The sequence below is a fragment of the Manis javanica genome, chromosome 17 (genome assembly GCF_040802235.1).
Source record: "Manis javanica isolate MJ-LG chromosome 17, MJ_LKY, whole genome shotgun sequence".
Taxonomy (NCBI): domain Eukaryota; kingdom Metazoa; phylum Chordata; class Mammalia; order Pholidota; family Manidae; genus Manis; species Manis javanica.
The window spans coordinates 3533826-3598781 of NC_133172.1; the positions used below are offsets into that span (position 1 = coordinate 3533826).

The 64956-nt window shown below is 48.7% G+C and overlaps 1 protein-coding gene across 3 annotated transcripts; it reads left to right on the plus strand.

The window, feature by feature from the left end:
* The first annotated feature begins 1497 nt into the window (after nt 1–1497).
* NLRP12 (NLR family pyrin domain containing 12) lies at nt 1498–23346 on the plus strand. Of its 3 annotated transcripts, XM_037025745.2 has the most exons (11): nt 1500–3160; nt 4188–4268; nt 6508–6604; nt 6896–8209; nt 11279–11449; nt 13171–13341; nt 14977–15147; nt 17466–17636; nt 19815–19985; nt 21696–21866; nt 22477–23346. In XM_037025745.2, the coding sequence occupies exons 1-11, from the start codon at nt 2872–2874 to the stop codon at nt 22562–22564; spliced, it is 2895 nt and encodes a 964-aa protein (XP_036881640.2). In that variant the 5' UTR covers nt 1500–2871; the 3' UTR covers nt 22565–23346. The 3 variants fall into 3 exon arrangements, with proteins under 3 accessions (XP_036881641.2, XP_036881640.2, XP_036881638.2); XM_037025743.2 differs by having other exon boundaries at nt 1502–3160; nt 6508–8209; nt 22477–23345; XM_037025746.2 differs by lacking the exons at nt 17466–17636; nt 19815–19985; nt 21696–21866; nt 22477–23346 and adding an exon at nt 17104–17255 and having other exon boundaries at nt 1498–3160; nt 6508–8209.
* The last annotated feature ends 41610 nt before the right edge of the window (nt 23347–64956 follow it).

A 64956-nucleotide genomic window follows, 5' to 3' on the forward strand; every position in this document is an offset into this window, starting at 1 on the left:
ATCCATGGCATCTAACAGTCTCAGAGCCACAGCTTTGGGAAATCCAAAGTTGACCCATACTTCTTTTTCCATTTACATAAATGCCTTGTATTTACTTCCTCATATTTGCTCAATGCTAAGACCGGAAACATTTTTACAGAGGTTTAATCTTTGCAGAAGTCTGGCTCCTTGCACATGTGGGCCTGGACCAGCCGCATGGGCACCAACTGGGAGCTTGTTGGAAATGCACCATCTCAGACCCACTAAATCAGAATCTCCACGTGAGTAAGATCTCCAGGTGATTTGTAGGCACATTACAGCTTGAGAAACACCAGGGATGTGATTTTGAGATGGTACCTGGAAATAGTCAGTAACCCCAATTCCATTCCTTAAACAACCTCTAGAACTGTATTCTTTGCTCTAAACGCAACTGTACCCTGAGCCCAGGAAACATTACTGGCCCTGACAAATCCCTCCCCTTTCCCGCTAGTGTATCTGTCCTCCCTCTGCTTCTAGAAGCAACAGCAGTTGAAAATGGAGATTTCTGGGGGCCGTGGAAGAGAGCAGAAGTACGGCGCGTCACAGTTAAGGGTCACGGCCAAATACCTCACCTCTGAGATTCCCATTTTACCAAGTTATGTAAGGACTTGCCCCGTGTCCCAGTTTCATTCCTTCCCCAGCCTTTTGAGATTCACAGGGAAGGGAAGCTGACCTCTCCAGGTCACTGTGCTAGTAAGGTGGCCAGGAGCATGCAGAGCCTGGAGCGTGTCCCCGCGCACCGCAGTCCCACAGAGACAGCAGGAACTCAGTCATCTCCCCAAATGCCTTCTCCATGCTGCTGCCTGGCCCACATCCCCTGACTCCCTGCTACCTGTGGGAGCCACTCGTGTTATGAATTCTGGTCGAATAACACGCTCACCATTCCCTTTGTCTCCTGCTTCATGCCGACCATTTTATCCCCCTAACCCCCTCAAGACCCATAATAATAACTTTAAACATCCTTCCCGACCTTCCATGAGATGTCCTCCCACATTTCATGGTTGGCATTTCATGGTTGGCATATGAGAGATCCCATCCGAGGGAAGGCGTCCTCACCCTCATCTCAGAGTCCCTTCACCACCCTCCCTGTCCCCATTACCAGTTTCTCTCTGTATTTCTCTTCTCACTCAAAATGATCTAGCCAGCACCACTCCACACTAGACAGAAGCCTTAAGGTCTCATTTTCCATCCCAAGTGGTTTAACAAAACATACATTGCTTTTCCTCCGATACTCTGCTGTCCCTTAGGTAATTTCTGGTTAAATAAAATGTTCTCTCTCTTGGGTCCCATAAAAAGTTGCATGTGTGTGTGTGATTCATTCATTCTATAGCTCATCAAATAAAACAGGGTTCTGACTATATTTCAGGTGCCTTCCAGCTGCTGGGAAGAAAATGGTGATCAAAGCTGTTACGGACTGAGCTGACCCCCCTTCCGAGGGGAACCAGTATCTTAGCTCCTAACACTGTACATTGGTTTTACCTGTTTTTGACAGTCATAGAAATGTAACTACACAGAATGTACTTTTTTATACCTGGCTTCTCTTGCTTAACATTATGATCATGAGAGATTTGTTGGTATTATTTCTTGTAGTTGAGGGCTTTTTCTCCTTATCGTTTAAGGCACTGGAATTGGGATTGCTAATTCCAGCCCAAGGCATCCTAAGTGGAGCAATGCCACTTGGATGGCTTCCCAGAGCTCCTTGAACCGTGTGCGAGTCAGTGCTGGCTGAGGCATGCTGCAGTGACACACGGCCCCTATGCCTCAGTGACTTACAGCCGCAGTGTTCACACACAGGTTCACTGTAGGCCAGCTGGCGGTGGCTTCGCCTGTGAATTCCTGGTCTCAGGGCTGCTGTAACAACTCGCTACCACACACATTGATTATCTTACAGTTTGGAGGTCAGAGTCCAAGACGGGGCTAAAGTCAAGGCGTCAGCAGGCTGTTCCTTTTGGAGACTCCAGGCAAGATTCCATTTCCTCGCCTTTTCCAGATTCTGGAAGTTTCCTGCATTCCTTGGACGGTGGCTCCCACCAGCAATCACATCACTCCGACCCCGGCCTCCCTCGTCATCCTGTCACCTCTGACTCTGACCCCAGCCTCCCTCTTACAAGACCCTTGTTGTGACACTGAACCCACCTAGATAATCTAAAATAAGCTCCTCATCTCAAGAGCCTTACATTTAATCAAATCTATAAAGTCTCTTGCTGTGTAAGGTCACATATCACAGATTCTGAGGACCATGGGCATCTTTGGGGGACCCTCACTCTGCCTACCTCAGCGTTGTCGTCTGAGGTGTGACAGTGGCTGTCTTGGTTGCTGAGAGAAAAGAAAAAAGCAGACCCATGGGAGGTTCTTATTGCTTCTCCTGGAAGAGACATTTGCTCACAGTTGCCCACAGTCCATCAGCCACGGCAGGTTACCTGTCCAGGTCCGACACCCGTGGAGGGCACCTCTGGTCCTCCTAGGGGGAGGGGCCGCATCTATCCTGATAATAGTCCAGGGGACCGCGGCGCTGCTCCGCAAGATAAAGAGGCGCAGGGACAAGGAGTGGGGGTGACGGTTTGCTCCAGGGAGTCGGGAGGAAGGAGCAGAAGTAAAAGTCTTTCTCGCGAGCCCAGGGACGCCTGCAATTTCCTAACCTCTCCTGACTTCCCCTTCCGCAAACTCAACGGCCATTGGTGAGTAGGGCCGGCGGGAACCACGGGGCAAGGAAATGCTATTTCAACAGAAGGACTTTCCCCTCTCATTTCTACAGCCTCTGCCTGCTGGCAAGGTCAGATAGATGGTGGGCGCGTGGGGAGTGTCCGTGCTGTGCACACACCTCCCGGCCTGCAGCTCCCCTACGGCGCCCCCATGCCCCGAACCCCGGTCAGGGATGGCCTCTGTCGCCTCTCCTCCTACTTGGAAGAACTGGAGGCTGCGGAGCTGAAGAAGTTCAAGTTATACCTGAGGGCCGCCCCTGAACTGGGAGAGCGCAAGGTTCCCTGGGGGCGGATGGAGTCCGCGGGTCCCCTGGAGATGGCCCAGCTGCTCGGGGCCCACTGCGGGGCAGGGGACGCCTGGCTGCTGGCTCTGAGCATCTTTGAGCGGATCCACAGGAGGGACCTGTGGGAGAGAGGACAGAGAGAGGACCTGGAGAGGGGTAAGGGGCCGCGCGAGGCCAGAATCCTGTTGCCGGGCTCACAGGCCTGGGTTCCGACTCCTCCCCTTGGCCTTTGCTCAGACTGCGGCCGGCACCCCCCCTCCCTCTCTCTGCTTTGATACTCACTCTAAATGCTTATTTATCTATTAGTTCCTCTCTGAGTTAATTCACTCCTTTCCTTGATCCTGTCCCACCCTCACACACAACCCCTCCCCAGCTGGCTTCAAAACCCCACTTCTGTGCTTCCCCACAACTCAGATTTCTTTTATTATATCTTCTGTCCTATTAAATAACCACAATGATACTAACACCTATTGATTCCCTCTTCTGTGGTAGAAATACGGTGTCCCTTGTGCATAATAATACATCTACAGTGTGGCTTAGGTGTTGTGTGAGAGATGCTAATACTATTTTATGCCTACTTTATAGATGCAAAAACAGGCTCATAAAAAAAAAATTTGCCCCCAGACAAGAGTTCATAAAAGAAAATATGCGGCGCATGCAACACAGTGCCCAGCAGAGAGTATGTGCTCTGCAAAGAGCAGCTACTGTTGGAAGTGGCAGAGAGGGTGTTTGGGCTCTGGTTCCTGGTACAATCCATCCCCCGTCCCCCCTAAGGGGACACAAGCCCCTCAAGAGCGGGGCACTCCTGGCTCTTCCACGTGACTTTCCATGGTTCCAGGGTGTGGCTGCGGCCAGGAGCAGAGGAAATGCTGGCAAATGTTTGTCGAATGAACAGGCAAGTTCTGCCAGTACCTGGCAAAACCCAGTCTTCTCTTCTGGCGGTGAAGGACGCGTGGATGGTGCACCAGTCCGCGTTGGACGCCTCCACGAAGTCCAAGTCTCCACTGACTCTGACAAAAACAAAGCAGCGGGTGTCCCCAACAGGAGCGGGTGGGACTAGTGAGCATCCTCAGGGTGGGCGGGCAGGGCGCCACCGTGTGCACAGCGGGGCGCAGTCAGCAGCTCACGTTACGGAGGACCAGCCAGACGTGTGCTGGCTCATCTCCCAGAGTTTCCCTTGCAGATTCTCCGCCTGGTGGCCCGGCCTCCCTGGGGAGCCTGTCAGCCTGCTCGCTGGAAGCCTTTTCCGGGACTCCGAGGAAAGGTGAGCCCCGTATCCACGAGAATGCACTGCGCTACACGTATCAGACCATAGCTTGGAGACAGCAAGGAGATCAAGCCAAAAACACATGCACCTAATGCTTGCCCGTCACAGGAAGTCTCGGGGTGGTGGCTGCAGATCCATGTGATGGATTAAAGCCCCAGCTTCTCCCGAGGTTCTGTGTGTCCTGAGACTTGTCACCTCGTGGTTGCCATATGGTGGCCAAACTATCTTGTACAAATGAATTCCAAGCAGGGGGGACAAAAGGGGAGACAATGGTTTTCTTTCTCAAGAGACTGTCCTTTTATATAGCAGTACATCCCTTACAATAAGCTTCCCTCCCCACCAGTCCCCAAGGGGTCCCACCTGTGTACCACGCTGGGCAGGACAGGGGATCTACCCATTCCCAGACCAGCCGCTGGTAAAGGGGAATGAGATGGCTCACGACTGGTTTAGCAAAACCATAATTCATCCTCTGGGGCTTGTGAAGAGCCACGATCGATCGCTGGAATCAAGGGATTCCACAGGGATGGGCCGCTGGCTGGAGGGCAACGCCATCAGCCCTAAGGCAAATGACCCCAGGTGCCTTTCAAGGGCATTTAAACTGGACATGGTACATGTTCATTATATGGGGACTCTTCATTTTCATTCTCATCATTATTTTCAACTTTTCTATTCACCTCATATTCCCCATATCTCAAAATAAGAACCCTTTCTCTACAGGAAAAGACTGTAAGACCCTTAAATCCAAACATTGCAGTCACAGTTATCTTTGTTCAATTAAAAAATGTTTCCCTATGTGCAACAGTATCACTTCTGCCAAAAGAAAAGTATAATCAGCGTTCTTCATGAAGCTAGGTGTTTCAGGATTTCTTCTTGATGCACATTAAGGAAACTAACACGATAACTTCATTGATTAGTAGATGAGTGGATGAACCAAATATAGCATACATATATACCATGGAATATTAGTCAGCCTTGAAAAGGAATAATATTCTGATACTTGTTACAACAGGGATGAACTTTGAAAACATTATGCTCCATGAAAATGGGCCAGACACAAAAGGACCACTATTGTGTAATTCCACTTACATGAGGCCCTGAAATAAGCAGATTTACAGAGATGGCAAGTGGCATGGCAGCTGCCCGGGGCTGGGGGAGACCGTCAGGGAGCTAAAGTTTGTTTCTAGGTGCAGTTGCTGCTGCAGATAAGGTTCTGGAGACAGGTGCTGGGGATGGTTGCACAACTCGGTGAGGACACTTAATGTCTCTGGATTGTACACTTAAAAAATGGCTAAAATGGTAAATTTTATGCTATGTGCATTTTACCACAATTAAAAAGAAGAGTACGTGCATTTGTTTTTAGAGGGTCCTGGGGTTCAGTTCAGATCTCTTTTTTACTTTCCTTTGGGCAGATATTCTGGGATCCATTTTTGTCCCCCTCAGGGCTTCTCCACCTCCACACTGTGGATCCTTCGGGCTACATCAGTCCTCGGCCTGGGGGCTGACCTACACATGGGTGCGGTGACCTCTGTCCTGATTTCCATCTGCTAGATGGCAGTAGTGCCCGCCCACCCATCCCGCCCCACGTTGTGACAACTAGAACTGTCTCCAGACCTTGCCACGCATCCCCCAGCGTGGACACAGTCACCCCGGAGAGGGCCACTCATCTAGACTATGCCGACACATCTATCTCCACCAGGCAGCCTTTCCTAACCAGACTTTAAGCAAAGGATTTATAGAATGCAATGTATCTCCAGTGCAGATACCCACCTACTGTTTTTCAAAGGGAGCGCAGAAAGCTGGACATCACTGCCCCCTCAAACTTCACTGACTCACATCCATGTAGCGGGCTCAAGGTTTCACATTTCCAAGTAGCCTTGGGGGCCCCCACAGGATCTGAGCGTCCCTTCACCAGGGCAGCCGGAGGTCGCGGGGGCTGAGGTCGGCCCATCCCCGAGGAGCCACCACGGGGATGCAGGTGCCACTGGCGCGTGGACCCCCGTGTCAGTGGCAAGCGTGGAACACGGTATACTGCAGGAACAGTTCCCGCGTTCACACGCCTGCTCCCCGTGGGAAGGCGAGACCTTTGTAGGGAAGTACCAGGGTTCTCAGGCTCCCCCTAGAAAACGGTTCCAAGGACATTGCAGAGGGGTAGGCCCTAGACCGTGCTTTGCTTTAACTGGTGAATTCCTGAGAGGTTGCTGACGAGTCTTCACGGTCCCTCATTCCTCTCCATCAGATCCCCAGGAAACCTACAGGGACCACGTGCGCAGGAAATTCCGGCTGATGGAAGACCGCAACGCGCGCCTGGGAGAATGCGTCAACCTCAGCCACAGGTACACCCGGCTCCTCCTGGTGAAGGAACACTCCAACCCCGCGTGGACCCAGCAGAAGCTCCTGGGCACGGGCCGGGGACACGCGAGAGCCGGGGGACACCAGGCCAGCCTCATCCAGATGGAGACGCTCTTTGAGCCGGACGAGGAGCGCCCCGAGCCGCCCCGCACCGTGGTCCTGCAGGGGGCGGCCGGGATGGGCAAATCCATGCTGGCCCACAAGGTGATGCTGGACTGGGCCGACGGGAAGCTCTTCCAGGACAGGTTTGATTATCTCTTCTACATCAACTGCAGGGAGATGAACCCCGGCGCGGCCGAGTGCAGCGCCCGAGACCTCCTCTCCGGCTGCTGGCCCGAGCGCGGCGCGCCGCTCCAAGAGCTTGTGCGCGTGCCCGAGCGCCTCCTGCTCATCATCGACGGCTTCGATGAGCTCCAACCCTCCTCCCACGACCCGCGGGGCCCCTGGTGCCTGTGCTGGGAGGAGAAGCGGCCCGCGGAGCTTCTCCTTCGCAGCCTGATTGGGAAGAAGCTGCTGCCCGAGCTGTCCCTGCTCGTCACCACCAGGCCCACGGCCCTGGAGAGGCTGCACCGCCTGCTGGAGCATCCCCGGCACGTGGAGATTCTGGGCTTCTCCGAGGCGGAGAGGAAGGAGTACTTCTACCGGTACTTCCACGACGCCGAGCAGGCCGGCCAGGCCTTCAGCTTCGTGAGGGACAATGAGCCCCTGTTCACGCTGTGCTTCGTCCCCATGGTGTGCTGGGTGGTCTGCACCTGTCTCAAGCAGCAGCAGGAGGGCGGGTGGCTTCTCCGGCAGACGTCCAGGACCACCACCGCGGTGTACATGCTCTACCTCCGGAGTCTGATGCAGCCCAGGCCGGGGTCCCCGGCCCCCCAGCCCCTGCCCCACCAGAGAGGGCTGTGCTCGTTGGCGGCCGATGGGCTCTGGAATCAGAAAATCCTGTTTGACGAGCAGGACCTCCGGAAGCACGGCCTGGACGCCGCGGACGTGTCCTCCTTCCTCATTATGAACATCTTCCAGAAGGACATCAACTGCGAGAAGTTCTACAGCTTCATCCACCTGAGTTTCCAGGAATTCTTTGCGGCCATGCACTACGCCCTGGACGGTGGCGAGGGTGCGTCCAGCCCCGATGGCCATGTGGGGCGGCTGCTGGCCGAGTACGGCTTTTCAGAAAGGAGCTTCTTGGCCCTCACCGTCCGGTTCCTGTTCGGACTCCTGAATGAGGAGACGAGCGGCCACCTGGAGGACACTCTCCGCTGGCGGGTCTCGCCTGGCATCAAGGCGGAGCTCTTGGCGTGGATCCAACGCAAGGCCCAGAGCGAGGGCTCGACGCTGCACCAGGGCTCCCTGGAGCTCTTCGGCTGCCTGTACGAACTCCAGGAGCAGGACTTCATCCAGCGGGCCCTGGGCCACTTCCAAGTGGTCGTGGTGAGCGGCATCAGCACCAAGATGGAGCACGTGATCTCCTCGTTCTGTGTGCAGAGCTGCGGGGGCGCCCTGGTGGTGCACCTGCGCGGCGCCGCCTACGGCAAGGACGGCGAGGACGGGGCGAGATGGGCCCCGGGGCCCCGGATGCCACCCGCGCCTTCGTAAGTCCTCCCCGGGGCTCGCTGTTCCGAGTTTGCGCTCTTGATCAAGTTCACGTTCTCAGCTGGGGTTGGTTTTGCCCCCAGCGCAGGAGACACTTTGTCTTTAGCTGGAGAAACATTGGGTGTCACCACTAGGGGAGGCAGGAGGGAGGCTACGGGTGTCTTGGGGGTAGAGGCCAAGGAAGCTTGAAAACATCCTTCAGCGGCTAGCACAGCCCCCCCACCCCCTGCAACAGAGAACGACCTGGCCCCCATCCTTCCCAGTGGCCGGGTTGGGGTCCTGCTCCTAAACAATACTCATTAGGACTATATTGGGGCCCATGTCAAGGAGAATGCAATGGATCAACAAATGTTACCAAAGGTCCTTTTCTACCTCCAGGGGAGGGGCTTTATGGCAGTCCCATTTCCCAAAGTTTCCACTGTGCGTCAGAGAAGGGGAGCCCTGGGAAGGCTTCTTTCTGCGTCTCATATGCCTTCAGCTCCGAATAAGCCTGCTGAAGTGGCCTGTTTTGGGGATACACATTCTGGCCCCCTTGAGTAGTTTCTTTGGGAGATGGCCCCCCAAGGTGGAGGAGGCCAGGCAAGCGGGCAGCCAACGAAGGGTGCATCAGGAGGCTGGCCACTAAGGGGCAGCCGGAGGCCCGCAGGTACCCACTGCTGACCATCAGGGCCTCCCATCAGCTCCGGAAACGTCTGCTGCTAACTTCAGGCATGAGGTGGGGCCAGGCCTGTGAACACTTAAGAAGGAGAGGCCTTCCAGGAAGAGGGACAGGAAGTGCAAAGCCCCTGGGGACACAGAGGAGGGACTGGTGTGCCCAGAGCCCCCTCAGGTGGCGGCTAATAGCCCGGGGGTTGGAATTAGACACATGTAGGTTCGCATCCCAGCTCTGCCACCCACTGGCTGCGTGACTGTGGGCAAGTCATTTCTCCCAGTTAAGCCTTGGCTTTTCTGTGTGGAAAGTGGGAATTTGAACTCCTGCCTTGTAGGGTTGCCAGCAAAGGTTAGCACTGGGTGGTGTACAGGGTCAGAAGTCAGCGAATGTTAGATGCCACCACTGCCGTCACTGCCATGACATGCCAGTGTAGACACTCCAAGTACAGTGGTTTTGTTAAGCCCTCCAGAACATACAGTTCTATTGCAGTTAAGGCCTCTAGGGTCTTAGAGTCACATACATCCTACAGATCTAGATATAAAATTAAAATATAGATATAAAAATTGCATATAGTAGTATGTATAATTTTATATAATTTTAATTGTACTCATATTTCATTATTAGTGATTTTTCATTGTATGTTTAATTATGTATATTATAAACCTTAGTTAGAAAACAGACCATAACATAGGAGTAAATTAGGAGATTTTATTGGCCACGTACTATACTCCATGCTATGTGAGTCCGGCCAGTTCTTGATCCCAGCCTGATTCAGACAAAAGATTTTAGAAATTCCAAAATTAAAATATCTCCTAAAATCCCCCTGTGTCAAATCCTCTCCCCGTTCCACATCCACCCAGGAAATGCTCTGTTGTTTGCCGTTTGACTGGGGAGATCAGACCTTGTTGTCATGAGCTCTGTGGGTCGGGACTGTGCATGCTGGCGCTCCACGTCGAACCTCACAACTTGGAATTTCAGATTGTTTATTCAAACAGAGAAAGAAAGCAGGCACCCTGCACCTCTCCCACTCCCTCACCGCTCCTCATGAGTGGGAAAAACTCACTTCTCCTGTGTCTCCTTCACTCTCCCACTACACCATGCTTACGACCCTCTGTGTGGTGGGTTTCCCATGCCAAGCAAATCTCTGACCCCAGGTGGGGTCCTATGACTTAACTCAGTGCTGACCTCTACCTGGAGATAGCGTCAGACCCCACGAGGGAAGGGCCCAGTCCCCGGACACGGACCCCCACTTTAGATGCCAATTGCAAGGAGTGGGTCCCCAGCCTACCCAGCACGTCTGTGTGACCTGGCCACAGATTGAAGGGTCCCTCCCCTTCATGGCCTCCTGCCCCTTGGATAGGATTATTTGCTAGAACAGCTCACAGAACCCAGGGAAACACCCAACTTACATTTACCAGTTTATATAAAAGGATATGATGAAGGTACAGAGGGGCATGCGAGGGACGCGGGGGGAGGGCGAGGCATGTGGGAGGCGGCCGGAGCCTCCCTGCCCTGCGGCACCCCCGCTGTTCCCCACCCCGCAGCACCAGGGGCCCCAGTTCTCAACATTCCATAAAACGTGCTTCATCTGCCTCCGTCTCCCCTTGCTTTTCTTTCTTTCTTCTTCCCCCTCGAATAGCTTCAAGTGAATAGGAGATGTCAGGTCATTTCATCTGTGAATAGTTCAACATTCGTCTCCAACGATAAGGATTCTGTTGTTTAATTTGACCATCGTGGCCTTATCATACCTAACAAAACTGATGAGCAGTTCCTTCCTGTCTAATACCCACTCCATATTCAATACGCCCAGTTACCTGCACTTGTATCTTGTTCAAATCAGCACCCAAACATGGTTCACACTGCATTTTCTTGATATATCGTTAATTTCTTTTTTTTTTTTACAATAGTTCCATTCTCTCTCTCTCTCTCTCTCTCTCTCTCTGTCTCTTTTATGCCAATGATTGTTGGAGGAACTGGGCATCCGTCCTGTAGTATAGAGATTGGCAAACTTTTTTCTGTAAATATTTCCAGCTCCCTGGGCCAGACAGATGCTCTGTGTTGCAACTACTCTGCCGATGAAGCGGAAAGCAACACAGAAAACACAGAAGCGCATGGGCGTGGTTGTGTTCCGATGAGACCACTCACAGAAGCAGGCTGTAGCCCAGACTTGGCTCATGGGCTGGAGCTTGCCAGCCCTTGCTTCGAAGATCCACACGCCGGCTTAGGCTAACTGCTCACCCCTATTTCCTATCAACTGGAGACCGTCCCCTTGGGCAGGTAACACAGGGTCGTTCAGAAGATAAAATAAAGATGACAAAATACTTCATAAATTGTGAAGTGACATGCAAGCCCCAAGCATGACCATTTGCCAAGCGGCTGGTAAAACTAGACTTTGTCCTGTCTTTCCTTCCTCTAGCCCCGAGAAGAACCTTCTGCCAGATGCCTACGGTGAACAGCTCAGTGCGGCTTTGAGCACCAACCCGAATCTGACCGAGCTGGTTTTGTGCCACATCGCCCTGGGAAGCCGGGGGGTGAAGCTGCTCTGTCAGGGGCTCAGACACCCCAGCTGCAAACTTCAGAATCTGAGGTGAGTTGAGGTCCGTGAGCCTCTGCCAGCCCCTTCCGCTGTTGCGTTGGGTAGCCCAGGCTGTCACAGCAAAGCCCACAGACTGGGCGACTCAGACAGCAGAAACATGCTTCGTCGCAGCTCTGGAGGTGCAAGTCCAAGATCAAGGTGTCCGCAGAGGTGGTCCCCCGAGGCCCCTCTCCTTGGCTTCTAGATGGCCGTCTCCTCCCTGTGTCCCCGCGTGGCGTCCCTCTGTGCGTGTCTCTGTCTAAATCTCTTGTTAGAAGGACCCCAGTCCTATCGTACTAGGTTCTGATGCAATGACCTATTTTAACTTAATCACCCCTTTAAAAGTCACATCTCCAAATAGAGTCACACGGAGGTACAGGGAGGGTTAGAATTATAACATGCGAATTTTGGAGGGGACACAACTTGGCCCATAACAGATGGGGATCAGTAGAAGTTCAGGCACCATTATCTCCCACTTTTCTTATTTTTATCTCTTCCTTTCCAAGCTTCCTATCTCCAATCAGACAAGGTAAAGAAATAAAAGGCATCCAAATTGGTAAGGAAGATGTTAAACTGTCACTATTTGTGATGACATGATATCATAGCTATGCTATTTAAAATAGTATGGTACTGGAATAAAAGCAGACTGTCCAGCGGAACAGAATCAAGAGCCCAGAAATAAACCCACAAGCACACAGCCGGCTGGTTCTGATAAGCATGCCAAGAGTGCACGTGGAGGCGTCCGGAAGAGGCGAATCCCAGACAGAAAGCAGAGTGGTGGCTGCCAGGGGCTGGGGGCGGGCAGTGGGGGCTGTTACTCAATAGGTGATGAGCTTCTGTTTGGAATGATGAAAAAATTCTGGAGATGGGTGGTGGTGATGGCTGCACAGTGATGTGAATGTACTTGATACCACTGAAGTGTGCTATTAAAAATGGTTAAGGTGGTACATTTTATGTCTATTTTACTGCAGTTTAAATAAAAAATTAGTCTATCATCTATCAACTATCATCTATATATGTATGCATGTATGTATGTATGTATCTATCTATTTATCTATCTATCTAGAGAGAGAGAGCATGTTGTTATCAGTCATGGCAGTATCAAGCTAGCTTGGAGGATTTAGAATGGCACCTGAGTATCTGAATCCTAATCCAGAACACAACCCTGCCCCCTTACAGCGTCATGAGAGCAGGACATAGGCCCTATCCCACTGATAACATCACCACCATTCCCATCACCACCACCACCCCACCACCACTGCTCAGATGTGGTGTCTTTTCCTTGCAGTGATGGAGAAAAGTGGAGAACAGGGGACAGGAGGGGTCTGGAATCCCTGTCTTAAAGGAAGCTTCTGCGAAAGCAGTTCCCTGATGGCAAAGCACAAAACATTTCATATTATTCTTGTTGTTTGAATTTGTTTTTTGAGATATAATTCACATACCAGGAAACCCGGTGATATTTTTTAAGTATGTTCACAGGATGGTGCAAACATCACCACTACCTAATACCAGAGGGTTTTCATCACACCAGAAAGACACGGTACACCTGTTACACTCACTTTTCTGATCCAGCTCTTCCCAGCCCCTGGCAACCACCCTCCTTTCTTCTATTTTAGAAAAAGGGAAAAATAGGTATAGACCCGCAGAAGGAGGGAGGGAAGGGGGGGGAAGAGAATCCACAAAGCGACCGCAGAGGAAATGAGCTGGCTCTTCTCTCCTTCCACCCTCCCCAGGCTGAAGAGGTGCCAGGTGTCCAGCTCTGCCTGCCAGGACCTCGCGGAAGCTCTGATAGCCAATAAGAACTTCATGAGGATGGACCTCAGCAGCAATAGCCTGGGGCTGCCAGGCATGAAGCTGCTTTGTGAGGGCCTCCGGCACCCCAGATGCAGGCTGCAGATGATTCAGTGAGTCTCCATCCCCACAACGAGTTCTCACTTCACGTGATCTCCCTCTTTGCGGGGCAGGCTTCACGTCTCCAGGGTTTGGAACTAACCTCCCCAAATGCCGCTGATCCCCAGATCCCTACCTTAAGTTAGGGTTGCCCTTAGACCATGTCCTTAGACCCCTGCCCTGGACTCTTCGCACTTGAGGGAAGCTCTTCCTGGCCTCCTCTGACCCCACCCATCTGCACGTGGTGAGGAGTCCTTGGGGCAACGTGCCCGCCCAGAACCCACGCCTGCATCTTGAGTAGGCAACTCCCCGGGCGAAGGCCTGTGAGCTGTGCAGTTCCCTTGCCCTGCAGGGCCGCCGTGCTACAACACCACCCCATGTCCCACCCTGTGCCCCACCCAGTGTCTCCTCCACTCCTCGCACAGAGCACTGCACTCACTCCAAGGCTGCTGGTCCCCAGATGTGTGGGGGTCTTGCCCACACCAGGCGTCCACAATGTACCTCCATTCTGACACCACCTACTTACTGTCCCATCCCACAGGGTAAGGCCTCCATCAGGTTAACAGACTGCCTCCAACCCGGCACTGGGCGCAAGTCCAGACTGTCACCTGTCCTTCTGGCCTATTGGTCACAGATGAGAGGGTCCCAGGACACTGCCTGGGGTTTGATTCGCTCACTAGAGTGGCTCACAGAGCTCAGGGAAACACGAGTGCCAGTTTCTGAAAGGAAATGATAAAGGATACAGGGGAACGGCCAGATGAAGAGGCACGTAGGAGGGGTCTGGGATGGTGGTGTGGACGGGTTCACCCCCTAGAAGCTCTCTGAACCCTCCGGAGGATGAGGGGCAGGGCTGTAATCATGGCTTGGTCTTCGGGGGGCCCAGCGCCCACCCAGGAGCCCACCCAGACTCACCTCATTCGAACAAGAGATGCCCCTGGTGTGTTCTTAGCGGTCAGGAAATTACAAGTGCTCTGTGCCAGGAACTGGGGGCAGAGACCAAGAGGTACATACTGGTCTCTTACTCCACATCTCGTCCTTTGTCCAAGCGAACTGCTTAGCCTTCGAGAACCCGCTCAGAGCCTCCCCCACAGCCTTACCCAACTGTACACTGTTCGCCAAAGCTTTGAAGGTGGCCCCTCCGCCTTGATGGCTTTCATACGCAGTGGCCCGCGCTAAGCGCTCACGTGTCAGACCGGGTTCTACAACCTCTCCCGGAAGTAAATTATGTAATCCTCACAACAGCCCTATGAGGTAGGCTCTACTCTTACCCTGATTTTAAAGGTGAGAAGCCTGAGTCCCATCAGCACACAAAACATAAATCCGGGACCTGATAAAAACTTGCTGGAGGTCCCAGCTCGGCAGGTGGTGGAGATGGACGCAAACACAGGTCGTTGAGCTCTAGGGACCCTGCTCTGAGCAACTGGGTGAACTGCCTCCGTGGCACGGCATCCATCGGATTGTCACAGCCGCTCACCCGTTTGTCTTAGGGGACAGGGCGCTCCTTGCTGGAGATGGCGAAGGCTGGTTTGTCTCCGTAGCTTTATTGACCCATGCAGGGTTCGTGTTGGGTGATTACCCAGCCAGGGGACAAGCCATCAGGATGCAGAAAAGCACCATGGCGCCCCGGGCACCGTCTCTTTCCTCCCGAGGTTGAGAAAGTGCCAGCTGGGGGCTGAGGCTTGCCAGGAGATGGCCTCCGTGCTCGCGGCCAGCCGACACCTGGTGGAGCTGGACCTGACGGGAAACGCGCTGCAGGGTTTGGGTCTGCGCTTCTTATGTCAAGGCCTGAGGCACCCCAGCTGCCCGCTGAGGATTTTGTGGTGAGTTCCTCCCAGGGCCGACTTAAAGGGCAAATGTGCCTATGCCAAATGGGGGCATAAAAATGCATCCACATTTGCGCGCCTGAGCTCCTACGTACGACACTATCACAAAAGCCAAAAGGGGAAACGACCCAACTGTCCATCAGAGAGTGAACAGATCAACCGAATGTGGCACATACATACAATGGAATATTATCCTGCCTGAAGGCAGGAGTGACATTCAGATGCACGCCGTCACGTGGGTGAGCCTGCGAGACGTGCTAAGTGAAAGGTCCATCCTAAAGGGACGCAGAGGGCATGATTCCACGCAAGTGAGGTCCCTAGATGGTCAAATCCATCCCATCGAGACAGAAAGTAGAACAGCGTTACCCAGGGCCGGGGCAGGAGGAAATGGGTAGTTGCTTAACCGGGTGCAAAGTTTGTTTGGGAAGACGATGAAAATTTCTGGAAATGGATTGTGGTGACGGTTGCACAATATGAATGTGCTTAATGTCACTCAACTGTACACTTAAAAATGGTTAAAACGGTAAATTTTATGTTATGTGTATTTTACCACAATAAACACATAAACGTACAGATGATAGTAACATCAGTGACAAGAACCACAGAGCCCCTCAAAGAGAGGCGCCCACAGAGACATCTCCGGCCACCAGACACAGACACCAACTCAGTGTGTTTACAGATAAAGGTGAGTTTGTTGGTTTCTGTGACCAAAAAAGTCCTCCAAACAGAGCTGAACCCAGAGGCTCGTGTAATGGAATCAGGGCTCCACCCCCGCCTTCCCTGTGCGCGGACAGGGGGACCCTCCGCCGGCTGGCGGCAGGCGTCCTCTCTGAGCGGTGAGTTCGGGCTGACAGCGTCTTTCTGCTCTATGCTCATGTGCATGCGATGCTTCTAAGTGCACAGATTTGAGACCTAACTCAAAACTGGCTGAAATGGTGGGTTTTAGAGGCTCTTATAACTAGAAAAAAGAGAGAAGATACTTTGCCCTCTTGTCTTCAAAGTCTGTTCTCAGATCCCTTCCGCTTGTGGAGAGAGAGGCAGGGCTGGCTTCCCGGAGGCCTCTTTCTCCCTAGAGGACAAAGAAGGTCCTCGGAGTGGACATCACGTCCTCAGAAGCCTTCACAAAACTGTTCTTGCACCTCGTTGACCAGAACTGGGTCATGCGTCCATTTATGAACCCGAGAAGATAGGTTTATGGTCATACCCATCAGTTTCCCACTTGAGTCGAGGTGAACTCTCTGAACTCATCACCACTGAATTTGGGGGACAAGCTAAGGAGTCACACGTGGTGACCACAGAAATGTTGTTCTGTAGTTTCCTGATTTTAACCATAAATGCATTACATAACAATTTTTAAAAATTGTGATAAAATACACATAGCATAACATTTGCCATCTTGATGGTTGGAAAGTGTGCAGCTCGTTGGTATCGAGAACACTCCCGTTGTGGGGCCACCGTCCCCACCGCGCATCTCCAGAAAGGTTTTCTTCTTACAAAACGGAAACTCTATACACGTTAAACACTCACAGCCCTGCCCTCCCCCTGCCTCTGACCACTACCTTCTGTCTCTACGACTATGACTGCTCTAGGGAGGCATGTAAGGAGAACTAACAAGTATTCATCGTTTTGTGGCTGGCATATCTCATGTAGTATGATGTTTCCGAAGTTCAACCATGCTATGTAGCATGTATTAGAAAATCCGTCCTTTTTAAGGCTTTATAACATTGCACTACATTACATTTGTCTATATTACATTTTATGTATCCCCCCATGATCCAGTGATGGACCCCTGAGTTGCTTCTAGGTATTTGAATTATTTTGAATTATTTTGAAGAAAGCTATGAATATGGGTGTACAAATAGCCATGAGCCCCTCCTTGCAATTTTTTGGGATATATGAACAGAAGTGGAATTGATGAATCCTATCATTATTTTTCTATTTTTTTTTTTGCAGAACTGCCATAATGTTTTCTCTGGGGGCTGCAGCACTTTGCATTCCCAGGGCATAAAGTTTCTGATTTCTCCATTTCTTCACCAATGCTTGTTATTTTCTGGGGTCTTCAAATTCTTAAAAAAAAAAAAATTATTAAAAGCTTTTTTTCCACACATCATTAGTGATGGTGAGCATCTTTTCATATGCTTATTGACCATTTGTAAGTCTTTCTTTGGAGAAAGATCTCTTCAGGTCTCTGCCCATTTTCTTAAACAAGTTGTGTGCTTGAAAATGCATGACTTTGGAGTCTGGGGGTAGGGAGGAGAAAACCAGCCTTGCGTGGAAAACGCTCTGTAATGTGTATTGAACTGGATTTCCTGTAGGTTGAAGATCTGCCAGCTCACTGTGGCTGCCTGTGAAGACCTGGCCGGCACCCTCAGTGTGAACCAGAGCCTGGTGGAGCTGGACCTCAGCCTGAATGACCTGGGGGACCCAGGGGTGCTGCAGCTGTGTGAGGGCCTCAGGCACCCTCAGTGCAAACTCCAGACCCTCCGGTGGGTCCTGTTTGCTCACCATTGGAGGAGCCCAAAGCCAGGGTCCTTGTCCTCCTGCCAGGGTCCCTGAAGCCACACTCCCTCCCCTCTTCTCCTGACCTCTAGCTACACCCACCTCCTTTCAAAGATCTTCCTTCCACAGTTCCTTTGCACCAGCAACTCTTTCTCCTTGGAATGCCCTTCTGCTCTGCTGTCCCTTCTTTTACTCTGATGACATCTATTTGATTCACCAGGACTCAAAACAAATGCTTCTTTCCCCAGGGACGTCTTCCCTAACCTGCTAGATAAGATCTGGGTAACTAGATTTATTTCATGTATTTATTTTATGGAAGTGCAGCTGACTTACACTGCTATATTAGCTTCAGGCGTACAGCGCAGTGATCCAACATTTATATACATCACAAAGTGCTCCCCACCATCTGTCCCTTACAGAATTATTACCCTATTACTGATTATTCCCTAGCTGCACCTTATATCCGTGTGACACATCTCTATTCCAAAAAGGCAGCAATTTACACTTCCACCAGCAACTCAGGAACGCTCCTACTCCCCCTGGATCTCTACGATTGTTCAACTTTCTCGTTTTAAAACTCTGATGAGTGTAAAGTGACCCGAAGAGGTAGTTTGTCTTGATCGGTGTCACTGAGCATCCCTCCGTGGGCGTATTATCCTTCCTTTCCGGCTCGCCCCATCCTGGGAGCTGCCTGTCCACGTCACTGGTTTCTTCAGTACATGTTCTGTATCTGCCTTGTTGGTTTGCAGCTGCTCCCTAAATGTTTTAGATATGAACCCCTTCCTGACAGCGGACTGTGGAAATGTCTCCTCAGCAGGTCATAAGTCTGTTGAATTGCCCATGGATTCTTTCTTCAAACAGAAACCTTTATGTTTTGAGGTCAAATCCATACCTAGTTCCATGATTTATATTTTTGTGACATGTCAAAGAAGCCCCTTGCCGATGCAGGGTCACAGATGGCTCGATTGCTTCTTCGTGTGTGTACGCGCAGCGAGGTGGGGTCCAGGGTGTCCTCCGGTGCATGCAGCACCGTTCAAGGAAGAGCCCGTCCTTCCCTCGCCGGTCTGTGACGGCAGCTCTGCTGCACCCGGTTTTCCCAGGTCATGTCTGTCTCCCTCCGTTCCGTCTGTCTGTGTTCCTATTCCCGTTTTCCACTGTTGTCATTGCTACAGTTTGTAATATGTTAGGACTCTTGTGCTTGTATGTGCCAGTTTTCACAGCTATTCGCAGACATTTATTTTTCCATCACATGGTAGAATGCGTTGGGCCAGTCACCCCGAGGGGCTCTGGCTGGCCCGGGCGGGCCCCTTCCCCTCTCCAGCGGCAGCGTCCGAACCATGCCTACGATAGACTTTCCCTCCCTAGGCTGCTACCAGGAGCAGATGAAGTGCTGCTTATAAATCACGTGTTTACAGGTTTGTATGTTCAATTCTTGCGGAAGCCCTTCCAGCACCTTGGAAGGAGGCCTTACCTGGAACTACGGTCTGTATTGACCTGGACCCCGTTTGCTGGGGCTGCCTGACAATGTTCCCCAGTCGGAGGGCTTAAGTAATAGCTTAAAGTTTCTTAAGGTTTAAACGCTGGAGATACCGGCGTCCGCACGCTCGGTGTCTTGTGAGGCCTCTCTCCTCGCACACAGGTGGCTGCCCCGTGGCCGCGTCCCCACGAGCTCTCCTCTGGGCCCACGTGTCTGGCACCTCTCTGCGTCCAAATCGACCCGTAAGGCCATCGGACCAACTGAACTTGGGCCTTGATCGTCTCTTTTAAGGCCCCATCTAAAAATACAGCCCCGCTCTGAAGCTCTGGGGCTGGGGCTTCCACATACGAACTTGAGGGGCACCCAGTTCAGCCCTTACCGGGGTGGTGGCCCAGCTGAGTTCAGATGAGGTCGTGCTGGCGAAGGGTGGGCCCCCACTAAGGTGTCCTGATAGAAGGGAAAACTGGGTGCAGGCGATGCCTCCACAAGCTGAGGAACAGCAGGTTGCCTGCAGACCTCCGGGCACCAGGGGGTGGGGGGACCCGGCCCGGATTCCCAGGGCCTCGGAGGGGTCCGCGCCTGCCGACACCTCCTCCGCGGGCTCCCAGCACCCTGCCCCCGGGGGCGGCCATTGCTGTCGGTCCCGTTGCAGCAGAATGACCGACTGCTCCGGGCGCGTGTCTTCCAGGCTGGGCATCTGCCGGCTCGGCCCCGCGGCCTGCGAGGGTCTCTCCGCCGTGCTCCGGGCCAACCCCCACCTCCGCGAGCTGGATCTGAGCTTCAACGACCTGGGCGACGGGGGCATGCGGCTGCTGGGTGAGGGGCTGCGACACCCCGCCTGCAGACTGCAGAAGCTGTGGTGAGCGGCGGGGGGCTGGGGCTGGCGGGCCACGCAGCGTTTGCTTGGCCTTGTTGTTCTGCCGAAAGTTTACCCCTCCGTCACTTCGGAGGGTACCAGGGGCCTACAGGTGGCAAGAAGGCTGGCCAAACAGTTCCCAGGTCGGCTCATAACGCTGTGGAATGCAAATACCAGAATGCTTCACTTTTCCTGCAGTCGTTGCCTCTAAACATTTTCTGTGAGGCTCCCCTTTTCCGGTGACATTTACTTGGGCAGATTCATGGCTTTTCAGTAACCTTTATATAATCAGAATTCAATCTGGTCCAGTGCAAATTCAAGGCAAATGTGAATCATCACCTCCTCCCAATGCCAGCCCGGCTCCCAGCCCGAAAGGCTTCACATGGGCTGAGGCGAATCCGTTTGTTGTCTTCCGTCTCTGCATCTCTCACTGATCTGGGGCACTGGGCAGCGGGGAACTGAGATGGGGGTTGGGGCAGCGTCTCTCAGGGTGCTGCTAGGGTCCGTGTGGGATGGGACACCCGCATCCAGCAGGCATCCAAATGCCACCTCTCTGGGGGTTCTCACGGGGACCCCACGGCCTGGTGTCCTGATCTGGAATAATTCACCTGGGCCAGCCTCTCTGTGCATCCCATTCCCAGCTTGCACCATCTCTGTATCCTGACCCTTCCATACCTGCAATGTGGCTGGTTTCATGTCACCACGCTGGGTTTTTTTCTCTTCCTCTGCAAGTCCTGAACTGCTATCTCATACCTCGTTTTGGAAGCTGGCTCCCAGTCTCAGCCAAACTAAGATTAAAATATTTCCATTTAACATCCTAGCTATGATAGTACTAATTTCAAAAGGTTGCTGTGAGGAATAAATGAGAAAGTAAACGTAAAGCCCTTAGCAAGGTGCTCAGCACACAGTTGGCTCTCAATAAATGCCATCTATTCTTATTTTTATTGCAGCAGGAGAGAATATAGGAAAGAAACACAGTTGGAAACAGAATAGAAATTAGAGAGAATCAGATGGCAGATGGCATACTGCTGGGGCAAGTGGCAGCCCAATTTGTACTGGCTTCTAATAGGTATATTTATGGACATGTGTAACTGAAAATGTGCAACTGGCTTGTGTGACTGTGTCCTTGATGGATGGCTTCAGGCATGGCTTGATCTAGGCGTTTGGATTCTTGATCTCCATTATCTTCTTGACTTACTTGGCTCCACTATCAGATGAGGTTAACCTTGACCCTGCTTGGTGGCCGGAAGTCTACAGCTCTGTAGATGACTTCTTCCCATGTCCAAGTTCTGAAAGAAAAAAACTGCAGGAAAGGTGTGGTTCTGATTCACTGGCTTGGGGTGGATCCCATATCCACTTATAAATGTTCACTGCAGCTGGGGACACACAGCCCAGGCCCTGTATCCACCTCTAGAGCTTAAGGACAACATGAACCCAGATGATATGAGATGGGGGTTTCAGTGAGAAACTGGGGTAAAGTTTCCAGAAGGGGAAGTAGATTCTTGGCTGCAAAACTAAGGGGGTATCCATTACAGATGCAGCTGGGAACTAAGGAGCAGCACCCTTACATGCCTCTCCTGAAGGCTTCCTGTCACCACGTTGGCCTTCACCTCATAAACTGGTCCCCTAAAGTCATTACCCTGCAGTCCTTTTTAGATGAGACTTCCCAGGAGGAGCTCTCCTGTCACTCCAACCACCCCTTCTCTTCAACAGGCTGGATAGCTGTGGTCTCACAGCCAGAGCTTGTGAGGATCTGTCTCCCACGCTGGGGGCCAAGCAGACCCTGACAGAGCTTTACCTGACCAACAACGCCCTGGGGAACACGGGTGTGAGGCTGCTGTGCAAGGGCTTGAGTCAACCCAGCTGCAAACTCCGAGTCCTCTGGTGAGAGAGGGTTCCTGGGTCTGGAGGAGGGGCGCATGGGGCTTGGGCTTGGGGACAAAGTCAGCAACTGAGACCCAGTTTGAATGGAGAGATAATCTTTAACATTTGGAAATACTTCATCCATCCCCTCCTGTATGCAGTTCATGTGGAACTCAGAAGGGACCTTAGTCCTGGGAAATAGCTCCACCTTGTACTAGCTGTGTGACCCTGGAAGATTCACTGAGCATTTCCTAATCTGTCAGACGAGGCCATTACTGTAGTGAGCATCTGGAATGACTCTGCCTGGTCACAATTCCAGTTCCATCGCTGAACAGTTTTGCGATGTGTTTTTGCGAACTATGCAGCCTCTTAGTGCCTCAGTATCCCCATCTATAAAGCGAGGGAAATGGTTGCTTCTTCATAAAGTTACAGTTTAAAAGAGTTAACACAGGTTAGGGATTTAAACCGGAGTCTGGCTTAGAGTAAGCCTATTTCCCAGTAAGATTGGGTTTCACATGAAATTCTAGTTAATGGAATTATTTTCACAGGGCAAGATGCCTAATAGATTCTGTCTATCAATCAAATGCCCCAACAGGGGACAGGAATAATATCTCCCACTCTGTGTCCTAAGGTTATTTGGAATGGACCTGAATAAAATGACCCACAGAAGACTGGCAGCACTTCGCCTAACAAAGCCTTACTTGGACATTGGCTGCTGAATGGTTCTGTCTGCTGATGCTTCCCTCGAAGCCAGGCTGGAGGATCCTCCCAGGACCCCCTAATCAGCATGATGATCGAGCTCTCTATTTCCTCAGGAGACAAACTCATATGCAGAATAAATCCTTTCCGCAAGGGGTCTATGTCATCAACATGTAATGGCACCGGGACTTCAGTTTTGGTAAAGCGGCTGCCATGCAGAGAACCCAGCTGGTCAGCGGGCGATGCTAGAGCAGAGGCTCTCTGCCGAGGCTGGCTGGGCCCCTTGCCCCCTGGGGGCAGAGCTACTGGCATCTAGTGGGTAGAGGCTGAGGTGCACAAGAGAGCCCCCTACCACACAATGCTTCTCTGAAACGTCACGTGCACTGAAGGTGAGAAACCCTGTTCTCAAAAGATGAACGGTCTGGGAAGCTGCTCTGTCTTAGCATGTTAAGCCAACAGCCCTACCACAGTCTTTCAGCGCTGTCTTCATGGGACGGTGGTCGGATTCCTGCCGTGGACAGCCAGCTGGGGCCTGGCCAATAACCCACACCAGGCTTTGGGTGAAAACACAAATGAAACCAGGTTTTCACTAATGGTGATCCCTTAAACTAGGAAACTTCGAAGCCAGTTATATGGGGGGAGGCTTCTAAAGCCATGAGCATGCCCTGCTGAAGCCCTAACTGATGTCTGGAGACTAGAATTTACTAAAAAGCAGAAAATTTGTAGGGAGTGACCTTGTAATGCTTCAAAGGATGGAAGAGAACTCAGATTCTAAAGACACCCCCTGGGACATCAGTGTTTCATTAATAAACACATGGGTCCCTGCAGCCCTTTAGCTTAACGGGTCTCGTCTCCCCCCACAGCCCTTTCTGAACCAGCCCCTTGAGCAAGAACACCCTGGTCCGTTTTGTAACCCAACACTAGACTGGCTCAAAAGGAGGGCCAGTAAAGCCTTTGGGCACACATTGGGCGTCTGAATGATTGTCTCAAGGTGGAAACTGTATAACGAGGATGGCACTTCCAGATCTGGAGCTCATCTGTGGCCCGGAAACCCCAGCAGCTAGTGATCTGGGTGGGAGGCTGGTGGCCACAGCCTGCAGGCTAGTGTCCCCACCCACTTAAATTATTAGGATGGGACAACAAGTCAACACCAGTCAGATCTCCTACACACTGGAGGGCAGGGACAAAAAATCACCTGAAAACACAAAGTAACGTGCCCGCTTATACAGCCGGATTTTCCACACATCCCCCTACCCCCACCGGTCATTCACTATGTATGGCCTTGTTTCCAGCTCAGCCTCAAGGCCTATTTTCTCACCTGCCGGGCTTTGCCGATTTCCTGTCGTTTCAAATGCAAACACTGCTCTTGCCCTCTGAATATTCATTGATAAAATGCAAAGAGGGTTTTACACAGGCCAGAAGGCTCCTTGGCTTCCTGAAGGGAGCGTAAACTGCTCCACATTAAACACTGGGTTGGCTTAGAAAACCGGCGTTAGCGGAGGCCTTATCTAAGCCCCTGACATCTAACAGCCCCTGAATGAAGCCAGGCTTTCCCACTTAAGGGTCAGCAGCAGAAATAAGGGCTGCGTCTAGGACCCCTGCATGACATGCCCCCCAACCATTCCTGAGACCCCACACGTAAGGCAATCACATCACATGGTATAAAGGTCATTTTATTGTCCTCACTTCAAATATCTTAAATGTCCAAAACTAGTGTCGGAAGCAAAAAAACATTTAAATTTTTACAGATTTACACAATTAAGGGGATCTGAAATGTGGCTGATTCCATACATTTATACACAGTGACAAGTATGAACTGGGGGGATAGTAACACATGAAACGAGTTGCAGGAAGAGGAAAAACCGGTTGTGGTTGACAGTCCTTGACTTCAGCTTAAGGATTTTTTCATATGCAAAAACTTGGTGCAAAACCTGTTCGGTGCAAACTAGCAGCACCTGAGATGCAGGAACCGGCTCGTGCGAAGTGAGCAAGTGAGCGTGGGGGCTGGTGGGTCTGAAGAACGGAGATGACACTGGACTTGCAGCCCAGGGACCGGACAGGATCTGTAGATTAGAGTAGCAGGGTGGAAACTGGACATAAAATGGTTAGTACGCTTCCTAACACGCTGGCGGGAGAGGACGCTCTCCTCAAACAGGGACACACAAAATGGGAGCACTTTCCAATCAACAGAAACGGCAAATGCCCCCATTTTGAGCGTCACAGTCTGAGCTTGAACTTGGGAGGTCACTGAACAGTCTTGACCGTAGGGATACAGGATTTATTCACAATCCTCTAGATTTTAACCCCATTAAATGACACGGGCTTACTGCTCTCGGCCTACACCTTGAAATACGAAGGTTAAGGTAATCAGCTGTGCCATTGTGACCAGGTGTGGGGTCAAAGCCAGCGTTTACCTTTCGGATTCCCAAGACTCCCCCGATCAGCCAACCGCAGCGTCTACTGGTGGGTATCCCCAATCTGTCTTTAAATGCATGGGTCACCACCCACACCCTGAGAGTTTTCCCCACAACCCCAAGTACTGCAGTCAGCACCTCCCAAAGGTGATTTGACCCCCTACACCACCGGTTTCCCCTGTGGATACCAGGAGCCCCCATGAGTGCCCTCATACAGCTGGAAACAGGCCTTGGGTTCCCTCGCCAATGCCCACCGGTGACACTCAAATATTACAGCACTTTCCCCCTCAAAGCCTGGAGAGTGCTCCCACATTTGAGTGGCACAGGCTGGGCGAACAGTTCCACGCAAGCCCTGGCCCGTCCCACTCCTGCACCCAGCGGAAGCGACTTTCTCAACCGGTAACACTCAAAAAATGGTGGCACTTCCCTGTGTAGGACAGAAAGTGCCCCCACAGTTTGAGTGGCACAGGTTGAGCGGTCCCACCACCCCATCACCAACTCAAGGACTTACCGAAGGAGGAAATCTTGCAGAACTACAGCGTTAATCCTGAGTCCTACAATCTGCATGTTTAGACAACACAACATCTCATCACAGAAATCAAGCTCACCGTTGCCTCCAGTTAGGTCATTTGGACGTTTGTTAGTGGGAACTCAGCACATGCAGACATGACCCCGTGCCAAGACTTAAAAGTTTGGTTTGGTGACACGGGGCTCAACATACGTGCCTATTTTTGGCCTGTTGTCTTCAGTTTCTAATGCGCGGATCTACCCACTTTCTTACAAGACAGCTTGAACACCCCACACCACAGAACACACGTCAGACTTAATGATCTGGCTCAGTATTACTCATGGATGTAGGAAGACCAAGGCTCCCCATCTGAAAGACAAGACGGATCAAGCAAGCCACCCACGAACCTTCTGGACCCAGAGCAGCAGAGAGCACATGGCGCAGGGCTTACAGGAAGATGGGAGTCTAGGGCAGAATGGGGAGGTGACAGAATACGGCATGCCAGCCCAACGTGAGAAGGAAATCTCCAGAAGATTAACGGAACAGAGAAGAAAGGGGGTACCCATGCTTACCGCAGGTGAAGGGGGCCACGTCCTTCGCCTCCTGGCGTTAAGGCGGCGCACCTCTGGATTTTATAGAAGCTGAAGGCCCCTCACCCCGGACGTGCAGGCGGGCCACTCCCCTCCGTCCCCGGCCCGCACCCGCCCTGCCCCCTTGATCCGAGGTTGTCTGGGTCAGACACGCCCACTGATTTTTAAAAATTGTTTACTCTTTCATTGCTTATATCACCACAACTAATTAATTGTAAACAACTGCGAATAATGCAGAGAAGCACCCAGAGGAAGTAATTCCATCTCCTGGGGACGGCCAGGAATCCACTCAACCGATAGGTAAATAGAGTGTCTATCCTATTTATTGAGCCAATAAGACATACCTGCACTTGGCTGGTTTCTGTGATGAGATGGGTGAACAAGACCATGGATTTAGTCTAGAACACCGGTTTTCAATTGAGGTTGGTCGTTTACCTCCCAGGAGATACATGCAAGTCCTGAAGGCATTTTTGGTTTGTCACTACTGGGTGGGGCGGGGTGGGGGTGGGGAAGCATTTAGTGGACTGGGCGCAAACTTCCCGCAGGATGTGGACAGCACCGAAGAGGGGGATCTGACCCAGGATTATAGGGTTATATAGAGAATCTGATAGGATGAGAAGCAGAAAGCAAAAACACACCCCTGAACAACAAGGCTGTCCTTGGCATGGCTGTTTATGTTAAATCATCTTTATCGGTACATACCATATAAATATTTATGAAATTCCAGTCTATTCAAATGTATCTAAAATATGGTTTAGCAACCACACATCTTAGATGACAGTTTCTCAAAGTATTTTCAATATCCTTTCAAAAGCTCACATAGCAGGAGGTCCGAGGCCCTATTGTGACTCCCTATTGACGAATTTCAGAGTGCCTGAAGCTCGTGGGACTTGCTAAGGATGATGGGATGGATTTCAGAAAATACATAAATAAAATAACAGGAACATCAGTGAAATGTATTTTAATGTTGGAACGTGTCGACTGAAACCAACATGGCCGTGGTGGTTAAGAAAAAGTTTACAAGATTCAATTTTCTTCCACAAACGGCAACCCAGAGTGAGTTTTAACCCTTAACTGATTAACCCCACAGGGGGTCAGAGCGAGCCGCCCCAAGATATGCCATCCTGGCAGGCAGACCACCTCCAGCTGAAAACCATCGAAGCCCAAACGACTCCGGGAGATTCTGGGACCTCCCGCCACACCCCCTACTGTCAGACGATTTCCATTTTCATAAACCTTGGGTAGCTGGGTAAATAGTGCTGCCCTTGGAAACTTCTTGAGAGCAATTCTCCTAAGAGAGTATCAGGTGGTTGCTGAGATTTCTTGTCGATTGCCATTGGGTCATTTAAACACCACTCAACTTGACATTGCTCCTGCCGGGCTGTGCTCAGTGGCCTCCCCAACCACGAGCGGCTGGAGTTTATCAGGAACTAAGATGGGCCTCCCGTCTGGAAGGCTGTCCTGCCCACACAGCCTCCATCTTAAGAGACATGCTTTCAACATTCATCCGCCCAAACTGTGCCCCCAGGTTTCACTGGCCCTCGCTTTGAGCCAGTCCTGGGTTGGGGTTGCAACAGGTCAGTGTTTTCTGGTTTCAGTCTTGGCACGTCGGTCCCTGTCAAGGCTGCATGCGGCCTGCCACCTGCCCGGCCAGCCAGAAACAAATCTAACCTGCCCACCCCTCCCTCTCCCACCGCACCTGGACCTCAGGTATTTCCCAAAACTCAGCAAGCACCTTCCCCACAGCGTCTTGTCAGCAATTCCCCTGGCCGGGGGCAGTTTTCTCTTCCTGCCCTCGACCCCACGCACCACCTTTATCGCTGACACCCTTTGCTCCCCTACGAAACATCATCTTTCAAGGGGGCTCCTCAGAACCTCCAGATTAAACCCAGACAGCACTAGGTCTGTGTCCCTTTTTGACTGCATGCTTCATCCTCACCTGTGTCCCCCACCCCCCGAAACCAGCCCTGGGCCTGGCATGGGATAAAGATGCAAGAGGCATTTTTTTCTTTCAGGGTGAAAAACCTTATTAATGCAACTGAATGTAAAGGACATTACATGAAGACTGTGTTCAAACATGATTTTGAGTAAATTTAAAAGACCCAGGTTGATATTTTTGTAATGATTCCTAACAGCTGCGGTGGAATGGTGAGGGGTGTTTCCAGATTCTGAGGCAGCAATCGTACGATTGGTCTAGTCTTTACTATTTTGGTAATTTTACGTGTCTATTTGAAATCTCAAGTTCCTATCTGCATTACTCATTAACTACTTTTTTAATCATTGCTTTTTCCAGCTTTATGGTGCTATAATTGATTCGCTATTAACATTAAGTCTCCAGTTATTATCTTTACTCTTTAAAGAGCTTTCTTTTTTTTTTAAATGTATTTGTGGGAAGGAACCAGAAATCCCAGACTTAAGAAAAGACATTTCATAGCCCTAGGGCACTGGGGGGTGGCGGGAATAGATAGATAGGCTGCCTCCTTGGAAGTCCTTCCAGCACAATGGAGAGGCCTCATTTGCACATCCCTGGCCCCCTCCCCACCCAGTCCTTGGCTTTGGCTGGCTGGTTTCCATACCAGTAAGAATAATTCCTTTTGTAAAGGTCCCAAGTTTTAAAAATCCTTTCATGGATGGTATTCATTCCTGTAATTCCATCTTTCTGTCCCATCAGTGATTATTTACAGCCTGGGGGAGAGTGGGTGATAATCCTATTTCTGCCAGTAAGAGAATCAGTGCCATTTTATCTCAGTTTACTGCTTTGGGGTGAGGCTTAGAAGGAGGCAGGCGGTTCCTTCAAGACCAGAGGAAATGCTTTTCTCAAGGGCCCCTGGGTGTCCCTGGGGGCTGCTCTATCTACCCATGTGCCAGGCACCTCCAGGACTTAATACTATCCTTTAATGTATACTGAGCACTCGGGATGCCCTGTGCCCAGTCCTAACTGCTCAGCCTTAGGTGCCCCTCCCGGAACCCCCTTCCAACCAGCTTTTCTAAAACAGCATCATCTCACTGGTTTATTTCTTCATCGTCCATGTCCACAGCTAGAATGCAAGCTTGGTGAGGAAAGGTGATTATTTTTGCTCAGGGCTGGACCTCCAGTGCCTAGCAGGTGCTCAGAAACAGCCACTGAATAAAAGAATCTGTCACTGAAAAAACTGACGGAGTTTGGGAGGCCTTCCAAGCCAAGGGCGTCTGCTCGAACGTGCCTCCTTCGCTGCGCTCATTTTGTGTCTGAAACGCAGAAGCAAATCTTCTCCTGCCATCACCTACCGGAGAACCTCTGGGGGACATTTCAGGTGCTGATAAAACGGCCCTGCACTCGGTCTGCTGGGCCCACAGTGACACAGCCCCAGGTTGGGGTATTTTCTGACATCTTTGTGAGGTTTGTCCTCACAAAGGCCTTGAGATCTTGTATTTCCTTCAGGGTCTAGTACATCGTGTGGATGAGAAATCCAACAGAAAGTGTGAGATTCTGTCCCCTTCCCTCCCAGGTGTGTTGAAAGGCTGAAGAAGATCGGCTCGGCGTCTATAACGTGGAGTCTACAGGGTCCGAGCCTCCCTACCCACCAGCAGACAGTCACCCAAGCCGAACAGGCGAACAGAAGAGACAACTCAGGGTGCTGGTGAACTTTCCAGGCCAGTGAGGTCGTCACCGCTCGGGTCACTTGGTGGGAAATCGGGGTTCTGGTGCCACAATGCGGGAGTCGGTGGTGGTCACACTGATCAAAGGCTTGCCTCCGGGATGGGGTGAACGGGGTGAATAGGACAAGGCCCTTCGGTCATGGGCCAGCACAGGGCCTGCATGGACTGGCTTCCCAAAGCCACTCGAGGTCCCTGGTCCTCCGTGAGGTCCGCCTGGTGGCACACCACAGTCTCCAGGCTGACTGGGCTCCAGCCTCACCCCGCAGCGACCGGGTGCCCTGTCCTGCAGACAGGATCCGGTATCAGACTTTGTGGACTGCAGGCCCTGGGATGCCCCCCACCCCAACTCCTCATGCCCTGCTGACGCTCACCTTCACCTCACCCGCTGTCGTCTGTATTTGCCAATATTGGACTCTAGGAGTCCTGAAAACAGGGATGGGCAAGCACCCTCCCCTTCTGCATCGCAGCCAAGGGCCCAGTGCAAACTAGCCCCTTTCCCACGGGCCCAGGTGGCCCCCACCTTTACCTGTGGTAAGGACAAACCCTGGGGCCTCTGCCCTCCCGTTCTCGGTCTCCTAAATGCTCAGGGGGGATTAGAACCCTGGCACTGGAGGGAAGGAAGGTTCCTTTCAGCTGGCTGGCCCTCCCCGGTCACAGACACAGCCCTAACTGCTGGCCACCCGGCTCCTCCACCCCGTTCCTCAATATTCCCAGGCAAAGCCGCTCTGCCCAGGTTTTCCAATCTTTGTTCGGGTCTGGGGTGCTGTCCTAGGGTCTGGGGCTCTCTCCCTGTTGCAAAAGTATGACAAAAACCCATTTCCTTCCTCCTTTGTGGACGGCCTCCACCGCCAACCATGAGGAAATGCGGTCAGAACAAAGGTTGTGCTGTTTGTTCTGGGTCCGCAGCACCTAGAAAACAGTTGCTCTGGATATTCATGAATTTGGGGACCACCTGCCCGATGGAATAGAGGGTCGGTTGTTTCTAAGAATGGGGACTTGGGTGGGTCTTGAATCCTCTGCAGGTAGGCCTGCTGGCTTGCTAACTCTAGGAATCTTGGAGAAATTTGAAACAGTTCTGCACTGAGTACATTACAAATGGGACAACAGAAAGTGGGGAAATTAACTCGATGTTGAGCGCCCATAGTTCCAGTTTCTTTGGGACAGTCGCAGCCTAAACCTGTGAGCCCGGCACACTTGTGAACAGCCCCCCTTTTACATTCAGAACCATCCTGCTTAGGAAAATAAATTACACGGCTGCCCGAGGGAAGAGCATTTCTCCTTCTGTGTCTCCGGGAAAAACTTCAGAGCTGTGGCTGCCATGGCTGCACAATGGAAACGGGAGCGTGGGATGCCATGTGCATGGCTTAAGATGTTCTCATATCCCCGTTAATAAAAGTAACACTTTAATAATGTTTTATTAAGCTCATTCTACCCAAACAATCCTTTTGATTGTCCATCAACTATACTTCAATTAAAAACAAACCCAAAATATAACTTCAACAGGTAATAAAATACAAAAATTCATCAATGAGATGTTATAGGTTCTTTTTTTTTTTGTACTAAGCATTTGAAATCAGTTTGGACCAGCTGTATTTTAAACAATCAATAACCACATGTGGCTGGGGGGGGGGGTGCAGCCCTATATCCCCCAAAACAATTTTAGGTTGATTTTAACATTTTTCAATACATCAGAAGAGTAGCCTATGGCAATTAGTGGCCCTTTAAATTGAACCATTACCTCTTCTAGATGCATAGAATCTATAAACCACATCAATTCAACTCTTCCATCATCTATTTAAAAAAATGCAGACACACAGCCTGCTCTAAACAGTAAAAAACTACACATTATTCCATTTTTCACTTTCAAATAATAGTTCCATTCTACTTCCTAGTCCAGATAATTTTATCCTAACATAATACATCTTATACTTGGGAGTCTTTTACAAACCATATCTTCAGCAAAAGTGTTTATCCACTGCAGTTGATTTAACTATTTCTAATTTTTCTGTGACCCTTGTTGTCAGTGAGAAACCAGAAACTTCTGGATTGAATTCTCACTAAAATTTTTGTTCAGAGTTGATCAAACAAACGACATGAATTCCGTCTTAAGAGTAGAATTTCATTTCAAAGGGATACAATGATGAGATGAACAGGGTTTATTTCCCAAGTAGATTATGTATCTTCTCGCACGCCGGAGGGGGGCGGGGGCCATCTCAATTTGATTTTGATTTTCCCTTTCAGTGATGTAAGTTCTCAAAAAATTTGTTCACATAAATAGATGAGAACAGAAGAGTTTTGGCACAGCAAAATGTTCTGCAATGTTTTGAAATCCTTTTGAATTATGTAACCGAACAGAAAATTTTTTAAGTCCAAAAAAAACATAATCTCAACTCAAGCTGTCGACTTGCGTTCCAATCCCTTCAAAATTATGTACCAAAAATGACACAATGACATATCCTCGAAAATTGTTTCTTTTTATGAGATGACAAATCTATGAGCTCCTCTGATTTTTCTAGAAGGGAAGAACAGGAAAAGGCTGAATTCATCAAAGAATAGTCACCACAGATCATTTGCTTTCTCAGGTGATTCCCTGGGACCTTGCTACCTGTGTCTGCTGAACACCTGAAGCGGGACTGGTTGGAATTTAAATGTGCGTCAAAGGTCGCGTTCACACAGGACCACAAACACTTGGTGGAATCCAACGGCGTGTGCAATCTCATTAATCATTTTGCAATATTGATCCCATGTAGAAATAATCATAGTGTGGAGATACTGGGTTATATAAAGTTTATGAGTAAAATAAATGTACCTCTTTTTATCTTGCTTTAATGTAGCTCACATTAAAGGAAGCATAACCTTTCATATCTGACTGACATTGCATTTCTCCTGGACAGCACGGGGCGGTGTCTTGTGCCCTTGCAAAGCTCCCACAGACCCAGTAGCCCCACGGCAGGCCTGTATTTTCCAGTTTCAGCGTGTGGGCTGCAAGCTCTGTGTGACGCGGGAGGCTTCATTAAGAATGAAGACCTCCCCCCAAAATGGCAAAACCTACTTGCTTTTATGGAAGGCCCAGAAGAGGGGATCCTGACAGAGCGGCCACACTATGCGGGAAGCCCCGGAAAGACAGGAACTGTCTTAACAAGGTCTGTGTGCAGGCAGTTCTCCCTGGCTCTGCTCCCCATCCTGCAGGACGGGGATGGGGCCCCCACCAGTTTCATCTGAGAATTTCAACTCCCGCTTTTAAGAAAAAGGAAGCAGGTCAGAGTGTTTTCCTCAAATTTGCTGTTTCCTGTGGGTTTCCCCTCAGGAGTCCATATGTCAGACGGCAGTTTGGGGTGGCCTCCTCCCGACTCCTGTGGGGTCCAGGCAACCTCAGCCGGGAGGTAACAACAAGTGGGGATTTGTGGCCAACGAGCAGAGGGTCAGTGGATGGACAGTTGCTAGGAGGAGACGCCTGGGGGGTGGATTCCTACTAACTGCCTCCCGGGGTTCCTGGGGATGGCAGGCCACGGACTTGGCTGTCCGACTGGAGCAGGAGGACCTTGGCCACGGGCTGGCGTGCAGGATCCTTGGCCGGGACGGAGCCGGGCAGCTCAGAGGCCAGGGACGGGGGAGGCGTAAGGTCAAGCTCAGGGGAGTCTGGCCCAAGTGTGATCAGGGACAGACACACACTTTTGCTCAAAATATATTATCTCAGAGGATGCTACTCTAACAGACACAAACCCCTGGAAATCACAAGAGGGGAAAAGACCTGAGAACTTGGCTTGGGAGAAAACGGGTGAAAATATCTCCGATGCGTGCTGAGCCCCATCCATGACTGGCCATTTCCTTGGCTACAAAGGACCAGGTAATGGGGGCTGGGGTGGGGGACTGGGTGGGGGGCAGGGGGCGGAAAAGGGAAGTAGGGCTTTGAGGCAAGAATTCTCCCTCTGCAGGACTCAGGAAAGACATTCAGACCCTCACTCCAAACAGCGAATGAAACTCCACGAGGTGCTTAGGGGACACTTTAAATATCACACAGCACACAAGGGCAGCCATACAACTGTGAATAGGGCAAATTTAATTTTCTGCTCTGGAAGCCTGGGGGTAGGGAGGGGGTGGGGGGCGGGGCCTACTCTCGTTCATTGGATTCCTAAGAATTTACCAAAATACGTTTTTTTAAAAAATAAAGTTTTAATTGCAGAACAAGTTTACATTTACAGGAAAATGATTAAGATAACAGAGTTCCCATACACCCTGCACCTGGTTTCCCCTGTCATTAATATCTGGCATTAATATGGTACATTTGTTACAATTAATGAATTAATATACTAATATCACTATTAACTACAGTCCAGTTTATTCAGATTCCCTTAGGATTTTGTTTGTTTGTTTTGCTTTTAAACTAATGTCCCTTTTCTGCTCCCCGGTCCCATCCAGGAGACCACCTCCCAGACCACATCTGGCAGTCTGTGTCCTTAGTGTCTCCTGTGTGACAGTTTCTCAGACTTTCCTTGTTTTTGAGGACCTTGATGCATCGTGTTGTACTCATCTGGGTTTTGTAGAATTTCATCACATTGCAAGCGTCCGTATTGGCCAAGACTGTCCCCTTTGACCCAGCTTTCACACGGGTCCTCTCAGCCAGGTCCTGACCTTGCCCCCGAGGTCCATCCACTGACCCGCCGCCCCCTCATTCTGCCCGTTGGCTACACTTCCCGGCGGCTTCATGTCTTTGGGGTTGAGCTCAGTATCTCCTATTGCAATGGTCATGACCCTGTAGGGGTTCAGAGTATGTCACCCTAAAAATGTCACCTTCCAAAAAAATGGGTATTTATTTTGAAACTAAAAGTAAATGGGAGACAGCCTAGGCTAGGGCTCTCGGACCCTCCTCTGTGCCCTTGAAAGGAGATGAACCTGCTGGGTGAGAGCTGCCCCGGCCCTGAGCCGGGAGGGCCCGGGGGCAGGAGCTCGGGACCGAGAGAAGGTTCCTGAGCAAAGCTCGCCGCGGCCCCCACCCCCGCGCCCTTCGTCTTGCTGGTTCGTCACAAGAGTATTTTTCTAACCCACAGGAGTTCCTTTTTCTAAAAGGCACGAAGGCTTCCTGCTCTGGTCACTTGTTTGAATCTTATGTGGGGTCCCCGTGGGTACATATGTAATTAAACTGGTTTTTCCTGTTAATCTGTCTTTTTATCACAGTGTGTGGGGGTGGGGGGCCTCAGCCAAGGACGCACAAGGGCGGAGGGAGTTTATTTTCCTCCCCCGCACCTCTGGCCATTTGTCTTGAATAAAACCTTCCTTCCCATTTTTGCCAAGTGCCCTGTGGATAATTTTTTACTTTAACACGTGTTGTAAAGTGTTAATTTTTGCCCAACAGGCGCTCAAAGGCACACGCTCTACACCAGGATTCCACACAGACAGGAATGGATGGGCTACTTGTTAAACAGACCAGACGCTGCATGCCTTCGGTGCATCAAGCACTCCCGCGCTCAGTACCGAGGGCCAGCACCTGAGGTCAGTACCGAAGGCCAGCACCTGCTCAGTACTGAGGGCCAGCATCTCAGTACCGAGGGCCAGCACCTGCGCTCAGTACCAAGGGCCAGTATCTCAGTACCGAGGGCCAGCATCTCAGTACTGAGGGCCAGCACCTGCGCTCAGTACCGAGGGCCAGCACCTGTGGTCAGTACCCAGGGCCAGCATCTGTGCTCAGTACCGAGGGCCAGCACCCGTGGTCAGTACCAAGGGCCAGTATCTCAGTACCAAGGGCCAGCATCTTAGTACTGAGGGCCAGCACCGGTGGTCAGTACCGAGGGCCAGCACCTGCGCTCAGTACCCAGGGCCAGCATCTCAGTACCGAGGGCCAGCATCTGTGCTCAGTACCGAGGGCCAGCACCTGAGGTCAGTACCGAGGGCCAGCACCTGCTCAGTACCGAGGGCCAGCACCTGAAGTCAGTACCGAGGGCCAGCATCTCAGTACCGAGGGCCAGCACCTGTGGTCAGTACCCAGGGCCAGCATCTCAGTACTGAGGGCCAGCATCTGTGCTCAGTACCAAGGGCCAGCACCTGAGGTCAGTACAGAGGGCCAGCACCTGCGCTCTGTATCAAGGGCCAGCACCTGCGGTCGGTACCGAGGGCCAGCGCCTGCGCTCAGTACCGAGGGCCAGCACCTGCGCTCAGTACTGAGAACCAGCATCTCAGTACCGAGGGCCAGCATCTCAGTGACTGGGGCCTGGGGTGGGTCCCTGGACTCTTCATCTTTACCAGCAACACTGTGCCGTCCCATCGGGCTACAAGCCAAGTGCGGCTCTTTCATTAAAATGAAGTGAGCAATTCAGCATCGTGGTCTAGGGAAGCCAGGCAACACACAGGACACCCAGTGAGGGCTGAAGATCAGACGAACAACACGTTTGTTTTTGTTTTTCTGGGGTGGGGGTGGGTAATTTTTCAGTATAAGCACATCCCAAAGAGTGTGAGCATATCTGAACTGCTCGTTTCTCTGGGTATTCGGGGTTTGCCACGTCCTAAAGTGGGTGGACCCTCCCTCGGCTGCAGCAGCCCTATTTCAGGGGCTCCATAGCCACAAGTGGCTCGTGGCTACCATCCTGCAGGGCACGGGTGCATCCCCACAGCGATTTTTCCTGGGCAGGGAGGATCTGTAAAATGGCTTTGATGGCAAGAGTCAGGTGTGAGCGATAGAAAGAGACTTTGCAGAGGAAATGGAAACAGAAGCAAGGGAGAGGGCTGGGAGCGATCTGGAAAACGTGACTCCATCGCAAGGCGGGAATCACACTGTTTGCAGCTTCTGGGAAAGAGATTTCAGGTGTTGAGAAGAAGAGCTTCTGATGAGCTTAATGCAGAAAGGTTTCAGTGACCCAGGTCCCTCCTTAGGGAACCCTAAGGCGGCTTGGGTGGGGTGTGATCCCATATTCTCTTATCTGCTGAGGATTTACTAGGTGGGGCTGGCTCACGTGTCTGGAGGCCTTCTTACTGGAAAGTCCTAAAGATTCCTTCAAGGAATTTAGTTGTCCAACAGGCATTAGTTGAAATAGACTATAAGAGCTACGGAGGATGGTGAGAGGCGAGTCGGCGCAGGAGCAGCTGCTGCAGGGCAGGGCCACCCCAGACGTGCCTTGTGACATGCAGATTATTTTGAGTTGAAAACCATTAAGGCCCAAAAGATCAGGAGGATACTTTGACTCCCACCTCCTGCCCCCCAAAAAAAACTGCATAAAAAATTTAGATGAGGAACTGCTCCCAGAGGGGAGGTGTCACCACACATAGCTGTATTGTAATGTAAACTAGGGGTGGCAGACGGGGAGGGATGTGGCGAAATCTGTTAAAATTTCTCCTGTGTGGCCCATCAAGTAGTTAATCAAACCTTCACTTTTTTCATCCTTCTGTGAATTGCTCCCCTTTTCCTTCGAAATCTCAGACCCCAGCCCCCTTCTGTGTTCAGGATGGCATCTATGCCTCGTTCTCCCTGTCTCTGGAATGTATGTCTTTGGCTTCCATCTACGGACATAATTAAACTTTGGGTTTTTTTCCTCCTGTTAATCTGTGTCCTGACATTTTGATTCTTAGAGCAGCTAGAGGAACCTGGAGAGGTCCAGGAAATGTCCTGCCCACCACCGTCCTGGATTCGGGAATTCAGGCAAGGCATTCCAGAGAAGGGGTCAGGACGAAAACCTTCTGCTCTTCCAGCCTGGGTGCAGTGACCGGGGGCCTGCAAATTAACTGACAAAGACAGATTAACAGGAGAAAAGAGGCTTATTTACACTTTCATGAGGGATCCTCCCTCCCCCAGGAACGGGAGCCCCAGGAAAGGTTTATAGGTATCAACCTAACAAAAGGAGGGGCCTTAGGCTTCAGTGGGAGAGCAGGGAAGGCTCTGGGGGCTTTTTGATGCTAAGGGAAAAGGCAGGTCTGCCTGGCAGCTGTCCCGGCGGGAAAGCCCCTCAGAGGGGGGTCCAGGACGACTGTTGGTTTTTTTTTTGGAAGCAAAGGGGGTCAGGTCACCTAAGATTTCTTTCTGTACCTTTTGTAGCTTAAATGCTTTCCCTTTGGGATGAAGATAAAATAACCTCTTCCCAAACCTGGGTCTTCACCTCAAAGAGTGGCCAAATGGCCAGCTTGGGGGAAGAGACCTTGTAGACAGGTGCCGCCGCGTTAGCCGGGTAAAGGGTTTGCCCTGAAAGGCGCCTGCATTTTCTTTGCGTGGAGACTCCTAACAGGCCGGGGCTGGAGCCACGGGGCCCATGGAGAGGGCTGACACTTCCTGAATACCCGGGCAGCTGCTCTCAAGTAGAAATCCGTCTGAATCCACCAGGCCTCTTCCCAGGGCCCTGCGTCTTGTTCAATACTTGATGAGTCAGGAATAGTCCGAAGCTGGACGTTTGTCGTGAGCAACGGGAGGGTCAGTAACGCATGTCAGGCTGCCGCTGTCCCCATCTCACAGACGGGCGCACTGGGTTCCCAGCAGCGTGCGCGACTCCTGTGAGTCACTGGGCCGGGGAACATATTTTGTGTGAACGTGGAGCAGAAGAGGGGCCAATGAGACCAGAAATAAATTACAGGGAAGAGGTGTAAACCCCCAGGGGGGCACATGTCTGCAGTTACCCAGGAGTTCCTCTGGGAGTGAAGACTTTGATTTAGTGAGATTTGCCACAGTAATTTCACTGCTCGGGCGGCCCTGGGCTCCGCCTGGTTTCCCCATAGACTGGGGGCGTCTCCAGGGCAAGACAGGAGTCCAACACAGCCCTGGTGCCCGCGAGTTTGGGTGTTGGCCTGTGGCCATGGTTCAAGGCATGCTGCATGGACGGGTGGACGGACAGATGGATGGATGGAGGGATGGATGGACGGGGGTCAGGGATCCCTGATACTGCAGGTCTGAGGGCCCAGCAGGGAGAACACCTCAGTTCCTTAGGGCGTCATTTCTGGAGCCCCAGACAGTTTGTTAACAGAAGCCAGGCTTTACACAACTGCAGTCTGAGCGTGACTCAGTTCCTCCTCTTAGCCCCACCCGATGGAGGCGTCCCTGGTTCTAGCCGAGGGCAGCCTTGTGTCTCGGTGGGGTCAGATAAGTCCCCGGAAGCTCCTTTCCCATCAAGGGCAGAGCGGAAGACCCGGAGCGCTCACCTGGGAATTCGTCGGCGGGAGGCTGGCAGGGGGACCTGCTGGAGCGGTCTTAGGAGGCTCAGAAATAATAGCAGTGTTTATTGTTCTAAATAACAACAAAGCCATGGTGATGATAGTACTATTTACTACTAGAAAATTGCCAATATTTACAAGTAATAATAATGTCAAAACTTATTTAAGCTCTGACAATAATATTGATAATAGTCATTCTCATAGGTACCAAAAGTAAAGTTGATAATAAAGGTAATGCTTATTACTATAATAATGTGGTGACACTTACATATTATCTCCCAATGAATGAGAATTTAATCCCAGATGAGATGCCAGTCACACTGCACAGATGAATCCCCCCTGTGTGTGTGCACAGCCTCCTGGGGTGCATCCCTTCAGCAGGGGTGCTAAAGATACCAGTTTCCTGGTGTTACTGTGAAGGCAAATGAGTGATATCAGATAAATGTCAGTCTTTCAGATCCACGTCCTGTGAGTAGAAATGATCAACTGAACCCCATAATGGATGGTCAACTATCTTTAGAAATCTGTGTTCCCAAATGGGCAAAGGGTACGTCCATAGAAATAAACTCACTGTGTTGGAAACTGGTGGAGAACAGAATTTTCACACTCCAAGATGTAGTGCAGAATGGCCAGGCCCTACTGGTGGCCAACTGGCATCTGAAATGATGACGGCTTTTGCCCTTCGACCGTTTCTTACTGTCCTACAGACATCACTGCGCATGTACAGGGTTAAGTGGGTACATTTATTAACTTGCTGTCTTGTGTGGGGTAGCAAAACATTGGCAATAATCCATCAGTAAGGGACTAGATAAATCATTCCAGTCCATGCCAGCCCATTGCTGTGTACAATGGTGCAAAAATGTGAGGAAGTCCCTTTGACCTAGAAAGACCTCCAGGTTACACTGCTGAATGCAGAAGACAGAAAAAGGTGTAGCAGCGTGCAGACAGGAGTGGGAGAAAGTCCTGTTAAAATCCAAGATACTAAGTGGACTAGCGGGGCCTAGGGGGGCCTGCATGTGTCTGGTGGGGCCTGCATGTGCCTGGCGATGAGGGTAACCAAGGTGGGGGTGAGAGCTGGCAATTGTCGTCTTTTAAAATGATCATAAAAACTTGGAACCAGGTGAACTTAACCCAATATATCCTCTTCTTAAACCATAGAATATAAGAAAACATATTAGGGAAATGCTGGTGCCTACATGCTCTCTTGGAAAGTCACAGCGCTGTGAGGAAGAAAGGTAAAAAAAAATCAAGCTGAGTGACTTTCTTTTTCAAATTGTTTTGAGGAACACTGGATTTTGTCTTCTGTGCAGGCCATTCCACATCCTCCAGACATCAGTCCGGGGAGAGGAGTTTCAGGGAAAGCCGTTAGCACAGGGCATCTGGTTCCTGGGGGACCAGGTCATGTTTGAAGATCATGGACATTAATGGCCTAACAAAATGCTAATATTTATGCAGCACCGAACAGTGTTCGATGGGCCCCATTTTAAAGAGCAGACCATGAAGCATGGAGACAGAGATTAAAAGGTGGCCGGTGGCTGGCCAACTGTTGGCGGCAGGACTTGAACCCACGACCCTGACGGTAGGCGCGGTCTTCCTACCCCGGTCGCAGCTCTGGCCTGCCGGGTTTGGGCCGGGAGAGAAAGGGTTCGCGGGGCCGGCGTGTCGGCCACGCTGGAGATGGCCTCGCTCGGCGCGCCCCCTAGTGGCCGGGGTGGGAAAACGCACCTCCAGTGCATGCACGTGACCGCGTGCGTGTGAGGTCAGTTTGGATGTAGGTCAAATTTGGTTAACGAGCTGCACCCATGGTAGCTTCTGTAAACGCTCCCACTGCCAGAGGACCACCTCTGTCCCTACCATCCCGAGACCGCACGCACAGCCCTCGTGAATCCACTCTGCGCACACATCCCTACACCCCACTGCTTCCCCTTCGGCGGCTCTGATTGTCTCACCTGGAGGCCCCATCAGCATCCTAGTGCTCGCCCTACATCCGCTCTGGCCTCTCTGGGATGTGTCTTGGAGCTGGACCAGCATGTTCTTTTCAAAATGCAAATGATTATCCTGGCATAAAACCAGCTAGGAACACCTTAATGGCCCTGGGACTCGGAACACCAAATCCTTGCCAGCGCTCACAGGAACCTAAATCATCTTGTCCCTATTAGTGGCTTCACGGAACTGGTCTGTCTCCTCATTGGATTTCAGCCACGCAGGCTGGCCTTGATTTCTTTCCCGACTGAGGGCTGTCAGGATACGATTTTCTCTGCTTGGGATGCTTTTCGCTAGCTCATCACCAGGCCAACCTCCGTGCACCCTTGTAAACTTAAATGCAATTTCTTCCGAAAACCTGTTCCCTAAGAGATTATATTCCCTTTTTCCTCTCTTTTGCACAACAGAAAACAATTTTTTTTTTAACTCAAAAGCTTTTATTAGACATTTTTTTTTTAAATAGGGAATCACGTTAGAAAATCAACAAGACTGCTGCGCATACTGAGCATGGAACAGTCCCTGGTCTTGCTGTCAGTTAGCAGGAAGTAGAGAAGATGCAGGAATACTGAGTTGCACCAAGAATGTGCAACCAGGAAAATCCAGAATGGGTTGCATACAAGTCAGATGGCTCCAGTTCTACGACATACATGGTAATTAAGAGAATACAATATTCAGGAAGTCTGAGTGATGGAGAAGCATCAGAAAAGAAGGGCATATTATGTCTATGTGAATTTATTGTAGTGTTCATCAGTCTGTATTTTCATGGTTTGTTTCTGTATCCACTGGGATCATAAGGTCTTTGAGGACAGGTGTTTTTATGAGACCCCCATCCAAACAGTGTTTGGCACGGAGTGCATTGCTCTCAGTCAGTTCCTGAAAGAATGAATACCTGGTCTTCCTCTGTGAGACTAGGCACCATCTGGCCACATCACCCATGGCAGGGGGTCAGGTCTGCCAGACAAGGGCACTCCCAGACCGCTGGGCACAGGTGCCCAGTTACATTCGGATGCCAAGCAAACAACGAATCATCTTTTAGGGTACGTCTCATATATTAAGGCTCAAGCAACAACTGATTTCCACACTTCAACAACAAATCATGTTTTCCTATATGCATACCCTGAGGAAGCAATGTACGTGGGGCATAATACTTAACTAAAAAGTTACTGTTTTTCTGACTTTCCAATGATCGCAGGCATCCTGTAATTGATTTGCTCGGCAGGCACCCTATCACTGAGAGCCCGCCGTGGGAGTTCAGCGAGGCCTCTCTCCAGATGGTTTGCACTTTTGGCAGGAACTAGGGCTGTAAGAATCTCGGCTAAGGGATTGGACTGTCAGGGCTTTCCATCACTTTTCAGAAGCCCTGCCAGGTCCATAAATTCTCAAGACCCGGAATCTGTGCAGGAAGGTTGGCTGCGCTTGAGAAATTAGCTGGGTGCAGGCAGGGCATCTTTCTTATCAGGTTCTGCAGCGTTGGGGAGAGAAAGTCCAGGGGGCAGGCCGGGGATCGCAGGCGGCTGGCTCCCCCAGGACACACACCTACTCAGTTCAGAGAAAACCCCAGGCTGACTCCCCATAGACATCCTGCAGTCTCCTTCCCATGGGGCCCCCCCAGTGTGCTAGGGAATGTTCTCCTCCTGCACCCCGGGGTTACCTGCCACCTTCCACCGCCCCGGGGGTGTCACCTCACTGACCTCAGTGCCCAGGGCGGGATTTGCACCCTTATGACCATCCCATGTCTGGCGTCCCCACCAGCAGGGTCTGCCCACCCATCAGTCCCAGGGGGGTGTCTGCCCCACTCTCCCAGCCGAATGTTCCATGATCCAGAGATCACTCCCAATTAGCAGAGTCCCATCATCAAGAAAACCAAAACCCTCCACATGATGCCAAGTGAAAGAAGCCAGCGCAATATGCCACATGCTGGTACGGATTTCACGGATAGGACAACGTCCAGACTGATGCTGGGATTCTTGTTTGCGGGAGTCGAAGAATGAACTTAGCAAACACTTAAGGCAGGAGAGCCGGGGAGAGGCTTTTATTGAGAGATCCGGTGAGACGACAGAGCTCCCGGCTCACGCCAGGAGGGGACAGGAGAGCCCGGGGTGGGGCGCTGTCTAGGGGATTTATAGGCAGTTGAGAGACAAAGGGCTAGGGATGCAGACCCACTAAATGGTCCCCAAATGTTTATCTTTGAAGAGACACTAAGTTGCTTATGAGTATTCTGGATTATTTTGCAGAGGTAGCACAAGAAATTTACTGCTTGGATTCTTTCTCAGAATAGCAGCGTCTTGGTTTGGGGGCACATTAATCAGGGCTACCCATCCTGCTGCTCCCAAGGCGGGCTGGGGTATTGTCTGTTATGTTAAGAAACCTATTTTTTCTTTTTGGTTTTTAAAATGCAATCTTCTCTTTAGGCTGGAATCTTTCTTGTTTTTACTATATTGTTTGTGACCAGGCTTGCCTGCTATATTAACTGGCCAAGTTATATATGACTTGATTAGGAGCTGGGGGAAGAAAAGCAGCATCTGGGCAAAGTTAAAGGAGATACGCCGGGCCTTTTAGCGGCTAAAGTAAATTTTACAACAGCCTCATTTAATTGACACAATGAAGATATGGGCCATGCTGAGGTATTTTCTTATCTGGGGGATGTTCAAACACTCCAGGCCAAGTTACTCCTGGCTTTTTAGTTTTAACTAATCTCACTGAAGAATGCTTGTATTCCTAGCTTGAAATTTTACTTTAGAGAATTAATGTGACTCTGACTTTACTTAATTGTTTAATAGTTTTGGTAGGGGTCGTTTTCCGGAGGCCCTTACCCTACTTTGACTACACCCACGGTCCCTGTCTCAAGGCCATCCCTAGACCAAAGCAGATCTGTGGTTGCCAGGGGCCGGGGGAGGGGGAGCGGGCAGGGATTGGCAAATGGCTGGGGTCTTCTCAAATGACTGCAAACATGATTTGCACTGATGCAACATGTCGATTTTTATTTGGGCCATGGAATGAAGTTCTGTGCACTTCGGGGTTTCATTACGGGAACAATGGCTTAGACATCAGATAGGAACCTGGCGTGCATCTGAGAGCGTGACAGACATGACCTCGCAAAAACTGATTGCACTTCTGCTGCAAAGAGCAGCGGATCTGCCGCCGGGACACATCATCTGCAGCAAGTACGGAGCCTTCTAGTAGGAACCAACCGCTTATTGGAGTCACACTGAGCATGTGGGCAAGCATTCCCGTCGTCCACAAATTATCCGGAGGGGATATTTCTAACGGCTGAGCCAACATTTGGGATGTTGCCAAGTACCAGGCGTGCTGGGCCCGTGACCACTCAGTGTGCAGGAAGGCAGGTATTCATCTCTGGAAATGAGGAAGGGAACAGAGCGTTGGGAAATCAGTAAAAAAGAAAAAGAAAGAGGCCAACTCAGCTTTGTCAGGGCAGGTCTGCCTAAGGTTTTAGACTCACATTTGACTCTGCAAATGCCCTGGGTGGCAACTGTCTGTGTCGCCCGCGCCTTCCAAGCAGCTTTCCTCACCCACAGTCGCTCCAAGGGAAGTCACCTCCAGGAAACAGAAGTCGCTTCCCACTGGGGGGGCCTCACGCGTGGGCTCCTTGCAGTCTTGGTGTTGCCCAGGGTGGACCTTCCTCAGATTCTGGGGCTTTGAACTTCCTGCAAGACAACATCCCACACACCAATACGTTTAGAAGTGGAAAATGCCAGATTATGGGGTAAGTATAATACTGAAAAGGAATAATTTCAGCTCCCTCGGTTCCCAGGCTGAAGGGGTCCTGAAAAGCCGCTCTTGGAGTGTCACTCCAGAATTCCATGATATCGTTACCTCAAATCATGGAAAATCCTGCTTATTTTTTGCCCCAGAAAGAAAAAGCAATGTCTATTAGGATCACATGGTTTGTATTCAAGAACTGGGCTGGATTTCATGAGAACAGAGATAGAAATACAGGTAAGTGATCACTCAGCTGCTGGTTCAGGTGCGGGCATCCCAAAAGGAATCCGGAATGTTCGAGAATATCCATTTGAGTGCATACTCATGGAACATTTCTCCAGGATGGAGCAAACGCGAGGCCGTAGAACTGATACACTGAGGATAGAAATACTGCTGCCTGTTCTCCAACCACAATAGAATTAAATGAGAGATCAGTAAATTTGGAAGAGTTAAATATCTAGACTTTAACACACCCCTAAAGACCTTTTATGTTGGGAATTCTTAGGCAATCTGCTCGCTGTATCTTTGTGGTGTTACCAGGACTGGTATGTGCTGTAAAAGAAGATGACGCAGAGGGATTATGTAGAATGTTCTAAAGTGATGAGCAGAGCCAGGTATAAACCTGGGAGTCTAGTCTCCAGGCAGCCCACCAGGACTGCAGCCTGGATGGTTTGTCTCAAATTGCGAAGTTCAAGCTTTGGAGGGGCTTTCCTTTCGGAGATACAAAGAGCATCCCCCCAGCTTGAAATCACGGCCTGAGCTGAATCCTGCAAAGGACTCCTAAAGGCAAGCCTTCCAAAAAATCCACACTTAGAACATAATTAATAAAACTGTGTAGCGTTACAGTCTTAACACCAGGCAGAAATAATTTTCTGCAACAGTGACATTAACATTGACAACTGAAACAGTAACAATTAGCCAGATGTGATGGGAAAAAAATACTTTCCAAGTAGCAAAAAGTAGTTGTCAATTTGAAACTGTAAGTAGTGACATTTTCTTTTGGTAATAAGCGCTAAGTGGCAGTTTTCAGACAAAATCTGGAAAATCTGTTAACCAACGAATCTCCATAGAAAAACCTCCTAGTTTTTCAGCCTTTGCTCCATCCTGGGTTCATACGGGGAAGGATGTTTCTTCCCCAATTGTTGGGATTTTAAAAAGCCTTCCAAGGGAGAGGAATAGGGAGTTAGGATTGGTGATTCTGCTCTGAAGACTTGATTAGAGTCAGGTCCCTCTGTGGGCATGAATATTTCATGGGGGGGGGGCTCCGATCTCAGCTTGCATCTCAAAGGGAGGGACCCAGTGTCGTATGTGCCATTTTCAATGGTTAATTTTTTTATTGGGTGTTGGGAGACAGGAACAGAAAAGGATGCCAATACCGTGCATCGGTGGTGTTCTTGGTGTGACACGGCAGCTGCTTAAAGGGGTATTAGTAATACATAAAGGACTTGTGCTCTTTTGTCTATTTACACAAATGGACTTTAAGTGGGTCAGATGCTCTCTCCAGGTGCCTGGAAGAAACAACCCCAAATCTTGCTGGATGTAATTCCATTCCAGGCCCCAGAATATTCCTACAATTCAGGTCCAGGAAACAGCCCATAATCAAGGATAGTGAGAATCCCCAGGGAAAAGGGCACAATGAGGGAGAACCAGAAAAAAGCGAGAGAATATCTGGGCTGACCTGCGAAGACTTCAGTCACTGGATCATCACACAGAATATACACCTGGGCTCATATATTTAGAAATAATAAGCCACGTTAAGAAGGCAATGGTATCGCCTCTCTTTTTGTGCTCTTATGGATGGTCGTGCATGCCGGTTTTGTTTCAGATGAAACATACCTCCTGACATCTTTGTGGTCCAAACGCATGGATGTCAGGACTGCTTCAGCGCCAGCTGTGGGTGGAGGAAATAGGTAGGGGTATAAATAAACAAGGTGGGCTCACGAGCCAGGCTGACGGGTGCTGTAAACCTCGGCGTCACCCTCGGACGCCCGTGTCGACTTGTCCAGAGCAACAGTGGAAGTCAGAGGCGTGCAGAATGGTATTTTCAATGTAATTTTAAAAAATAATATAAAAATGATAATTCTGTGGCTTTAGCAGAAACAGTTTTGAAAAATAACAGAAATATAACATTTAGAGCAAAGGGAAAGAAATTGTCCTCAGTATCAAGTGGGAAGAAGACGACCCCAGAAAAGACAAGAAGGTGTGAGATATGAAATATATTAAATCTCAGATAAAAGGAGAAATGAAGAGCAAGAATATGGTAGATGCGTGGCTAAATATAAAGAATAAGGACTGTATAAATAATAAGAGTAATAATATGAAGCTTAAAATTTTAAATGAACATAATACATACCAGGAACATATAAGTGGGTATAACCTATTTATTGATATTTAGTTGGTGCCCAAAAGCCTTCCTGTTGCCTACGAGGAGGGTAAGTTACCGATTAACATTTGACCTTGACCATGGATACTTGTTAAGAGTTTGAGAGTCATGGCTAAAAAATTAATGGCCAAGATTATCTATATTTGAAGTGGGAGAGGGGGGAGGATGATAAAAATCTAGTTTAATCAATCCCAAAGTAGGCAGGATAAGAGAGAAAAAAAGTATGATATGTGAATTACATCTCAATAAAAGTATCGCATTTTAAAAGAAGAAAGAGGAGGACATGGATCGGGCAGGGTAACAGGCAGCAGAATTAGATGTTAGGCTTACACTCAAATATACGACGGGCTAAACAAAATGCAAGTTAATTAAACTTGCTGCTAAAGAAAATAAAGGTTCACGTCAAAAGACAAAAGATTTTCAGACAACACAAAATAACCATGTGCCACTTCAAAGCGATAGCAATAAAAAGGATATAGAAGTATTTCAAATAAAACAGGGGAAAAAATGCCATGCCAATACCAGCCCGAGGAAAATCTGTTGGCTGTAATTGTGTTATATAAAAATACATTAAAGTAACAATGAATAGTAGAGATAGAGTGGTTTGCTCCAATTCCTTAGGAAGATATAATTTTTTTTTTTTTGGAAAGACATTATGTTTACTAGGCTCCCCCCTTCACCAGGTTCCCCCCACAAACCCCTTCAGTCACTGTCCATCAGCATAGTAAGATGCTGTAGAATCACTACTTGTCTTCTCTGTGTTGCACAGCCCTCCCAGTGCCTCCCCCCACACTATTCATGCTAATTGTAATGCCCCCTTTCTTTTTTCCCGCCCTTATCCCTCCCTTCCCACCCATCCTCCCCAGTCCCTTTCCCTTTGGTAACTGTTAGTCCATTTTTGGGTTCTGTGGTTCTGCTGCTGTTTTGTTCCTTCAGTTTTCTTTTGTTCTTATACTCCACATGTGAGTGAAATCATTTGGTACTTGTCTTTCTCCGCCTGGCTTATTTCACTGAGCTCTAATACCCTCTAGCTCCATCCATGTTGCTGCAAATGGTAGGATCTGCTTTTTATGGCTGAATAATATTCCATTGTGCATATGTACCACATCTTCTTTATCCATTCATCTACTGATGGACACTTAGGTTGCTTCCATATCTTGGCTATTGTAAATAGTGCAGCGATAAACATAGGGGTGCCTCTGTCTTTTTCAAACTGGGCTGCTGCATTCTTAGGGTAAATTCCTAGAAGTGGAATTCCTGGGTCAAATGGTATTTCTATTTTGAGCATTTTGAAGAACCTCCATACTGCTTTCCACAATGGTTGAACTAATTTACATTCCCACCAGCAGTGTAGGAGGGTTCCCCTGTCTCCACAACTTCGCCAACATTTGTTGTTGTTTGTCTTTTGGATGGCAGCCATCCTTACTGGTGTGAGGTGGTATCTCATTGTGGTTTTAATTTGCATTTCTCTGATGACAGGCAATGTGGAGCATCTTTTCATGTGTCTGTTGGCCATCTGAATTTCAGGCAGATATAATTAATGCATCAATTTCCCCTGCTGCCAAATATATAAAGGTCCAGGCGGGAACCCCTTCAAGTCCCAGGCAAACCGAGATGGTTGGCTGTGATACAGAGGACAGAGGTCTAACAAGTTCTCAGTCATTGAAGGAACAGGCACCTTAAAATCGGAATGCGGCTGGCCCTGCGCACAGGCCTCGGCTGGAATTCCCGAGCCATAGGGGCTCCTTGTCCCTAGTTCTGGGAAGGTGGGGACACACCAGTGGTTCTCGACCGGGGGTCATTCTGTCCCCCTTCTCCTGCCTCGGGGGGCAAACACCAGGACATCCCACCTCCCCCCATAACAAACATTTGTTCAGTCCCAAATGTCAGCAGTGCAGTGAGAAAGCACAGATTTCAGGCTTTGGGTAAAATGCACAGACACTGGGGCTGAGATTACAGGGAAGAAAGAGGGCTAAGGAAAAAGGGCTCGTTTTCCAAGGGGTACAGAGCGAATGTCAAAGAAAGAGAAAAGGGGTCTTACCTCCCACAACTGATGCAGAGCAGCAAGAGAGGAACTCGAAGAAAATGCCCACACTGGGGGACAAAGAAGAACGTGCAGATAGACGCCAGTTCCATTTTGTTACTATGATAGCACAAATATATTCTCATTGCTCAAACAAATGGGAAAAAAAGATATAGCAAAATATGCTGTGATTTTTTTTTCTCGCCAATAGAGACTTTTTCACTCTTACTACATTTTATGTACTTATACAATTAATTGTCTGCTGATATGTACAGAAATGTTTATATTTTTAAGCCTTTTTAGTACTAAGGTATTATATATGTGTGTAATCTATGTAAGACATAAAGCATAATACAATAGAAATCACTCTTTAGTGTAGTTTTTCAACTGTAGACAGACACAATCCTGGAACCATCACTACGACAATGATTCAGAACAGTTCTGCCACCCCCCAAATTCCCTGGTTTTCTGTAGATATTCTCTCCCCTGCTCCCAGCCTTTGGGAGTCCCTGGTCTATCTTCTGTCCCTACAGTTTTGCCTTTTCCAGGATGCCCCATGAATAGAATCACATGGTACGCAGTCTTTTGAGTCTGGCTTCTTTCTCTTAGCAGAACGCATTCATCCACGTCGGCTCCTTTTTCTTGCTGAGTTACACTCTATTGTGTGGACAAAGGTTTCTTTCAATCCTTTGAGCTGCTGCAGGAATTTTGGGTCTGGGATTTGGTCCATTATACATAAAGGTCCATTTGGTCTGCTATAAGCACTTGTGTAGAAGATTCTGTGGGAACATATGTTTTCATTTCCCTTGGAAAAATACCCAGGTGTAGGGTATCTATGTGTGCATTTAGCTTGAAAAGAAGTTGAGAAACTCTTCCAAGATAGCTGTTATGTTTTGCATTCCCAGCAGCAATGTGTAGGAATTCCAGTCGCTCTGCAGGTTTGTCTGCACTGGCTATTGCCTGTTTTTAAAGCCATTCTAATACAAGTATATTGGTACCTCATGGTTTTAATTCACTTTTCCCTAATGGCATCGTTTTTTACTATCTTTTTATTTGCCAACCATATGCCTTGAGAGTGTCTGCTCCTATCTCTTGTCTGTTTCTGAAATTGGGTTGTTCTCCTATTATTGAGTTGCGGGAATTCCTTTTGCATTCTGAATGCTAGTCCTTTATCAGAAATGTGATTTGCAAACATTTCCACCTAGTTTTGTGGCTTGCCTTTTCATTGTCTTAATGGTTGTATTTTGAAAAGAAGTAGTTCTTTATTTTGAAGTCCAGTTTTTAAAAATCCCTATCTTAAAATCCTTTAAAATCTTTCCTGAGATTGTGTGATCTGACATATTATGGTACAAAATAAATGGGGATTCTAATTTTAAATAAATTTAGCTCCTTTCCTACCCTTTATAACCTTTTTTTATGGCTCCACAGCACCCTCAGGGCAATAACAAACTCTTGTTAGCTGTTGTGTAAAGGACTTGAATATTTTTATCCTTGCTTACTTCTCCACCCACATTTTTAAAAAAATTTAGAAGGTTCTTATCTTTTGACCCAGCAACCATAACACCAACTTACATAGCCCTCAAAACTGACTGCCCATTAAACACTAACCCCTCTTCCCTCCCCACAGCCCTTGAGGGCCATTTTTCTACTTTGTTTCTATGATCTTTTTCTGATTTTAACTACTTTAAATACCTCATATGAGTGGAATCATACAGTATTTTCCTTTTGTGACTGGCTTATTTCACTTAGCATAATGTCCTCAAGGTTCATCCAAGTTGGTTTCATGTGGCAGGATTTCCTTTTGTAAGGCTGCATGCTATTCCACCGCATGTCTATATCACATGTCCTTTATCTGCTCACCTCTCAATGGACATTTGTATTGCTTCCACCTCTTGGCTATTTTGAAAAATGCTGCAATGAAGTAATGCCATGTGCCTCTGAGCTTGGCTGTAGCTCATTTTCCAGAGGAGAAAAAGTGAGGACTCCAGATGGGACGAAGGCACACCAGCTGGCACTCAGAATCTTCCACATATTCTTAGGGTACATCAGGCAATGCCTAGAGAAGAAGGAAGCTGATTGCCCAGGGCAAAAAAAAACACTACATTTTAACATCCAAACTATAATTAATATGTCCTAATGGGAAAAAAAAAACCTTCAAACATGCAGAAAATCAAAAGCTCCCCTTGAAACTCATATCTGGCTCCCAGCTCTGCCCCTTCCCAGGCCCCCACACTCTGTAGGTGACTTTTTACAATTTGGCTACTCGAGACATAACCACACTCCTTATGGATTCCGAATAAAAAATCCATAACCTTTTCAAACAGGCATTCAATCATACCTGAAAATGACAGTATACCAGGCCCAAGAACATGTCACGTCAGCTGATCACGTGCTCCATCGCATACGGACTGTATTTTCTGAAGCCGTACATGTAAGAAAAATGTAACGCAATAGCTGAGAGGTGGAAACAACCCACACACCTGTCAATGGGACGAAGGGACACACAGAATGTGCTGCATACATACAATAGAATATTGCCCAGTCTTACAAAGGAAGGAAATTCTGCCACATGCTACAATATGGATGAACTCGGGGGACGCTATGTGGAGGAAGCCAGTCACCAGACTACAAAAAACCAGAGCGTTCCACTTAGATTTAGTGCTTAAAATAGTCAAGTTCATAGAGACGGGAAGTAGAGTGGCGGCTGCCCGGACGTGGTGGGAATGGGAAGTTACAGTTTATTAATAAGTACAGGGTTTCAGTTTGGGATGATAATAAAGTTCCGGAGATGGATGAAGGTGATGGTTGCACAACAATATTAATGTATGTAATGGCATTGAACCGTACACTTAAAATGATTTAAAAGGGCAATTTTATATCATGTGTATATTACCACAATGAAAAAATGTAATGCAGTGTGATTTTTAAAATGGAGGTGACCTAGAGAGGGCAACCCCTGTTCATCTGGGGATGAAATGGAAGTGAGAAATGCGGGGCCCAACGACGATGAGGGAGCTATACATTAAGGCTGGTGAAATGCAGCCAAATCATTTATAACCTTCAAGGCATGGAAGTGATTGATACAGTGGGAAAGCAGAAAGTGATAAACACCATAGAAGAAATTATAACTTAAAAATACACTAGATAGGGTAAATAAAATAAGCTCCTTCAGGGCTAGCAAACATCTATAAATACTGAACACGAGAACAGAAAAAGGCACAAATAACCACATTAGAAATAAAAAAATAAGAGATAGGAATGGAGAGGTATTGGAAACTATTAAAAATAAAGACTAAAATATATGACCTTTTGGCTAATAAATGTGAAAACAAGTCAGACAATTTTCTAGAAAAATACTAAGGACGGCATTGATTGACATATAATGAAGTCGACCAGGCGCCCATAGACTTTTTTAGCAAGGGGCCAGATAGCAAATATTTTCGGTTTTGCAGGCCAGACTACTTCTGGAATGTAAACGAAAGGGCAAGTTATCTTTGTCCTACGGGCTACAGTTTGCCAATTTGTGAAGTTCTCATCTAACTGACTTAACCTTTAATGACCTCTAACTTTTAAAATAATTGAAGCTGTCCTACAACAAGACTCACCTCAACCTGCCAACCCCTTCCCTGATCCCCACAACGGCTAGATGTGCTCATGACTGAAAAAGAAAGAAACCCATGCAAAAGCTTATGAGCCCGGGGTCACTGGACACCCAGCCCACAGGATATTATGAAAAGGAAACTGGCAAACACATTATTGAGTATGTTTGCAAAATATACGTGAGAATTTAGTTGAGTCCAGGGATGATTATTAACAAAAAAAAATGAATAACCACATATCAACAATAGGGGATAATGTTTGCCGATGACATTAGCAACCCAAGACTGGTTTAGTATTATAATATGTATGTATGCAGTCAACCATATAACAGATTGCTAAAAATAGCAATCTTTTCAAGAGATGCCGAGGTGTTTGAAATAGTTTTACATTAAATATTAGCAAAAATATTAAATTGGATGAGGATTCACGGCCCAGGCACTGCAGACGCTTGGGCCTGGGTGGCTCTGTGCTGCGGCAGCTGTCGCGGGTATCACGAAGTGTTTACGAGCTTCTGCCTTCCATCTTCAGGATGTCAGCGACATTTCCCTCGGCGTCCTCACCCAGGTGGAATGACCGAAAATGTCTCCAGACGTAACTGAATGCCCTTGTGGGATGAAACCACCCTTGGTTAAGAACCATATCACCAAGATTAGACCAACGATTTCTCATTTAAAATTAAGTTAGACCAACTGTCCCTCATTTAAAAACCTTCACAGGCCTCCCATCATTCACAAGACTCTAGCTAGAGCTTGTCCCATAAAAATATCTAATCTACTGCCTTTTGCATGAGAAGATCCAGCCAAGTAAATCTTTTATGTATTCGTGTGTTTACTGCTTCCCCACAGTCTTGGGGGTGCTGCTGATTCAGCTACTGGTTATGGCATGGTCTCTGCTGTACTAGGAGAGGCCTGCAGAAGCTTTGCTGGAGCAGGCGGGCGGCGAGTGGATGGGGGGGCACGGGCGGTCTGAGGAGCGGCCAGTCTGGGCAGACGCGAGGCAAGGCTGGACTTACATACGCATTTGCATCTGGAGAACACAAGGGCCAGCAGCCTGCCGCTGCCTCTCGAAAGACAACCTGTTGGCCACGCAGAAAGGCAGCCCAGCCCCCAGGTAAGCTGGAAGTGGCCACAAGGGGCCCAAATTTGTAGTGTTTGCAGTGATGTAATACAAACATGGTCAATGTCAAGCTGCCAGTGCTTTGAATGGTTTGAAAAAGACCTGAGAACTTATCAGCGGTGAGTTTATGAGCCAGCTTCACACCATCGAGGAGATGGGCTCCCAGCATTAGTTGGGAAGCTATCTCTTTTTTCTGTCTGGAATGGTTTCTATAGCACGGATATTTTTTCTTAAAGATTACTAGACTTTATCCATTTTTGCCCCCAATGTAATGCTTTGGGTAAAACTGATTATTTTTATTTTGAGGCTAATAAAGTACCAGTGTCTAGATTTTTTGTTGAGTCAAATTTGGCAAATCTATATATTCTCTTAGAAAAAAGAACTCTTCCTCTGTATTACCAAGTTATTTGGTTTAATAGAATGCACAGTGTTCTCCTAATTAAGAAAAAAAAACATATTCTCCATCTGGGTAGTTGGGACTGGTTTCTAAAGACTCACTTCCTAGTAAGTGGCAAATAGGGGTCCCTGGAAACTGGGGAAGAGCCCAATCCCCAGGCTGGACGGTGAAGACCCCAGACTAAACAGGGGCTACAGTGACAGCCGGAGGCACTCGGCTTCCTCGACCCAAAAACACAGAACAAGTGGTGACTCGTCGGGAAGAGAAGGGAAGCCGTTTTCTGGCAGGGGGAGAGGGAGGCGGAGGGCTCTCAGGGGGCTGGTGATCTTCTCTCTTTTGAAACAGATTTTCAAGAACAGTTCAAGTCAAAGCTGAGTGGAAAACAAGGCGCCGGGGTGAACAGTGGGATCCGGGAAGGGGAGGCTGGGTCTTGCGGCGGAAGGACTGATTCAGTCAAGCAGCAGAAGGGGCGATCCCCGCGCTGTCCAGAGACGGGGGGTTTCGGCCTGCAGGTGCTGTCACTGCCCAAGTGTCCCCCTCTCCTCAGCTAAACAGAAGAGGAGAAGCCGAGAAGACACTTGGTTCACGTCTCATCAGAAGGCAGAGTTGGAAGCCTGTTGACCCAGTTTCCTGATCACGTCACCCAGGAGTCACTGGCGTCAAAAAGCCCTGGACAGCGCGGGTCCTGGTGACAGGGGGTTCGCGGGGCACGTCCCGCGCTCTCTAGACCCTTCTCATGAACGCTTCCGCACCATCCCTTCCTCTACCCTGCAACCAAATAACCATCACCATGACTCACCCTTCCTTGTCTAGCAAGTGTCAGAGGGCCTGACGCCCCGTGCTGGACACATCTTGGGTTTTCACCCTCAGAAATGCAGACCTATCTTACAATTGAGATAAACCGAGGCACAGCCCGGGCAAGGTCGCTTCCCCAGGGTTTCCAGGCCGCGAAGTTGTGGAAATGGGAGTTCCCACGCAGGTCTTCTAAGGGCCCTGTTCTCAGCTGCGCCTTACGCAGGACCCCAGGGGGAACGGTCTTCCTTTACAGCGACACCCACCCCCCGTTTGCCTGAGCTTCCCCGGGGACTCGGCGGGGCCCCGAGGAGCCGACCAGAGCCCCTCCAGCTGGAGTCAGCCACCGCCGAGGGCGCATTAGGTCCCTTCTGGAACACGCCTTTCTCTGGTGGGTCCATCAGAGAGGCTTCCGAAGGCACGTCTCAAGGGCCTGCGGGCCAGACTCCGGCATTCCATGCTCCGGAGCCCGAGGCCTTTCTCCTGCGGACAGCCCTGTGCGGGGGGTCGGGGGGCGCCTTTCCTGCCCCTCCTGCTCTGGGGTCCAGGCCTGCCTCGCCCCCTTCCTTCCTTCCTTCTCCATCCTTGCCGCCCTCCGCCTCTGGAATCCCTCGAACGCGGACGGTGGAGCGGGGAGCTCCTGCCTTGGGTGTGACGGGAAGAAGCGCCCTCTTGCCTTCCAGAAGCCGCCTCATTCTTGGGGAAGATGGATAAGCATCTTTCCGGGGCTCTTTTCCATTCGCACTCCCTCATCTCCTTGCCTTGACTCCACAGGTTTGGTTTAAAAGCCACCGAGATAAGTGGAGAAAGAATGGACAGAATGGGAAAGAAGCGGTGTCTCCAGCCCACCCCAGTCCAGCCAAGGGGGGGGACTCACAGCACCCAGAGCCCTTGCCAGCAGTGGCCCTGTTCCCCGAGTCTCTCGGATCCCCACAGCACCCCTCCGCTGGGTCCCTCGGAAGCCCGCTGGGACCCCACACCAGACTTCCCTACAGCATGACACCCAGCTGGACAGGCTGGTGGCCACAGTCCTGCCCTGTCCTTAACTTGTTACAACACAGCCCAAGTCACGGAAGCCCAGGGACGTTTCTGAGGAACAGGAGAACCCTCACCTTTATCGGTGCCTGTCCCGGCGTGAGCGCTCACGGCAGGGACAGAGTCCTGCCGGCCGGGTCAGTCGCCAGCTGCTCTGCCCCTTTAATGATGCCTGCAGCACAGGACCAAGCTGGAAATTCCAGAAAGCCTCCCAGGTGACTAATCCCATGGATTTCAGAATTCATGACCTCAGGTCACGCCAGCATGTATAGAGGATCTTTTCATCTTTTCTTCTCTCACCCCTGTTTACCCTTGGTTATGCTTCCATACGCAAATGTACGGGTTAGAGACACTCCTTAGAAGAAGGAACTATGTCTGCAAGTTGGGAAGGCAAATTTGCAAATAAGGTTAGCTTTTGCTCCTGATTCTCTGAGTCTCAGTGCTCTTATCTGTAAGGTGGGAATATAAGAAGCCCCATCACGGAGGGCTGTGAGTGACCATTTTCCTAACAGATTTCAGCCTGTTTTTCCTTACTCTGTAAGTGCTCTTTATATATTAGCTATATAGTCCTTAGTCTGTAGTGTGTGTTGCAAATATTTTCTATCAGGTTGCTCATTGTCATTTCGTTTATATTTTCAGCCATGCTAAATTAAAAAAAAAATATTTTTATTTGTAGTAAAACATATGTATCATGAAACCAACTCTTGCATCTTGCAAAACTGAAACTCTGAGCCCAGTGAAGAATGACTCTCCATTTTCCCCTCCCTCCTCCATCACCACCGCTCTATCTGCTCTGTGGATCTGACTCCTCTGCAGACCTCATACATACTTTAGGTACCCACAGACTCATAACAGTATTTGCTCTTTTGTAAGGCTTCACTTAGCATAACATCCTCAAGGTTCATCCATGTTTACAATGTGTCAGAACTCCCTTCCTTTTCAATTAAATTTTTATGGGGTCATATTGATCAATGCTTTTATTACCTGTTGATTTTGAATCATACTCAAAAACTTCAGCCTGCATCCAGTTAGCATAGGAATTCATCCATATTTTCTTCTTGTGCATTTGTGGTTTTATTTTTTTACATTGAGATCTACTATTTTTTTACATTGAACTACTAATGGGGAAAATATCTTGGGCATAGTGTAAAGTACCAGTCTAGCTTTATTTTTTCAAACAGCTAACCAGACATCCTAGCATTTGCCGTAGTGATTCCAGATGACACTTGTATCATATACTAAGTAGCCTTGCACCTGTTTCTCTTACATGGGTCTGGACGCCTCTATGCACAAGTACAGCATTGTGTTGATTGGATGGTCTTTCTAGTTTTCATTATTTGTTGGAGCTGGTCTCTTCACGGCTTTTCTTTCTCAGTGTTCCCCTTGCTATTCTTGTATGTTTGTTTTTCCATATGAACTTTAATCTCAAGTAAACTAGCTCCACTAAAAAAGCTTGTTGCTGTTGTTACCGGGGTTGTATTAGATTGGTAAGTTGTCTTGTGAGCACCTGACATCTTTATTGAATCATCCCATCCAAGAAGGAGGGATATTTTCCCCATTAGTAGTTCAAATGTCTTTTGTGTCTTTTGGGAGGGCTTTGAATATTTCACCATACAGGTTTAGCAGATTTCTTAGGTTTATTTCAAAGTATTTTATCATCGTTGCTGTCATAAATGGGGGCATTCTTTATCATTATATTCTCTAACTGGTCACTGGTTGAATATTTTGATGAGGATACTGAAGGATATTGATTTTTGTATGTTAAATGAAGCCACCTTATGGAACACTTTTACTGTAGGAGTTAGTTTCATCACTATTTGCTAAGATCTTCTAGGTATCTTTGTATAATCAACATAACAGCGGTTGGCCCAAACCTGCCCTGCCCCATACAGCCTCTAAAGATAATTCAGAAGAATATATCAATGAATCAGATATGATGTCCTCAACACAGGGATCTTACTGGGTGATGAAAAAGCTTCTAAAACTGATTTATGGTGATGGTTACACCACTAATAAAAGTCACTAAAAACAGTCACTGAATGGTACACTTGAAACGGATGAATTTTGTGATATGTAAAAAACACCTCCATGAAGCTGTTTTGCAAAATTAACCTAGATTTGTCTCCACCCTTCTTACATGATCCAAATGCATATATGCCTATGTCATGCGCATTTGCTTAATTTAAATAATCAAGTTACTGATGTAATACCTGCCTGATATCTGCAAGTCTCCAGTGTAGCTTTAATATATTGGAGACAGATGAAGAAAGGATTAAAAAAACCTGCTTTCAGGTTAACTACAAGGCAGAGAATGTCAAAACATCAAATTACAACCGAGTATCATAATTCTTCCAAGTGGTAAAGATACCTCAAGACAAGTGCTGGGCATAGAAGCCACAGGGCATAAATCTGCAAAGAAGTAAGAAGCTAACCTTTTCAAACAATATGGCTTCTCTCTCACTTACCAACTTTACATCTCCCTGTATGGCCCCAGAAGATGACTGGTTAGCCAGAGACGGGTAAGATTCCTCAAGGGAGGAACAACCTAAGACAGGCACAGTCGCAGGGGGGCCATCAGGTGAGAATTTGGGGATCAACAGAGGTGAGGCTTAGAACTTCACTCCCACCCCCCATCTTGAGAGAAATCTTCTGCATCTGTGGATGTTTTGCTGCCCTTGTCTAGCTTGGATTAACACTTAGTCGATAGGCACACACCTGATCATCTACATTTGCCCTCTTACAGCACTAAACTATGTTTTCTACCTTTATCTTGCATCTACCTACCACGTCAGCATTTTATTAAAAATAATAATAATAATACTAATAAGGGAGAAATGTGGGATTCACATATAAATCAAGTATAAAAATCAAATGAATAATCATATCTGACTTAATTGTTTATAGTTCATAATGCGTGATCAAAACTGAAAGTTTCTGTGATGACTGCCCTTGCACTGTTCACCATGTAAGAACTTATTCACTATGTAAGAACTTGTTCGTTGTGCTTCAGAAGATTGGAGACTGTTGAGAATTAGGCTTGGGGTTGATTAATGATTGTGCATTGAGTCCCCTATACAGAATTTTATTGCTGTTAACAACCATTTGATCAATAAATATGAGAGATGCCCTCTCAAAAATAAAATAAATAAATAAATAAAAAACGTCAAATTACATGTATGCAAAAATAACAAAAACATACCAAAATGCAAAACACTCCTGAGCCTTGCTAAGAGCAAGTGCATTTCAGGAAAAACTGCCTGGGAGAGATGAAAAGAAAGTCCATCCTATCTGCAGAAATGCAGAAAAGTGCCCTTGTGGGGGGACACTAAGCACAGGAAGGGACTTACACGGGAGCTTCCACTCAGGTGGTGTCTTCAGAACTCAAGCAGGAAGAGCGGAAGAAAAATGAACCATTTGGAGATGAAATCCGAGCGGAGAAACAAAAGCCAAGGGAAAGAATTAGGAGCTGGCAAAACCGACAGAAGTAAAATCGTCAGAGGGTACGGAAAGCCTTCTCCCAAATCACAATCTCTGGACGATAAACTGTACTTTGCTAGACTGACAGAAGCGGAGGGCATGGAACTGGCCAGCCTAGGAACTACCCAAATCCCAAAAATGAGGATACGGAGTCCTTATAAAATACTCACAGAATGATAAAAATTAAAAGACATGTTTGTGAGACAGTGGGACACAATCAAGGAGATTCATTATTTTACTAGATTAGCCAAGGGAAATCGTAATGTCATCACATTGTAGTAGATTCAGGAAAGCATTTACTCATAGTTGGTACCTAGTCATAGTTAAACATTAATAACATCCTGAAAAACAAGAATAAGATTAATAAATTCTAATAAAAAGAACTCTACTAGAAAGATAGTGTGAACTATCCATAAATGGGTAAAATTAAGAGCATTTTCTTGAATGACAAGCACAAGACATGATTTCCACTGTTGCCACACATGTCCAACTTCTACCTGAGGCCAGAACCAGTCCAGTAGGTCAAGAAAAAATGGGACAGAGGGGATTTGGTGAAAAGGACACAAATTATAGTTATTTGCCCATGTTATCTGCCTACAGTAAAAACAACAACGGGAAAACTAACAATCAGAAATGTTACAAATTTCACCAAGGCTGCTGGATAAAAGATCATTTACCTGAAGTCAAAAGAGACCCATTCACCAGCCATAAACAAACTGGTAAAAAGGAAAAAGATTTCTTTGCAAAAGAACTTACCCAACATAAAAACAAAGACTCTGAGAACAAATCTGCAAATAATTTTCAAGGTCATTCTGCATAAAATGGTAAACTCTTCTGGAGGGGGCACATTAAATATCTAAATTACCAGGAAATAGAACATGCCCATGAATGGAGAAGTCTAGCAAGAAGCACTTGATTCTCCCACATTCATTTATAAACTCTAAACAATTTCTGAGCAGAATGCTAACTGGGCTTTTCAGGGATGGAGGGAACACTTGAAAAAGTGTTGCCCTCAAATCATATAAATGAATAACGTGGAAGAAATTCTCTACTCTTCTAGAATAAGGATATTTTGAAAAACCTGAAGGAAGGGATGTCTCCATGAGCCTTCAGAAAAGCAAAATGATTAAAAGCTGGTAAATGTGTGGGTTGATGAAGGCAGGGCTCCAGGTCAGATTGGAGACGGGGATATCCACTCGGAGAGCATTCTAAAAGCACATTTTCCAATTATACATTTAAAGCATGACCAAGTAACAAGGGTCCTGGAAATCAGTGGAGGAAGAAATTCCCATCATCCTCAATAAGATGACAGTTGAAGTTCATCACAGAATTCTTGATGGTCTCTTTAGGGATGCAGTTAAGTACCTTCCCCAGGGAGATGTGCACTGTGGAATAAAGTGCAGAAACGAGAGGCAATGGGGTGGATGACCTCACTATTTTATAAACACGGGTGCTGGAAGAATAAGCATTTGCACACACTATAAATGTATGCTCACATGACAACATCCTGGAAAACAAGGATTGAATAAAACAGGTAATGGGGATAACGTTTTTGGAAATTGGAAGAGCTATCTGTCATGGTTTAATGAAGAAAAAGAGAGAGGTGAAGGGAGTGCATGTGAATAAGAAGATAAAACAACTTGGACAACTCATTCTATGAGGCCAGCATCACTCTAATACCAAAACCAGACAAAGAGACCACAAAAAAAAAGGAAAATTACAGACAAGTATCCCTGATGAACATAGATGCAAAAATACTCAACAAAATATTAGCAAACCAAATTAAAAAAATACATCAAAAATATCATCCATTATGATCAAGTGGAATTTATTCCAGGGATGCAAGGATGGTACAATAGTTGAAAATCCATCAACATCATCCACCACATCAACAAAAAGGACAAAAGTCACATGATCATCTCAATAGAGGCTGAAAAAGCATTCGACAAAATTCAACATCCATTCATGATAAAAACTCTCAACAAAATGGGTATAGAGGGCAAGTACCTCAACATAATAAAAGCCATATATGACAAACCCAAAGCCAACATTATATTTAACAAAGAGAAGCTGAAAGCTTTTCCTTTAAGATTGGGAACAAGACAAGGATGCCCACTCTCCCCACTTCTATTTAACATAGTTCTGGAGGTCCTAGCCATGGCAATCAGACAACACAAAGAAATAAAAGGCATCCAGCCTGGCAAGGAAGAAGGTAAACTGTCACTGTTTGCAGATGACATGATATTGTCCATAAAAAACCCTAAAGAATCCACTCCAAAACTACTAGAACTAATAACTGAACTCAGCAAAGTTGCAGGATACAAAATTAATACACAGAAATTTGTTGCATTCCTATATACTAACAATGAACTAGCAGAAAGAGAAATGAGGAAAACAACTCCATTTATAATTGCATCAAAAAGAATAAACCTAACCAAGGAGGTGAAAGACCTATACCCTGGAAACCACAAGACACTCATGAGAGAAATTAAAGAGGACACCAATAAATGGAAATACATCCCATGCTCATGGATAGGAAGAATTAATTGTCAAATTGGCCATCCTGCCTAAAGCAATCTACAGATTCAATGCAATCCCTATCAAAATACCAACAGCATTCTTCAACAAACTAGAATTCATATAGAACCACCAAAGATCCCAAATAGCCAACACAATCCTGAGAAGGAAGAATAAAGCTGGGGGGATTATGCTCCCCAACATCAACCTCTACTACAAAGCCACAGTAATCAAAAACAATTTGGTACTGGCATAAGAACAGATCCATAGACCAATAGAACAGAATAGAGCCCAGATATAAATGCAAACATACACAGCCAATTAGTATATGATAAAGGAGTCATGGACATACAATGGGGAAATGACAGCCTCTTCAACAGCTGGTGTTGGCAAAACTAAACAGCTACATGTAAGAGAATGAAACTGGATTACAGTCTAACTCCATTAACAAAAGTAAATTCAAAATGCATCAAGAACTGAATGTAAGTCATGAAACCATAAAATTCATAGAAGAAAACATAGGCAAAAATCTCTTGAATATAAACATGAGCAACTTTTTCCTGAACACTTATTGTCAAGCAAGGGAAACAAAGGCAAAAATGAAAAAATGGAACTACATCAAACAAAAGCTTCTGTACAGCAAAGGACACCATCAGCAGAACAAAAAGGCATCCTACAGTATAGGAGAATATATTTGTAAATGACATATCTGGCAAGGGGTTGACATCCAAAATATATAAAGAGCTCACATGCCTCAACACCCAAAAAGCAAATAACCCTATTAAAAAATGGGCAGAGGATCTGAACAGACAGTTCTCCAAAGAAGAAATTGAGATGGCCAACAGACACATGAAAAGATGCTACTCATCGCTAGTCATCAGGGAAATGCAAATTAAAACCACAATGAGTTATCACCTCACACCAGTTTGGATGGCCAACATCAAAAAGACAAGGCACAAGAAATGCTGGTGAGGATGGGGAGAAAGGGGAACCCTCCTACACTGCTGGCGGGAATGTAAATTAGTTCAACCATTGTGGAAAGCAGTAAGGAGGTTCCTCAAAAAACTAAAAATGGAAATACCATTTGACCCAGTAATTCCACTCCTAGGAATTTACCCAAAGAAAACAAGACCCCTCATTCAAAAAAGCCGATGCACCCCTATGTTTATCACAGCACTATTTACAATAGCCAAGAAATGGAAGCAACCTAAGTGTCCATCAGTAGATGAATGGATAAAGAGGATGTGGTACATATACACAATGGAATATTATTGAGTTATAAGAAGAAAACGAATCCTACCATTTGCAACAACATGGATGGAGCTGGAGGGTATTACGCTCAGTGAAATAAGCCAGGCAGAGAAAGACAAGTACCAAATGGTTTCCCTCATTTGTGGAGCATAACAATGGAGCAAAACTGAAGGAACAAAACAGCAGCAGACTCACAGACTCCAAGGACTAGCAGTTACCAAAGGGGAGGGGTGGGAGAGGGTGGTTGGGGAAGGAGGGAGAAGGGGATTAAGGGGCATTATGATTAGTACACATAATGCATATAATGTTGGGGGGGCACGGGGAGGGCAGTACAGCACAGAGAAGACAAGAAGTGACTCTACAGCATCTTACTACGCTGATGGACAGTGACTGCAATGGGGTGAGGGGGGCTTGACAATATGGGTGAATGTTGGCAACACAATGTTGCTCATGGGAAGCCTTCATAAGATTGTATATCAATTATACCTTAATAAAAAAAAACACTTGGACAGCACCAGCTTCAGTAGACTGACAGCTGAACAGGCGGGCATCTGTCCAGAGAGCAGTGTGGGCAGATGCCCATGTGGGGTGGGGGGATGCTCCCGGGTGTTGGAGGTGCCCTAGGGCTCACTGTGCAGAACCATTTTGGGGGTCCCACGGAGGGCCAGGTGGACAGGGTGAGTTATGTCTACTGATACAATAGAGTCCAAACCAGGCAAGGACAGGGTGCTGTTGCAGACCACGTGGGCATCCCACCGTCCTAGGGAGGGGGTGTGGGAGGCAAGCCTGGGCCCAGGACCAGCAAGCCCCGGACGAAGGGCCTAGAAACCTTCTCGCGTCCCCTCTTGGAAGAAGTGGAGCTTGTCAGTCACTCGGGGCGTCAGTCAGAAGGAGGGAGGGGACCGCAGGAACCTTTCCTCAGACGGGTCACGTTAGGGCGCTGACCCCACGGGTTCAAGGGGCCTGGTGCGCCAGCAGGGCAGGATGTGGGCCTTGCGGCTGCGGGCAGGGGCCCGGAGGCGACAGCACCCGGAGGCCCTCAGCCAGCCAGGCATGGGGCGCCCGAGCGCAAACCCGCCAGCTCGCCCCGGGGCGCACACCTGCCCTGCGCAGGCTGGAGGCCACTGCACCTTGCGGAGGGCCCGGTTCCCAGGTCACGAGCACAGGGAAGGGGAATTCGGGTTGTGCCAGATTCCAATTAAAGCAGTGCCGACCTCTGCACAAGGTCGAGGCTCCAGGGGCCAAAGAAGGCTTCCCTGGAGTGGGAGTGCCTGGGCCTCAGGGCCTCCGGCTACCAGGAGATGGGAGGACACCCACCCCAGGCCTGGTGGCCTGGGCCCCGAGGGAGCTCTTCCAGAGGCCACCAGCATCCGGGTGGAGACGTGCCCTGAGGGGAGTGACCCGCAACACTGACGTCAGGGGGGGCGTGGAGAAGCCAGGGGATGGATGCACACTGGGACCTTGACAGGCACAGAGTTGTGCGTGGAGAAAGCAAGGGGACAGCGTCTCACGTGTCGCTAGAGTCGCAGGTGCAGAGACCGGTGCCAGGGCTTCAGGTGAGCGACAGGGGTGCGCTCGCGTCCGGGGCTCAGGGATGGGCAAAAGGTGCCAGGCCCAGGATCGAGGGCATGGCATGAGGGGACACCCCTGTACCGGCACCGCAGGTGTCAGAGCCGCGCGGGAGTCGGCTGGGCGTGCAGCAGAGAGGGGGGCCCGCGGCCCCGGGGTCACGGTGGGGAGCCAGCCGGGCAGCAGAGCGTCGCAGTGTGATGCACCGCAAGGGGCCGCGGAGCAGGCAGGGAGCCCTCGGCGGTGCTGGGACAGACACAGGCGGAGAGGGAGCT

What these genes read in the sequence shown, in the direction of transcription:
- NLRP12 (XM_037025743.2), top strand. Translation starts at nt 2,872, where the DNA reads ATGCCCCGAACCCCGGTCAGGGATGGCCTCTGTCGCCTCTCCTCCTAC. An exon ending in CGGATGCCACCCGCGCCTTC is followed by an intron (nt 8,210 to 11,278) that starts GTAAGTCCTCCC and finishes TCCTTCCTCTAG; the next exon opens with CCCCGAGAAGAACCTTCTGC. An exon ending in TGCCCGCTGAGGATTTTGTG is followed by an intron (nt 15,148 to 17,465) that starts GTGAGTTCCTCC and finishes GATTTCCTGTAG; the next exon opens with GTTGAAGATCTGCCAGCTCA.